This window comes from Benincasa hispida, chromosome 9 (assembly GCF_009727055.1).
Source record: "Benincasa hispida cultivar B227 chromosome 9, ASM972705v1, whole genome shotgun sequence".
Classification (NCBI taxonomy): domain Eukaryota; kingdom Viridiplantae; phylum Streptophyta; class Magnoliopsida; order Cucurbitales; family Cucurbitaceae; genus Benincasa; species Benincasa hispida.
The window spans coordinates 14,484,521-14,556,609 of NC_052357.1; the positions used below are offsets into that span (position 1 = coordinate 14,484,521).

The window sequence follows — 72,089 nt, forward strand, 5'->3', positions numbered from 1 at the left end:
ATTTGTTTGGTCCTAAAATGTGTTCAATTGATTAGTTTTACAAACTTTACATTGTAGTTTGTAGATTCACCCTTAACTAGAATTATGCATATATTATGTTGGGAACCCATTGAAAGCTAAAAACTTGATAGAATGTTTGACCCAGAGATACTTATGTAAATGTTTGAATGGAAAATTAATTAGTAAATGATCAATCTGTTTAAACATCTCTAACTTCTATGTGATTTGGTAAACAAATCTCACTATCTATAGTAGTCATCACCTGGGACATGACTTTGGTCAAATTTGTTACCTAATTAGTTATCCACACTTTATTTGTGGACAATTAATAAGTGTCATTTTTTTAATATAAATGATATAATTTTATCGAAAGTTAACCATTAGTCGTATATTTTCTTACTAGATTTACAATTATGGATAAATTGTGGATGCACAAGAGTAGATTAGCCAAAAGGTTATGAGTTGGATGTAGAAAACTTCATCAATTTTTTATTTTTCTAATACAAATAATGTCTTTATTCATTGCCCTTGTTTGAAATGTGAGAATTGTGAAAACCAAAGTCGCAATGGTTTTAGAGATCATTTATACGTTAATGGAATTGATGGAAATTATAAGATTTGGTTTTAGCATGATGAACAACTACCTACCTCATCCTTACGTCAGGAATCTTACAAGTTTGACACCTACATGTATGAAGAGAACAATGTTGGAAGTATAAAAATAATAATTGAAGTTGTTCATGAGGAATATTCAAAAGACCCAAATAAATTTGAGAAATTGCTTAATGATGTTGAAAAACCATTATACGAAGGATGCCAAAAATTCAACAAGTTATCTACATTGGTCAAGTTGTATAATTTAAAAGTTAGATATGGATGGAGTAATATTAGTTTTTCAGAACTACTCAAAACTTTAAAGGAAATTTTGCCTACTCCCAACATCAATGTATGATGCAAAGAAAACATTAGGTGTACTAGGAATGGATTATTAAAAGACTCATACATGCGCTAACGATTGTTGTTTGTATAGAAAAGAATATGCTAATGTAATCGAATGTTTTGAATGTGGTGAAATAAGGTGGAAGTATGCTAAGAATGCAAACAAAAGAAGAAAAAAAAATCCTGCAAAAGTTGTATGGTATTTTTCACCAATTCCAAGATTTAAAAGGTTGTTTAGAAGTATTGGCTGTGCTAAAAAATTTGATTTGACATGCTAATGAGGGAGAAGTAGATGGTAAATTACAACATCGTGTAGACTTTCTAGCTTGGAATTTAGTAGATTTTATATGGTCAGACTTTGGTTATGAACCTAGGAATCTTTGTTTAGCATTGTCAGCTTATGGAATAAACCCATACAGCGAATGAGTTCTATATAGTTGTTGGCCTGTAGTGATAGTTATTTATAATCTTCCCCCATGGTTGTGCATGAAAAGGAAGTTCATGATGCTATCGATGTTAATATCGGGTCCAAAGCAACTAGAGGATGACATCAACACGTACTTAGCACCACTAATTGAAGATTTAAAACTCTTATGGGTGGTGTTGAATGTTATGATACTTATCAAGAAGAACTATTCAATTTAAGGGCAGTTTTGTTATGGACAATCAATGATTTTTCTGCATACAGAAATCTTAGTGGATGTAGCGTGAAAAGGTATAAGGCATGTCCAATTTGTGGAGATAATACGCCTTCTATAAGATTGAAATATGGGAAGAAAATGGCATACCTTGGACATCAAAAATTTCTAGCATGCAATCATCCATATCGACGTCAAAAGAAGTCATTTAATGGTCATAAGGAGCTTGGAACAAATTTTGAACCTTTTGTTAGGGTTGATGCCCTAAAGTCTCGTGTCCTATAGTTTGTAAACAGTTTGTACGAATGCTTGTGTTGTATAATATATGATATTTACTTCACATCTTGTATTTTTGCTCAGTTGCTTGTTTTATTTGCTTTACCACAAATCAATAAACATAAAATCCCTAGTTATCTGTATGTGACTCAAGCATGTGGTGACATACAAGTGGATCATGTCTTGAGTGAAAACCAAAATGGTCTGTAGTATATGGATATAGGAGGGAAACCTTATCATGGTAACGCTATAGATGCAGCCCACTTTGTGGAATGGTGACAAGTGTTGTGACTTGTCACAGATGGTCTGATCCTGATCATTCGTGTTAGGGACATATGAGCGGGGGTGTCCTATACAAAGAGTTTGTATAAAACCTGACCACGAAGTGTTAACGTCTCGTTATATAACACCGTTCATGACAGAGACTTCATTTCACTAGGATGACCATAGGTAACATGATCTCAATCCTGAGAGAGTTGAGAATTCCTGCCATTGAGGGTGGTCCTTTGATTTGTATGGGTGTGAGTGGTCAGGTCGCCGATTCAAACCTACCATTTTGGGGATTCGTCTAATTTGGACGCTGGGAACTCAGCTATACAAGATGGAATTCACTCTTTCCCTGAGGCAGGGGTAAGTAGATAGATAGCTCCCTTAAGGGTGATTCTAGGGCTTGAACGATGTGGCGCCACACACCTTCTCTTGGCCCGAGAGGTGTTCACACATAGTTAGACTATGTTGTATTGTTCATTAGAGGAATTCAGTGGTACTTAAGAAGTGAGATGTAACTACAGGGGTAAAAGGGTAATTTGGCCCAACTTTACTTAAGCATTTGTGAAGGGTCATCGTACTTATGATTGGTTATATCCGATGGACACAGAAATACATATGTGATAGAAAGAGTTCAGTTGTTGGTCTTTAGTGGAATGCCTGACAGTTAACAGATGGTGGATCTCGTGGCTAAAGAGTTTAGTCAGCTATTCACAGACCGTTAGAGATTCGAGCCACAGGTCCAATAGGTCCCCTGGGTAGCTTGGATAAAGTCGAGAACCAGTGTTGGGTTAATTTGAAATGTTCAAATTGACAAAGGAGAAGTTCGATATATATGATATAATAGACTGGTTATTTATATATGATATAATTAGCTAAATATATGAGATACATTATTTTGGAGGAAATTATATATAAATATGATTTATATCAAGTAGAGGAGAAAATACTATAGTAAATATGTGATATCAAACTATAGGATAAAAATATAATATGATTATATTTATTATTAATTAATTGGTTAATTATATGATAATTAAACCAATTTTTCACGTTCGGACGTGGGTTAGTGGGCAGCGTCGGTTATTGTAACCGATGAATTAAAATGAAAAATCGTTTTCATTTTTGAATGGTTCGTCAAGTCATCTGGAAAAAGATAGAGAACGCACTGGTGAAAGCTAATCGATCGCTTAAGCATTTCGAGAGCCTATACGATAGTCACTCTCCGCCTAAACGATCGTTCACCTCGTGCCTAAACGATCGCACACTAGTTCCTACCACGATCGGATAACTTCCCTAAAATGATCGTAGTGTGTCCGTGTTAAATTGCAAAAACCCGGATTTTTTCGTTGTAACAAAAGGTTCAGGAGTTCCGAATCTCGCTTCATTGCAATCAAACTTCTTGAACAACTCAACCCTCGAAAGGAAGAGTGACGAATCGAAACGGTAAAGCACCCGACCAACCTCGTTTCGAGTTTGCTAGACGATTTTATACAATTTCCTAAACGATCGTTCAGTAAAACCTACACGATCGTGTAGCTTCTCTTAAACGATAAGCATTTTGATATACGATAGCGCCTTTTTCCCTCCCACTTGCTTATCGCCTACACGATCTTGTCTTCCTCCTTCCTCTACCAAATTCACCAAAGACCACGCTTTGGGTTCTCACTCCGAGAATACCCGAGGCTCTTTTCTGGTGGTATCGTCCCCGTTGCGTTCGTGATCTTGCGGTTGTGTGTATTGCTGCAGTCGACGTTTCTACTGGGTGTTGGTAGATCGCGTGGAGGTTTCCGCTACGTTGAGTTCTGAATATTGAAGATTATCTTCAACTGGTATGACAACTCTCTCCCTTGTCTATTTCTTGTTCATAGCATGCCGATAATTACTGTTTATTTGCATAACTGTGCATTTGAATGTATAATATGTATTTCAGTCACGGTGAGATCGGAGCGATCCGAACGCACTCATGGAACTCTTCGATAAGAGATCCTTCACCTTTGTTTGGAGAGGCTATATATTCAAGAATAAAAGATTTTGATCCTTTTTTCTGAATTTTAAGTTTACATTGATCTATACGGGGATCTAAATGAGACAGTAACGATGCATTCCATATAATATCTTTTTCTAACTTCTTAATTCTTCCCTCTAATGTTGGGAAATTTGTCTCATTAAAAGGACAATTAGCAAATCGTGCAGTAAATACATTACCCGTTAGGGGCTCAAGATATTTAATAATTGATGGGGAATCATATCCAACATATATTCCTAACCTTCTTTGAGGACCTATCTTATATGTTGTGGTGGAGCAATTGGAACATATACGGCACATCCAAAAATTCTTAAATGGGAATATTTGGCTTATGACCATAAGCTAATTGTAATGTCGGAGTACTTAGGATAAGATACTAGCCTAATGCGTACAAGTGACGCTGCATGCAAAATGACATGTCCTCATACAGATGTAGGAAGATTAGCTCTCAATGGTCTAGCAATTAACTGCAAACGTTTTATGAATGATTCTACTAAACCATTTTGTGTATGACACATGAGCTACAAGATGTTCAACACTTATCCCAATTGACATATAATAATGTTGGAAATGTACTAAAACTCACAGTTCGTAATCATGGAAACATATTCTGTTTTATAAATGAAAGTATTATTGAAGCATTTATTCAATAAAAATGTTATTGAAATTGCATTAAAAAATCCAATCAACGAATCCATGGGTATAGTATGAATACTATAACTTTATGTAAAGACATAAAAGGGGATCAAGTTATAGTATATAGCCAAAAAGGTCTGTGAGTACATGGATGAGATTGGGTACCTCATTCTAGGGACATTATGGATGTAACCTACTTTTTATACTAATACAAACGACGTGATCCCGGAATAGTTCATGTGGAGATATGCAAGTAGAAGCATCATATGAAAAAGAGTTTTGCATAAAATCGAACCACAAAATAGTCACTTTTTCTTTATAACGATCGTTTACTGTTAAAATTGACTATTTCAATTCGATGACCTAAGGTAACTCGATCTTAATCCTGAGCTAAGTATGAACTCTTGTTTATTCAGGATTATCCTTTGATCTACATAGGTGAGAGTAGTTCAATAGCACTGCTTAACAAGTCTCCCCATTTTGGGGATAAAACCATATAGATAGTTGGGGACATAGTCCTAGAAATTGGAATTCACTCCTACCGGTTTTAGGGTTAACAGATAAGTTGTTCCCTTAAGTATTGATTCGTGGTCTTGAACAAAGGGGTCACGTCCTCTCATGGTTGAGAGGGACATGGTTTACTGGTTGGACTATAAACCAATTGTTCAATAGAGGATCGGTGGGAGCTTAAGGAGCAAAATGTATTTACAGGGGTAAAACGATAACTTTGACCCAATTGTAAATACGAACAACCTGTGAAGAATCGACTTATTGATTATGGTTAAATCAAGTGGAGTGAGGAGAGTGCAACCATCGAGTTATAGTAGTATGTCTTGGTGGTTAACAAATATTGATTAATTTAGGTTAAAGAGTTTAACCGACTAATCTTAAATCATTGAAGCTCATGATCTGTAGGTTCATAAGGTCCATCTACTAGCTTGTAAAACATTACACCTTGGATTAGAAAATTGAGCGATTTTGGAGTGTTCAAATTTGAAATTAGGGTTTGAATTTGAAATGTTCAAATTCAATTTAGAGTTTGGATAATTATATTCGATATAATTAAACGTTTAAATATATCGAAATAAACATAATTGGAGATTTTAAAGTATTTTAAATATCAATCACATGAATAAGATTCATGTTTGAATTGAGTGTTTCATTAATTTGATATTAAATTATTATTAATTAATTAATTAAATTTATTTCTTTATTTATTTAAATTAAATCAAAATTCAAATTTAGAAAATTTATTTTTAGAAAAATGAATTTTAGTTTAATTTAATTAAGTTAAATTTAATTTAATTTGAAAAATGAATTTGAAAGTGGAAAAATCCAACATTTGATGTTGGTAGTGGGGTTTTCCACTTTTTGACACCTTACCCACTCATTTAGTGTTAGCTGAGGTGTCAATTGGTTGAATGTATGAGTGCTTACATGTTTAAGCTTGTTAAATACTTCATAATTCATATTTATGAGATTCATGCAATTGAAAATTAGTGAAAATTTTTGGAAAAAAAATCCTTTTACACTCAAACCCTTTAAAAACTCTCTAAATCTCCCTCTGTTTAGAGTTTCTACCTCTCAATCTAAGGTTGGGATAGTAGAGAAGACTCTCTTGGTGGTCTATTAGAGTTTTGGAGATCTAATTTGTGGAATTCAACAAGAATTTGGAGTGTTTCTACAAATGTATACACAAATGAAACTCTCTTTTTATGAAGACTGTTTAAATACGTTTTGTAACTCAAATTAAGTATAATTAGAGGTCTTATTGATTATGTTAACTTCCACTTTATGCATATTTTTCCTATCAAATAATTATCAACAACATGAGATGTAAATTCATCAGCATTATCAAGACGAATGGTTTTCATTGTATAATTAGGAAATTGTGCTCTTAACTTAATTATTTGAGCAAACAATATTGTAGATGCAAGATTTCGACTTGATAATAAGCACACATATGATCATCTGTTGGATGCGTCTATAAATACCATAAAATATCTAAATGGTCTATTTAGTTGGTTAATAGGTCTTCATATATTACAATAAATTCATTCTAAAAATGTAGGTGATTCAGTCCACACTTTAACTAGTGATGGTTTATTGATTAATTTTTCTTGAGAGCAAGCATCACATGATAATTCATTAGATTGAAGAATCTTTTGGCTCTTCAATGGGTGTCCATTTGAATTCTTAAGAAATCTCCTCATCATAATAGACCCTGGATTACCTAATCTGTCATGCCAAATTGTAAATATGTTTGGATTCATGAACTTTAGGTTCATTATTACATATGTTTTAATTACTCGTATATGAGTATAACATAATCCAGAAGATAAAGCAGACAACTCTCCAGTATACGTTTTTCATATGAGACAATAGATATGATATAAAGATAGTCCATATTATTCTTTCTATCAGTCTCAATATGGTAACCATTGCAACGTATATCTTTAAGAGTAAGTAGATTTCTTTTTTTATTGACTAGAGAACAATGCAATGTCAATTTTAAATCTTGTTCCTCTAGACAAAATAATATTTGCTTTTTCAAATCCTTCAATTAGGTTTGCAGAACCTGATATTGTATTGACTTTTGCTTCCAGCATTATCAATTTGAAAAAAATATTTTTTGCTTGTAAGTATTGTATGTGTAGTTGCACTGTCTGCCATACATATATCTTCTTTGCTTATTTTTTAGTAACCGAACATATGAAAATAATACAAGTTTCTTCATTAAAAGAAAATAATTACAATAAGAAAAACAACATTTAGAATATACAAAGGTTAACATCTACTAAGAGAAAAAAAAATATGGAGATGAAAAAAAATAATATTAAGTCTAGATATTTTCAACTATGTCAATCTTTCATTCAGGAGATTAAAAGAAGTCTGCCACATCCAAATTTGTCATATGGGATAGGTCAAATATACCATCATCTTGGTATGCAAAATTTGCTTCCACATTTTTTCCTTTTTTTTCCCTTCAGGGATGCTTGATAGAGATCAACTAAGTGTTTTGACGTACGACAGGTACGTGACCAATGCCCAATCATTCCACATCGGAAGCATTTATTTCAACACTTTTTAAACTCTTATCTTGTGGAGCTTTTCCTTTTTTATCATCATTTTTGTGTGGTTCTTTTGAAATTTGAATGATTAAAATGACCACCACGACAATAATTATTATTTATTCTTCTACATTCTTCTACCATGGTCACGACCTCGACCACGACTATGATTATTATTAAAATTCACAACATTTACTTCAGAGAATGTTGTCGTATCTGTTGGTCGAGATTCATGATTTTTCATTAGTAACTCGTTATTTTGTTTGGTCACGAAAAGACATGAAATTAGTTTAGAATATTGTTTAAAACCTTTTTCTCAATATTACTGCTGTAGGAGCATATTCGAGACATGAAATATAGAAAATGTCTTCTCTAACATATCAACATCAGTAATTTTCTCTCCGCATAACAACAGTTTTGAGTAAATAATGCGGAGTTGTAATCACTTACTGATTTGAAATCTTATAGCCTTAAGTGTATCCACTCATAACGAGCTTTAGAAAGAATAATTGTTTTCTGATGATCACATTTTTATGGCATCCAGTTATATTTTGGCATCAAGTACTAATGACAAATAATTATTATCATTACTATCAAATGCTACAATTCTAATTTTATAATATTTTTCATAGTAACATTGTTACAAAATATTATATTTATATCAAAAATTTAATATATATAAAAAATGTAAAACAACATTTAATTTATTAATTATAACGAAGAGAGAGAAAAATAAACATACTTTTAGGACCTACCCTTAGCGGAAAAAATGATAGGAGCTCGTGTTGATAACGTGTTGTAAACTTTAGGAGCATAACATGAACACGGGTACCAATAAAATACAATATTAAAATTTAATATAATAATAAAATAAAATAAACCTAATATATAAATATATGAAATAAATAAATAACAAAAGTAAATAAAATAAATAAATAACATAATTTTATAGAAATATTAACGAAAAAAATATATTTAAATTAATAAATACATAATAATGTTTTTTTAAAAAAAACAACAACCATTTAACATGTTTATTAGTTATATTATATTAAATTATTAACATTAATATCTTTTGTTATTATTTTAGGTTTCATTAATTTTTTTACGATATAACAAAAATATCAATGTCAAGCCTATAAAATTTGTAAAATATTTATAAAATTATCAATGTCATGATAGAAATTTAATACCATAGTTACACACACCTAAAACTATTTTTAAAAGAACGCTACAACATAGGAGACTTTATATTAGGTAGGTAGTAATATGGATTTGAATCTTTGTCACTAAAGTTATTTGACTCTTTGTTTGAATCTTTGTCACTAAAGTTCTTTGACTCTTTGTTTGAATTTCTGATTATATATATAATTTTGTGTGTCGTGATTAGTATTTTTATGATAACATATATTTTTAGTTCAATAGAAGGGAAAGAATTCGAACTACAAATCTCTTGATCATTAATACATATTATATGTCAGTCGAGTTATGCTCATTTTGACATATTAAATTATAATCTTAATTTGTATAATAATTTAATTCACATGCTAGTTTCTAATGTTTTAAAGATTTTTTTTTTTCAAATTTAAGTTGGCTAAACCTAGAAGCATAATGTGGAGCAATTTACTTTAATTGTAGTAAACGAACTTTACTATGTGACATTCTATTATAATGATGTGAAATCTTTTGTGTTGTTTTTCATTCTTTTTAATAATTGTTTTTTAAATTAAAAAAAATGAGCCATTGACATTTTGGTTAAGGAATATACAATCATTTAACTTATGAGTTATGCTTATTTCTTAAAAATAAATTATCGATTTATTTAATTAATTACTAATATAAATATTGACTCAGATAATTGCTGTAAATATTGTTGGATTGGTATAAGTATTGTGTCTTTTTTTTTTTTTTTTGAAAAGCATTATTGTGAATTTTAAATCAAAGAAGGCAAATATTTAATTATTAAAATTGATGCCAGATTTGTCAAAGGTCATTTAATAACTTAATTAGATAAGAACCTCGAATTTAATATAAGATCTCTGTATTAAGATTTGGTTTAAAGGATATTTTCACATTGGGAGATTTTTTTTTAATTTTAACTATTTAGCAAAACTAAATAAATAAAATAAAATGATTTGCTTTTTCAATTTAATAAATGTATGGTTTGAGAATCGACTTTTTTTCATCCTCCAATAAAAATAATGAATTTATCTATAATTATGATTTGTTCAATATTTTGTGTTGTTTTTCATTCTTTTTAATAATTGTTTTTGAAATTTAAAAAAATGAGCCATTGCCCACTATTACAAAAATTGGATTACGTGATGTTTTTCTAATGTCAAATGAATGGTATACTTGACGCTTGTAAAAACGTTGAGTATTTGACTATTAAGAATAATGTGATAACTTGATTATGAAAAAATATCCAGAGAAATATTTCTTGATATAATTTTCGTATAAAAAAAGATAATACACTTGACGTGTATTGATTTTTGACATTTATTGCGTATCATATGTGATCACTCTTATTTTTTATTTGTCAAATGTATTTTTATCTTGACACGAAATAATGAAAAAGTAATCTAACTCTGTACACATTTCCAAGGTAATCTATGATTTTTTTTTCAAATTAAACATTCGAATAAATAAACAGTTGCACATATTTTAGGTTTACATATCAACCCAATATATCCAACACAACTTAATAATTTCATTCTTCTATTACCTTTTATGTATATGAACGATTCCCAAATTTACAAGACAAATCCACAATAGTATATACTCTATCGACCCACCCCAATATATGATAATTCCAAAATTACAAGACCAATCCATATGTGTTATATATTCCAAAAATCACAAGACTAAAATTATATCCCCACCACACATTTCTTAGAAGTATATAACCTATAATGACTATGAATAAAACATTTACACAAAAAAGTTTTAGGCATTCCCATGTAGCCACATACACAAAATTTATAGGATGCAGATATAGCGACCCAAATATTCAACCCATTCCATGTGTACTTCATCCAATTCAAGTTGTGAGTACGAGCTCCTCGTATCAATTTATAAAACATAAAAAGTCAAATGTATATTATTTACACTATTTACAATGTTATAATATATATAAGTAGTTTAAAGACATATCGCATCTGTGATAATATTCTTCTCTTTAGTCACAATTTCTCACATATATCTCATAACATGATACCCACATTCGACAGTTCCCATTTATAAACGACACTACAATACAAAACCAATAATTAATATATATCATACAAATACACTAAATATACATCATTCTATTAATTTTTTTAATACTCTTATACTTGGCTTTACTGTTTTCTAGAATGTGGTTTTTTTAGTCTTTTGCAAATTCTTTTGAGACTGAAAAATCGTCATTGCCCTACATTTGCCAAAGAATATAGTATAATATTTAAAATGATATAATCTTTACAAAAAAAAAAAAAAAAAAAAAAAAAAAAAGAAGCAAAGTTGGCTTACATATTTGTTATGTATTTGATATCTTCTCGCGAACTTGTTCTCAATGAGTCAAGATAGTACACCACGTCATCATACGTATTAAGAACAATTAATGAGCAATGATCACTTAATAAAATACACAACTAATTAGTATGGAACATGAAGGTAGCTCATTATATTAATATGTTCTTGGGCTAAAAGCACTTAATATTTTTTACTCCATCATAGATCAAATATGCAAAATTTTCGACCTAATTTTCTCATATTCCATTTGGTATACAAGTACAATGATCCCAACACAATTCCACATTGGAAAAAAATAAGAAAAAAAGAAGTGAATTTGCTTTCAAGTCACCCAAGAAGTAAGGTAGAACATGAGTATAAGGAGCAATAACTAATTATACTTACCCGGTGCAATAACTAATTAATCGTGTTTGGAAGCCATTAATCTACTATAAAAGTTCCAAACTCTAATTTCTCGAGTATTTTGGCATGCGGATATAAGAGATGGATCTACAAAAATGTACTACAACCCTTTATTTGAATCAACAATGAACGAGTTTAGGTACCTACAATAATAGATTGAACACATTAACTATGCTAATTAATAAAGTGATAATATATCATAAACAAATAACATTTTATTATGCGATATAAGCCACCATTGATAAAGTCTTCACTTTTTGCATGCTATAAAATTCGATCATATCTTCTCGCAGAACATAACTCTTTGGGTCAAAACTAAAGAGCTCAACGGGTAGTTGGAAGGAAATACTAGTCCCATCAACCATTACCTTTTCAGCGTACCTAAGAATAGACTTCAAGGATATTGATAAACTGGATGGTGCACTAGTAACTTCATTCTTTTTCGGCATCGTCCTTGAAACTTTTTCCTAACACAATTAAGATAGAACATGAGTAAAATGTTCATTCCTAAATAAGATAGAAGAACATGGGACTTACAATTCACATTTAAGATCGGTGGTACACTAATAGCGATCATTTCCTTCTCCTTTCCCGCATTCTCTAAAACTTTCTCTTAAAACTACCAAGTTATAATTTTATAAGTAATTAATAGTAAATTTACTTCATAATACAATTCACCTTCATGATCGGTTGTACACTAATAGTTTCCTTCTCCTTTACCATCTTCGTTGAAACTTTCTCCTAAAACAACCAAGTAATAATTTCATATGTACTTAATAGTAACTATACTTCATAAATAATATTGAACATGCATGCATGGGACTAGTACATAGTTATACTACATATAAATAATATTGAACAACCAAGTTATAATTTCACCTTCTTCCCTTCCCCATGTGTGGTTGATGCACTAATAACTTCCTTCTCCTATGATATAAATATAATGATACAAACAAGTTAAAATTATCATAACTAATAATTGTAACCTTAATGCATAAATTAAATAAGATAGAACATGAGACTAACTGTGACCCCAATATTTGAATTTTGCTTCTTTCGGATTTTATTCTTGGAGCAACTACCATGCTCAAATCTTGGCATGTTTTGAATTTGATCTTCCCATACTTTAATGCGCTTACGAAGTGCTTCATTTTTATCAACAATTTTTTTTTTTTTTGTCTGTATCCTCTCTTTTCACTGTATGGAAGTAAACAGTATGGGGAATCCTCACAATCAGAGAGCTACCCAAGGCTTGAGTCAAAACATCATTAGGTGAATCATTTTTTTTAGAAAGTGGATCTCCATTCTTTATGATCTCATCCTAAATGGAAATGATATATATTCAATAACACATATAAAATATTATAATCATTTCATGCAAATGTAACATTGGTAATCTTACTATTCGATTCTTGTTGGACATCCCCATTGTCATATTCTCCTTTTTTGTTTGTCCGAGCTTTTTTCCACATATTAGCTTGTCCAAAATCACATTTGCTGGATAAAGATAATTTTTTCTGCATAATAAACATATTGTTAAATATAAGAATATTTGTAAAATAGTTAAATTTAAGAATATTCTTACCACTTCCTCGACAAGATTCACATAACCTCTTCTGGACATCTGATGATTATACTTGTTCTTCTTTCTTTGTGCTGCTTGTTGATTTTTCACTTTCTATATAAATTTAATAGTTCAAAATAAAAATGACAAGAAAGTGACAAATATTGATGTTCTTAATGAAAAGTTTAATACCTCGAACTCCGGAGATAATCTTGATTCGATAAACTCTTGCCAAAGATGTGTTTCAATTATGTGAGAGTACATCAAAGGTGGGTGTAACAAAAGTCAGGATTCATCCTTAAAAGGGATAATATATTGTGTCGTTAACCAAGACTTGAATTGACGAAATGTAACGCCTGTAGTTTTGTGAATAACCTTCTTACTTCTACCGTCAATTATAAAAGCACCCTAAACATTTAAAAAACTTGATTATTACTTTCCAAGTAAAATATTAATATAATACATCAACAAAGGAAAATATACATTACAATATTAAAAAGATTTTCTTTTATGTCAATTGGTACACATTTTCAAGATGTATATGTAATTGGGATATGATGATGCATAACAGATCCAATGAAAGATTTTAACTTATATCTATTGTCTCCAATTGGTACTCCATTATCATTATATTCAACCAACTTTTTCTCCCTTACACTCCTAATTTTTGTTACCTCATGCATAACAGTCAGTCCTCGCGTTCACCTTTTCTTTTTGTTTAGTATTTCATCTTGCTTCAGTTCCATATTTTCATTGACATTATCCAAAATTTCTTTGACATCATCCAAACCAAGTTTCAAGTCCTCATCACTTGCTAGTTCCATGGGGTAAGAATTATCCTGAAAAATAGAATAAAGTTTAGTTAGATGTCAGATACAACAAAATTATAAAAATTAGTAAGTGAAAACCCACCCATACATTTACTTTTTAGGAATCCATGTGCCTTCACAATCAACTCGTACATATGTTGAAATGTTCTCATCAAAATCAATTCTAGATTCAATATTTAACATAGCTTTAGGCATTCCTTGACAATGTAGAGCAGTATCTCCAAGTTCATCATCATTGTATTGATCCTCAAAATCTCTTTGTGGTGGAGTAAGAACAATAGACCATCGACCATCACTTGGATCATCAACATAAAACACTTGTCTTGCTTAGGATGCTAGTATGAAAGAATCATTCTTGTGGCCTATTCTATAGTCAACTAATACAACACCAAGCTCATCAGTTTTAAGGTCACCACTGTTCTCAACCCAATCACATTTAAAAATGGCAATCTTAAAATGTATTATAATTTAGTTCCCAAATCTCTTGTATCACCCCATAAAAGGACATGTCTCCAATTATAGGATTTTTATCTTTTTTTAGCTGGATACTTAGCACTGTTTTTGCAATTAAACTAATCCCATTATTGTGTACACTTTTATTTTTGTCATATGATATTGTGTGATAGTGACATCCATTAATAACATAGCTATTATATTAGTCACAATTGGATGGGGACCATGGGCAATCCACCTCAAGTTATCTAATACCTACAGATCTCCCATTTCAAGTTCATTTCCAACCCGAGAGCCAAAAGGTTACATAATTAAAATATAAGTGACAAAAGATTATATTAAATAATATATTTAATGTTTTACCTTTTCTTGCAACCAAGATATGAAATTCCAATTATGTTCATCTTGAATCCGTTTCTGGTTTTTTGATCTACTTGAGAGTTGTAATTCCAATGTGATCATATGTTTCTTTATGAAGAAACAGAAAAATGTTCAAATATAATTATTTTCAAATTCATGTATTTAAAGAAATAAATGAATCCAAGTCACAATAACTTACTCTATATATGGTTGCACATCAATTATATTCTCCAAGACATATCGATGAGCTTGGAGAATACCACTTGACAATGGTCTACCAATTTCTGAATTGTCTGAATTGTCTCTTATCTTTTGACACCCAAGTGTAATAGGTTCTACTCCACATAAAAAATCCAAACAAAATTCAACTGCTTCTTCTAATATATAACTTTCATCAATACAACCTTCTGGACGATGCCTATTCCTTACAGAGTTTTTAATCACTTTCATGAATCTTTCAAAGGGATACATCCATCACAAATATATAGGCCCACAAAGTTTGACTTCTATAACAATGTGTAATATGAAATGCACCATTTTTGTGAAGAATGAGGGAGAAGATATTTCTCTAATAAACATAATATAATCACAATGTCTTCTTGCAGCTTCTCTAATTGTATAACATCTAGGGGTTTGTTTCATATAGAATTGAAAAAAATACATAGACGAGTTATAGCATATCGAACATGTTTTGATAGTACAGATCTGATGACAATGGAGAGCAATTGTTCTAAGAGCACATGACAATCATGAGATTTTAGACCATTGAGTTTTAAATCTTAAATCTTTCATTGACACAAGATTTCTAACATTGGAAGAATACCCTTCAGGAATCTTCATTTCTAATAATGTATTCAAAACACAACGTTTTTCTTTTCTAGTAAGAGTATAACAAGCAGGGTGGAGGAAGATTTATCCCCATTAATAGGTGTAAGCTCTAGTCAATTTTTTAAATCAGCTAAATCACGCCTATCTTTCAATCCGTTTTTTGATTTCTAGAATATCAAGAAGTGTACCTATGATATTTATGCAAACATTTTTCTCGATATGCATCACATCTAAGCAATGTCTAACATGGAGATGTTTCCAATAAAGGAGTTCGAAAAAAGCAGACATCCTATTCCAATTACCTTTAGTACTTTCTTTTGTGTTTTTTCTTTTGTTCTTTTTTTTTTTATTCCTCTTTGAAAATCAAGATCTTTAGTTTTTTTTTTTCAAATACAACCTCCCCAGAAAAAGATTCTGGAATACTTCCAAGTTCTCTCTAACCATCAAATGATTTCTTTTGATGTCAAAAATGATGATTTTGTGCTAGAAATTTTTTATGGCCAAGGTATGCCATTTTTTCCCCATAGTTCAATCTTAATGAAGTTGTGTTATCTCCACAAATTAAACATGCCTTATAACTTTTGACACTACATCCACTAAGGTTTCCATATGCTAGAAAAACATTGATCGTCCACAATAGAATTGTTCTTAAGTTGAATAGTTCATCTTGATAAGCATCATAACATTCCACACCACTTTCCCATAAAAGTTTTAAATCATCAATTGATGCCTCTAAGTATATCCCAATGACATCCCCTGGTTGTTTTAAACTTGAAATCAATATTGATAACATCATAAACTTTCTTTTCATACACAAACATGGGGGAAGATTATAAATGACCATCATAACTGACAACAACTATACTTAGAGTTCATATCACTATGTGGATTTATTCCATCAGCTGACAATGCTAAACGAAGATTCCTAGGTTTAGAACTAAAGTCTGGCCACATGGTGCCAACTAACTTCCAAGCTGGGGAGTCTGCAAGGTGACATAATTTATCATCCATTTTTCTCGCATTTTCATGCCAGGTCTGGTTTTTAGCACATTCAACACTTCTAAACATCCGTTGAAAACGTGGTATGGGTGGAAAAATACCACATTATTTTGGCAGAGATTTTCTTCTTCTTATTTGTGTCTTTACAATATTTCCACCTTGACTCACCGCATTCAAGATACACAATTTCATTGACATATTCCTTTCGATACAAACAACAATCATTAGGGCACACATGAATCTTTTCATATTTCATTCCTAGTGCATCTAATGTTTTCTTTACTTCATACATTTAGGTAGGGAGGTCATTAGTATAAGGTAAGATATTCTTTAATGCTTTTAGTAGTTTTGAGAAACTAATGTCACTCCATCCATGTCTAACTTTTAAGTTATATACAACTTCACTAATGTAGACAACTTGGTAAACTTTTTTGCATCCTTCATACAATGGCTTCTCAGCATCATTAAGCAACTTCTTGAATCCATTGGGATCTTTTGAATATTGTTCATGAGTAATTTCAACCATTTCTTTTATATTTCCAACATCATTCTCTTCATACCTACACTCAGGGGATTTTCCATGCAAGGATGAACTATGAAGTTCCTCCCCATGCCAAAATCAATTCGTATAATTTTCATCAATGTCATTAAATTATAAATGATCTTTAATATCATTGCTATTATGTCTTTGACAATTTTTACATTTTAAACAAGGACAACGTATAATAGTATTATTTATATTGGAAAATCCAAATTTGATGAAGTTTTCCACATCCAACTCAAACTCTTTAGATAATCTATTCTTTGTCATCCATGATTTATACGTACTTATAATAAGCTAATCTTGGAACTACAAATTTTTTTTTTTTGACAATATTCCAAATTAGGTAACTCATACAACTTATAAAAATTGTATGGAATTGATATTTATAGAGAACTTAAGAACTTGAACTCTAAAAAACTTCAAATCTGTGCTAATGTTGTAATGAATAGATGGTTTACTAAATTCAAAATCTTAAAAATTAAATGGTGTAAAGAGCAACTACAACCACTTTTTTATCATGCTAAAATAGAGACTGATGATTTGAAATGAGATCAAATGCTTTCAAATTCTAAATGTGCCCATTATCAACCAAAAAGTATTCACAATAATAAGAACAAAAAAAAGGAATTGTGTGTTCTTTAACCTAGATTAGAAAATAAAACCTTAATAATTTTGCACAAAATAAGAAAAAAGTATAGTCAATATTAGGAATGAAAGACAACTTTCTTCAAGTACTGTAAAGAAAACTAAATGTTGATTGCAAAAAATCAACCATGGAAGATGATTAGTATCAAATAACAAATTCTGATCCCCCACAAATAAAAGAAATAAAATAAAATAAGAGGCAAAAGGGAACAATATGTTCCAATTAATCAAAGAACGATAATAATTACAAAAATGAATAGACAAACTTGGAGTGAGAACACCAAACAAGGAAGCATCGTAAGTAAAAAGACTTGAACTAGTTTTAAGGCATGGAATACCAAAGAAGTCTAAACAAAAACCATTACCTGAATAAGCATGAACGCCAGAAATACAAGTTTCTTTTCATTCTCTCAAAAGAGAATAGATTATGGGAACATAAAAATGAACTACCAATATGGAAGAGAGATCGAAACAAGGCACATGCAAATAAGTTGTAGATACAACCAAAACAAAATAAGGCACGCATAATGCTAGAGAGAGATCATACCACACGGAGGAGAAAAGCGGAGGTGAGAAGGATGAGAGAAGAAGAAAAGGCAGTGTTGAGCGGTGGAGCGAAGAAGAGCGGTGGAGCGAAAACAAGTGACGACGAGCAAAGACGAGTGGGCTAGGGTTTGAAAAGATCAGATAGAGATGTGTTTACTTGACATGAAAAACGTGTCAAGTAAGAGCTTCTTATACTTGACACAAAAACGTGTCAAGTAAAACCTTATATTATTTGACACAAAAACCGTGTAAGTAATGGTTCATGTAAAAATATCCGAAACATTTCGTCAATTTTTTAACCCTTTTACTTGACATTTTCTTTTTTGAAAGGTCGTTATTTTACTTTGTTTCCAAAGAAATGTCAAATTATTAAGAACTACAAATGTCAAGTAATGTAGATTTTGTAGTAGTGGACATTTTGGTTAAGGAATATATAATAACTTATGAGTTATGCTTATTTTTCTAAAATAGATTATCGATTTATCTAGTAATTACTAATTTAAATATTGACTCATATAAATGCTGTAAATATTGTTGAATTGTTTTAAGTATTGTGACTCTTTTTTTTTTTGAAAAAGCATTATTGTGAATTTTAAATCAAAGAAGATAAATATTTAATTATTAAAATTGATGCCAGATTTGTCAAAGGTCATTTTATAATTAATTAGAAAAGGATCTCGAATTTAATATAAGATCTCTGTACTAAGATTTGGTTTAAAGGATATTTTAACATTAGTTGAGATTTTATTTTTCTTTTAACCATTTAGCACAATAAATAAAATAAAATGATTTGCTTTTTCAATTTAATAAATGTATGGTTGACAACTTATTAATAGATAGCTTGAGAAAATCGACTTATTTTCACCCTCCAATAAAAATAATGAATTTATATATAATTATGATTTGTTCAGGTTTAAAGTCTAATTTCCAATCATATATTTATAATTGATGCATCATAAACAACCAATATTCAATATTTTTTTTAATAAAAAAAAAGGAATTCAGGTTTGTTTTCTTTTGATTTTTTTTTCTTTTAAAATTTTAAATGTAAAAAGATATATTTTCCATTTTTGAAATTTAATTGAAGTTCCTTTAATCTCAAAACTTTAAAATTAGAAAACTTTTATCATTAATTTTTTTTAGTAGAAGCTCAATTTTTATTCATATTGTTAAGCTTCCTTTAGCAGTAATAAGGAAATACTAAATAATTAATTAAATAATATGTTTGAATTAACTTGAGAAAAAATGTTTTTCAAAAAACTCATTTTTATTTGAACACTTTACCGATTAAAATCCACATGAAAAACTGTTTTAAATAGTTGTAAAACACTTTAATTTCTTTTAAAGTGACTTATTTATTAAATTAAACACTTGAAAATATATTCCAAACATATCTTAAATTACAAATCAAATGTCGAATTTGGACGATCATATTTATTTAGTCCTTGAATTTCAAATAATAAAATATTGACATCTAACAATTGTTATTTGAAATATTTGACTAATACATTATTCATACTAATAAATGATGATTTGACCTAGGATTGCAACAAAAAATCAAAAAATCGAATCGAACCAAATCGATCACCAGTTTGGTATGATTTTTTTAGTATAATATTGAATATATTAGTTTGTATTTGGAGAAAACTTACAAGTATAGGTTTAGATAGGTATTGATTGGAAAATTAATAAAAGCCGATCCAAACCAAGGTTATATATATACCCTTAAAAATAAATTTTAAAATTAGGTATCTTTTAATATTTTAATTACTATATGGTACATGTATATTTGTTGTTTAGAAAACAGACTAATTGTTATGGAGCACGTATGTATGTCGTTTAGAAACGTGCCAAGAAAAAAATAAAAATGTTTGCTTTCAATCTATTAAAAAAAAAAAATGAATAAACCTGATTTTAATATGAAAATAGCAAGAAGGACCAATTCAATAAAAAAAAGAGTGAAAGTAAAAAAAAACATTAGAAGAAGAAGAAAATGTCATTTTGGTTGAATCCTTAACTAAATTCTAAAAACAAAAATAATTTTTTAAAGTTACTTTATTTTAGTTTTCAAATTTTGTCCTTATTCTTTAAACTATTGGTAGAAAGTAGGGAAAGAAATTTGAAAGGTGGAAGTAATGTTATAAGCTTAATTTTCAAAAACAAAAACAAAAAAACTAAAGTCTCGTTTTGTGACCATTTTGTTTTTGAAAATTAAACTTATATCATCCACTTTCTTACCATGATCTGCAACTACAATAGTTGAATTCCAAAAACAAAACAACTTTTTGAAAGTTTAATTTTTTTAATTCTCAAAATTTGTATTGATTTTTTAAATCATTGGTAAAAAATTGACAACAAACAATAAATTTGGAGGAATATTGTCCATAAGCTTAATTTTCAAAAACAAAAATAAAATATAAAATAATTACTAAATGAGGTCTAAATGTTTATCAAACAGGATCTAAATCTTTTAAAGAATTTTTTTTTTTGTCATTATCAAATTTTTTTACGATAATTTTGACATTGTTTTATATTTAAAATGTAACATAGATGTATTTTGAAAGAAAAATAGAAATTGCATTTATAATTTTAAAGTAAAACATTAAACATATGTTTTTTTTTTTCAAAATCCTCATAATTCTTATTTGAGATTTATATCCCCTAATTTTCTCAACTTCTCTCTCTATATCTCTCCTTGACTAATTTCTCGATTGTTCCTCACCTCGTCAACTTTTTTTTTTTTAATCTTCTATGTTAATTGCATTTATAAAATTAAGTCAAATAAATCTCACGGTCTAGATGGATTATAATTAAATTAAAAAAAGATAAAAGAATATGAACTCATAACAATTAGGTATAAATAAATTAAAAGAACGAAAATTGAGTTACATGATCTAAGAAATCACGAAAAGAAAGAAAATGCACATTTTTTAAAAGGGAGGGATAAAATTTAAAATTAAAAATTACGAAATTAAAACTAAAAGAATCAAATTAACTCTGGTATGATATTCCTTTTAATTTCTAGTCTCTCCTATCATATTCCTTTATTTTCTAAAATAATCTTTTTATATAAAAAGAAAACCTATAATGACAAAATCGTCATCACCAATCGATTAAACTCCATTTTACTTCTAAATTTGTTGAATAATTTCACTTCATTACAAAATGAACAAATGATTAATTAGGCTATGAAACACTTGTCGGATTTCTTTAGCAACTATTTTTCATTCAAATATTCTATTTTTTCCCTTCTAATAGAATAACATCTCAAAGGCAAACTATTCACTTCAAAAGTTTCTCAAAACACAATTTAGGAGTGAAAATATTTTTTTTAAAACAAATAAACAAATAAAGAAAAATGATCGATAACAGTACCTCTTCATTAACTTGGTAAAAAAATTTCTTTTGAAGAACAAAAAATTATAGTCTCCATTATCTTTTGAAAGATTTTACTTGTCAATATTTTGTGGAATCTCAAATTTTGCTATGACAATGAATGCATTGGGCATTAATTTCTTTATTCTTATAGCTACTATCACACACTCATACACTTACAAGAGTTGTGTCTCATCGTCATCAAATCTAAATCGTCATGTCCCTTCAACATCAACAGACACATGAGAACTACTACGTGAGTTGGAGAGTCACCTTATTAAGGGTAAGAAGGAAATTATTAAAATATATAAGAACAAAAAGAGAAAGAGAATATAAAATAGATATTTCCAAATCTTACGTCTTTTCAAATTTTTTCTATGGTCTTTCTCAACTCACACTTTTTAAATTTGATCCAAATTCCCAAATCTTAAGTGATTCCACCTTTATCTAATTTTTAAAATGGATTTACCACTATGTAAATAGATTTTCCAAATAGATCTTAGGTGTGATCACGGAGCATTGTGAAAAATTAAAACTTTTTAAAGTTACTTCTAACAATTTTCCATTTGTAATACTAAAATTTTCATTTCATTAATTTAAACTTCAAACTTACTCAGTTACATCAAGTTTAGCCATAAACTTTCGATTTCATCCATTTAAATCTCAATTTTAAATAATTACATGAATTCACACACCCATTTCATACAATTTATTAAATTTAAAATTTAAGTGGATGAAATAGAAAGTTTGAAATAAAAATTGATCCAATCTATTACAAAATTATTATTTTTCTTAAAAAATTAAATTGAAGGCGATATATATATATATATATATATATAAAAGAAAGAAACAAAAGATGAGATGGAAAAAACAGAAGGGATGGTTAGCGGGACAGACTGTTTGGAAGCAGGAACAACAGGGGCAGCGTGGACCTTTGGCTGTTTCTTAGACCCGGCCGCCGGTTACCCAGCTGTCAAAATTACCACCGTCACAGCTGCCCTTTTCCCTTACACGTGTGCTATCAACCTCGACACGTGCGCTGCGGTCCTTTTTTTTTTATTTTCTTCCTCTTTGATCCTGTGGGTCCCACACCCATTCAATGTCTTTCACGTTCTGACGTTGACCGCACCGTTACGTTACATTACAACACCGCCCACAGAACACACAACACAACCCCGTCCACTATTATCAAATTCCCATTATAATTTTTATTCGTTAAATTATTAATATATATATATTTGGAGTCTTTTTTAAATATAAAAAGAATATAATTTTCCAACCTTTTCATTTATTTCAAAAAGAAACTATTCCTATATTCAAAATTTCTTAAATTCCATTCGGTAAACAATCTAAAAACAAAAGATTTCATGAAAATATAGTTATATTTTATGTTATCACATATCTATTTGGTAATAGATTTAGACTTTAGATTTAAGTGATTTTTTAAAAATACATTTGATAGTGTATTTATGAATAGTAGGATTAATTATAATTAAATATAAACTATTACTTATTAATTTATGAAGTTATTTAGGTTGAAAAACTTTATAATTACTATTTTATAATATCATATAATATATAATATATTATGTATATTTTAAATTAATCAAAATATTTGGATTTATTACATAAATACTATATTTTCGTTAATGTTTTTTTTAATCTCTTTTAGTATATTTCTACATTTTAAAATATCAAATTCAAAATCTGTTTATATTGAAAAGACAAAAAAAATGTTTTCATAGAATCCAAAAACAATTTTCGAAAACATAATTAATTACCTAGCATAGTTATTGAATTTTGTAAATCAAAAAATATAAAATAGGATTTTAGTTGTCTACCAAAAAGATCCTTAGAAATCTTTCAAAGTTTTGAACAAAACTTGAGACTTGAAATAATACGTGATAATGACTTTAAATAAAAATTTGTATCACCACAACGTCGTCAAAATTTTAATGGATTTATGTTCTAAAAGCAAGTTTGAAATGTTTATAAAAATTTAGAGGTATTATTGTAAGTTTTGGAAGTGATTTTGAAAACATTTTCTTTCAATGATTTAGCCTAATTTTATACCTCTCAGATCTAATATCCACCCCATCCCATCCCTTTCTATTTATAATTATTTTTTTTTAATGAAAAGAGTACATATTAAGTCTTTTTTATAACTATTTAGTTTTTAGTTTTCGGTTTTTTAAAAATGAAGCCTATAGACACTAGTTCTATTTTCAAATTTCTTTTTTTGTTATCTATTTTTTATCAAAATTTAAAAATTAATAAAAGTAGTTTTAAAACTTGTTTTTGTTTTTAGAATTTGACTAAAAATTTAATTAATGTATTTAAGAAATATACAAATTATTGTAAGAAATATAAAAAATACACGTAATTTTTAAAACAAAAAATAAAAAACGAAATAATTACCCAACAAATTTAAAATTTTACATTTTATGATATTATTTGATGCTGATCTAGAATATGTGGACATAGGTACATGATCCTTTAGTTTTAAAATTTTTTACGTTTTAGATAACAAATTCCAAGTATATCTCAATACTGTAACAATTTGGAAATAGATAGAATTCCAAATATACCCTTAGTTATTAAAAAAAAACTTGCATATGGTAGGGACCACCCTAACTAGTGTGGAGTTTGAACTTATTCTTCCAATATTATTTACATCTCTCTATGTAGTTTGAAAAAAAAAAAAATAGAGTTAAAATATATTCCATTATTGGCAATGAGTGAGAGAAAAAAAAAACACACATACATTTATAACAGAGATTTTCTGCCATTTTCTTTTAAATATTTTAAAGATAAAAGATGAAATCAATTACTCATCCAAATTTGAATCATTAAAATAACATCTTAATTCAGGAATTACTTTATCCCGATTAGTAATCATTTTATTTTTTTATTTTTTTTAAAAAATAAAGTCTATGAACACTTGTTTTGTTTTTTAAATTTGACTAAAAATTCAGTTATTGTACTTAATAAATATACAAATTATTATAAGAAATATGGATGAAATAGGCTAAATTTTTCAAAACAAAAATAAAAATCAAATGGTTACTAAACTGGAGTTTTGTTTTTTAGTTTTTCAAATTTTTTTAAAAATTAAGCATATATGTTTTTTGGTCTATCTTTTAAAAGTATTTTTCAAAATTTTAACCTTCTAAAATTAAGACAAGTACCTTTTATCTTATATATATATATATATTAATTTAGTTACAAACTCAAATATGTTCTTTAAGAAATATTGAAGACAAATCAAAGGAATTGTTGGTCTAATTTGTAAAGGATTAAATTAAAAGTAAATGGTTTTTCCTGAAAATAATTATTTTTTAAGAAAATGGCAAAAGGTAAAGCCCTAAAACCTAAAATTATATTTTAACCTTTTAGAAAGCCTCTGTTTCCCCTCCTTTAATTACTTTATGCCAAAACTTCCTTTTTATAATGCTTAGTGTTATTTAATTATCCCTTAATCATGGGTGCTAATCCTTACACGTCGGATTAACTTTGTTCTCATTAGAAGAAACATTTTAATTTAAGACTTGTTTTAAATTCATTATAGGATGCGACAATTAATTGCTTGTACTTTATTTTCTTCCCAAATTTTTATATAATTTTCATGCCCCCTTGCTTTCTATTAACTATACTCTATATTAATTATATCAAAAGAAAAATGCTATAATATATTTTAATAATCCTTACAAAAGATCGGTTAAAATATATATTTTTACAATGAGAGAGAGATTGTCCACTAAATGAGTTTGAATCGTTGGAGCTTCACTTATACGGAGTGGGTGAATCAAACTTTGGACCTCAAAGTTGATAATATAAATTTTTATGTAGGAGTATACATGGGTTGGATTGAGAGTATTTTTTGGATCGATCCGAAAATTCGGATTTGTTCGATTGACAATCCAAAAGACCCGAACACAATCTCCAACCCAACCCTCGAATTATAACTTATTTTTTTCTTATTAATTTAAAATACGTAAAATGATCTACAATACATAGCTAATATCTAAAATCTTATACCATTCAAATGTTAAAAACTAAATATCTATGATATTTATTACAAAGTTTAAACAAATACAAACATCATAACAATTTTAAAAGAAAATTATTAAAAATTCATAAATTCATTAATCCAAAATAGTCAATCTTTAAACAAAGAAATATATATATATATATATGATTTGGGTTGGATTGGATCGACTTTTACTTAGCAAACCCAAGACCTAACCCAACCTAACAAAAATAGAAAAACTTCAACCCAACCTAACCTAAGAACAAAACTAACACAATTCAACCCTTATAGTTTGAGTTGAGTAGTCTGGGTTGTTCAGGTTGTCGGATTTTTTTTTAACACTCTCACTAGAATTATGCCAGTTGAGTTATGCTCATTCTAGCTAAGATGCTAATTATTAAGTAAATTACATAGATGGAATCAAACCTAAGCTAAAATGGCTAAAGTGAGCTTAAGTTGATGGTAATAGGCATGACATTCCTCCTTAAATGTTAGAGGTTTGATCTCTCATCTCTGTCGTTGTTGTACTAAAAAAAAAAAAGTTAAAATGAGACGATATGCGAGGTTGAGAAATTGAATTTCTAACCTCGAAGTCAATAATATAAATTTTATATCAATTGAGCTATACTTGTTTACTTAAATAATAGTATTAGTAATTTAACAACCAAGTTAATTTGTTTTGAAGAACAACCAAATCCTACAAAAAGGTTGTTTTAAAAATTTTGTTCTCATCCTTAAAATTTACCAAATGTTTTAACAACTTAAAAGAAGAAAAATACTATTAAACATAAATTATTTTCAAAAAAACAAAGAGTACAAACAAAACCATTATTGAGCATAAAGCATAAGAAACAAATTCTACATGCATTTATCATGCATATCATGCAACTCTAACAACTATTTAAGAAATATATTTGTTTAATAATTCAATGAATATCAAAAGGAAAAAAAAATAATTGATATATTTCAACTTGTTTGGCATATAGGAAAGGAAGAATGCAGGGTACAACAGTACAAGTACAACCATCATTTTTCTTCATTGATTGAATTTATAAAAAAAAATTACTTCTCTTAAACCACACACCATTATCCAAGTGTTTATAAATTATAGGTTATTTGGCTCGTCCAAATTCCAATAGTGCCCTTCAAACACAAATAATTGGAATAATAGCCTAAACAAGTAGTAACAATCAACAAACATCATCCACTAATTTTTTGTTTCATATTAAAAACTTTTTTTTAGTAGAATAAGAATCGAACTATAGACCTCGTGGTTGTTAACACATTCCGTGCCAGTTGAATTATGCTCGTTTTGACATCCATTTTTATGTTATTTTATTTTAAGTCAAAAACCACTTTTAGTCTCTGAACTTTTAATAAAAATAACCATTTATTCTATAATTTTTAGTTTGTAACAATTTAGTCCTTGTATTTTCAATTTTGTAACAATCTAGCCCCTGAACTTTAGTACGTAACAATTTAGCCATTGTAACTTTAAAATTTGTAACGATTTAATTCCTATCATAAAAATCAATGTTGAGATTTAATGAAATTCTTTTCGGATAAATAAGCATATAAATAAATTAGAGACTCGATATTTTTATATAAAACAAAGCCTGCATCATAAAATAATAAAGTTTGACATATGATTTTGATGAATTTTTTTACGTTAAAGACTAAATTGTTATAAATTTAAAAGTAAAAGGATCAAATTGTTATACACTAAAGTTTATAAATTAAATTGTTACAACATTGAAAATATAAAGATTAAATTGTTACACACCAAAATTCAGGAACTAAATTGTTACTTTCATAAAAGTTTTAACTAACCTTTATTATATTTATCTTTTCATTTCTCTAGAACAACTCTAACTACAATATTTATTCATTAATTTATATATATATAAATATATATTTTGCGTACATAATGATTTCAACGTTATTTTATTTTTTAGTTGTCAAAGCTTTTAAGGTCAAAAATGAAAAAGGAAAAAAATGTAACAAAGCTTTCAGCCATAATATGTTTTTATCAAAATTCAATTGTCAATGTTATTATAAGTATGATGAGACTATTATGTTTATCATTTTCTTTCAAACATCTCATTTCTTTTTTAATATTAAAAAAATGTAGGAATTCTTGAACCACATGAATTTAAGCGACATTTATCATAAAAACAAACCGTTTATTTTTATAATATTTACTATTATGTAGGCAAGTTGGGTTACAATTAATTGACTATCCTTGAAAATTTTCATGAAAATAAATGAACTCAAATGAAAAAAAAAAAAAACTATACATTTGAGAAGTGATAAAAATCATTCTAGCCTTTTTTTTTTATTTTATTTACAAATATCAATTTATTTATACCCCTAAATTTATGAGATTGTATCACTTTAAACCCTAAATTAATAGTTGTATTTGTTGGGGTTGATGTCTTAAATCCCGTGGGTACTGTAGTTTGTAATTGTAATATACAGACGGTTTATTTAATAAAATCTGATGAATTTTATTTGACATTTAGTAGCATCAACCTACAAAACTAATAAACTAACATCCGAGATTATCTTCTGTAGCTTAAACGTGTATGTAGAGACATATAAGTAAATTATGTTTAAGTGATAATCTAAATAGTTTGTAGTAGATGGATAAGACTGAGTACCTTATCCTGGTGATCTAATCCTGATCATTCACGTAGAAACATACGAGGGTTTGTATAAGATCTAATCCTGGTGATCTAATCCTGATCATCAACCTACACTTACTTTGTAGATGTTACAATTATTGTAAAGTGCTACAACTGATCTAATCCTGATCATTCACGTAGAAACATACGAGGGTTTGTATAAGATCAAACCATTGAATGAATAGTCTCATTATATAACGCCATTAATAATATAAACTTATATTTCATTAGAATGACCATAGGTGACATGACTTGAATACTGAGTGAGTTGTAAACTCCTGCCTATGAATGCGATCCTTTGATCTGTATAGGTGAGAGTGACCAAATCGCCGACTTAATAAGCCTATCATTTTGAGGATTCGTCTTATTGGGTAACACTACAGAAAATGGAATTCACTCATTCCTTAATGTCGGGGTAAGTAGATAAATTGCTCCCTTAAGGGCTCATTTCGGGACTTGTACAATGTGGCGTCACATCTTCTCTTGGCTCGAGAGAGGTTTGGTCATAGTTGGGCTATCACTTGTTGTTCATTAAAGGGATTAGTGGTACTTAAGAAGTTAGATGTAACTATAGGGGCAAAACGGTGTTTTTGACTCAGCTGTACATACGAGTAATTTGTGAAGGGTCATCATATCGTTGATTGGTTATATTCAATGGACACAAAAATATATATGTAGTGCGAAGACTGCAGTTGTCGGTCTTTAGTGGAGTGACTGACAGTTAATGGATGTTGAGCAATTTAATTAAACGAGTTTAATTAATTATTCAAGTATTATTGGAGCTTCAATCTACAGTTTCACAACGGGGATTGTTGATAATTAATTTTGGATTAATTTGAAGTGTTTGAATTAATTGAGTGAATTAATTATACGTGATATAATTAATATAATGTATTTGATACATTGTAATAGAAAGCTTATCATGAGAGGAATTAATTTTTTGGATATGATTCAAATACTAATTGTATGTATGAGATGATTAATGGAATTAAAACTATAAGTTATATTGTATTTTATACAATATAAAAACTATAGGTTATGTGTTATATTCGATATAACATATACTTTAATATGTACTATATGATAAGGTGGTTTTCATATATATATATATATATATATATATATATATATATTATTTGATTTAATTATGGAGGGATTCTCTCTTCCAAGAAACAATTTAGGAAATTTTTTTCTCAAAATCCTTGTTCTCTCTCTTCCAAAATCATAGCAGAGCCCACGCACTCATGCTAATTTTCAACCCCTATAGAGAATACAGAGAAAAATCTTATATGTGGTAGTGACCATTTTGACTTTTTGTTCGTGAACGTTTGTTGAGAGGAGATCGTGAAGAATTATTGGCTTGGATAGGTGTGACTAAACCCCAATTTCTTCTATAATATTGTTATTTTGCATGACGTAAATTTGATTAAAAATGCATAATTTTATTCTCTATAATTCTTGTATTTTGTGAAATTTGAAATTGGGAACGATCCTTACTTCTGTATTGGACCTCGCAGTCACTCTTAATTAATTTAAACTCTGAATTTTGAGTGTAATATCAATTTAAACCCCAAACTAATAATTGTATCAAATCAAATTCTGAATTTTCATAATTATATCAATTTAAACCTTAAACTTTTATAACTATATCAATTTAATTCCTAACTTTTCATAAGTGTATCGAAATAAAACATAATGAAGAGTTTAAATTGACAAACTTGTTAAACTTCAAGGTTTAAATTGATACAATTATTAATTTAAAGTTTAAATTGATATAACTCCCACAAGATTTAAATTGATACAATTATAAAAGCGGGAGTTTAACTTGATACAATTATTAATTTATGGTTGATATTAATATATTTATGAAAGTTTAAGATTTAATTGATACAACTCTCACAAGATTTAAATTGATACAGTATAAAAGTTCAGAGTCTAAATTAATACCATACCTTATCATTCTTTTTCTAGATCAACATTATTTTTATTTCTTATTTCTTTTGTATGTGGCGTTAAATAAATCAATGGATCCTCTTAAAGAAAAAAAAAAAAAAAATCGATTGAAGTAATTGAAATGACTTAAATACCCTTACCCTTTCTAATTCCGCGTAAGATGTCAATTCGTGGTGTAGTGGGATAAAAGAAAATGACCGTCAGCCCTCAACAAAAGTTTATATAATTATTATTTTGTAATATTATATTACTTTATTAAAAAAAAAAAAAATTGAATTTATAACATCGCTTTGTTTCCAAACGTTTTTCTTTATTTTTAAATATAATTTTGAATTTATAAACAGTTTTAAAAAATAGAATTCAATTTGAACACATATTTATTGAAGTATCAAATCTAAAAATATAGACTTGAAAATATAAAACAAAATCTAACTCCAATACACCCTTAAATTATCAACTCTTGGATAATAATTATTTGAGAAAATACTCTAAAAAATGAAAATACATATTTTTATAAATAAAATGTTTCTGAAAGCTTACTTAAATTTAGTGCAATAGTTATTGGAACTATTAATTTAGTTGGACAAATTTCGAATGAATATATTAGAGGTAATTTTTGTTTTTATTTTTATTTGGTAAGTAGAAGAATGAAGTTGAAAAATTGAAACTTTCATCTCTCTCTTCCAATTATTTCTCTCTCTTAATTTTAGAAATGGAGTACAAGATTGGGAATAATCTTCCACCCAAAGAGGGGAGTCCAGAAAAAACTATATAAACCGACTCCCGCTATTTCTTCAACATTTCTCCTTACCATAATCCAATAGCTTCCATTTTCCTTCTCTCTTCCTTTCAATTTCTCCCTTTCTTCCTTAATGGATTCCCCTTCTCATTCCTCCGTCATCGTCATCGGCGCCGGTGTTTCCGGTGAGTCCGTCTTGTTCTATTTCCCTTTTTAATGCTTTAGCTTCGTCCATTATTACTCATGCTTTCTGTTTCTGTTTCTCTCTTTATTCTTCTTTTTCTTCTGATTTGGTCCATTTTTTGATCGGAAGGCTTGTCGGCGGCGAAGGTGTTGGTGGACAATGGAATAGACGACGTGGTGATTTTGGAGGCTTCCGACCGTATTGGCGGAAGAGTTTGTAAGGAGAATTTTGGAGGTGTATCGGTGGAACTTGGAGCCGGATGGATTGTTGGAGTCGGTGGTAAAGAGCCGAATCCGGTTTGGGAACTTGCTCTCAAATCTAGTCTCCGTACTTGTTTCTCTGATTACAGCAATGCTCGCTATAATATCTACGATCGGAGGTTTGAATTCCTGATCCTGATTGATTTTATTTCGTGTTTTTCCCTATTCTCTGTGTTTCGGATGATTTCTTTTATTCCTCCGCCATTTTTGCTCTGATTTTTTCTTTTTCGTTTTAGAGACATTGTTTTTAGTGGGATTGAACAATGTATTCATGATTTGAGATTGAATTTGAACCTTCATCTGTCTATTTTGCCTTCGTTTTTGTGTTTCGCTTTTCTTTTCTGGGTCAATTTGAAGTGAGTCTAGGTTTTTGAATCAATGAGTTTGCAGTGGGAAAATTTTTCCGAGTGGAGTTGCGGCCGACTCGTACAAGAAAGCGGTGGACTCGGCGATTCAGAAGCTGAGGAACCAAGGGGCGGATGCTGATGATGTCTCCATTGTATCGGAGCCGCCTTGGTAACTTTTTTCAAAAAGTCTAATGTTGGTTTGATGAGCATCTCAAAAAGAAGAAGAATTATGGCATTAAGTTAATTAACATTTTCAAAGCATATTCTTATGTTATCTCTTCTTTCTTTTTGTTTAAAGTACGCCAAAGACGCCCATGGAACTCGCCATCGACTTTATACTCCACGATTTTGAGATGGCAGGTCATTTTATGCTGTCCCATTCTTGTTCTTTTTCTTATTCTAATATTCTGTATGTGAATATTGAATTGGAAACTGGGTGTTTTTGTGTAGAGGTTGAGCCTATATCGACGTACTTGGATTTTGGAGAGAGGGAATTTCTGGTTGCAGATGAAAGAGGGTATGAGTATTTGCTATACAAAATGGCTGAGGATTTTCTATTTACCTCAGAGGGAAAAATCTTGGACAGTCGTCTCAAACTCAACAAGGTGAGAAAAAAGGGGGAAATTTGTTTTGCTTTTAAAATATTGACTTTTAGCTAATTATATGTTTTTAAATGAAAATTTTGTCTGTTCTGGTTTTGATTACCCAATCATATGATGAAACAAAAGGACGGATATGGGCTTTGATAAAAATACAGTAAAAGAAACAGAAAAAGTATAGGATAGAAATCCCCGGGTATCTCTTTTGTTTGCATGTGCTATTCTTATTTGTCGTTGAGATTGATGATTGACCCACTTTTGGGAGTTTGCAGATAATGACGTTTCTGAAAGCAATTTCCATTCATATTATATTATTACTATTGTCATTTGCCAGTTTATATTAGAAGCTGTGTGTTAGCCTAGGTGGTAGTCAACTTGTTAATTTCGCTTTTGCTTTAACTCTTTTAGCGGCTGAAGAAACTTTATGATTTGCATTGGATACCTGGCTAATGAGAAAAATCGGTCTTCGGATTTGTGAGGTTTTACGATATATTTATTTTGGCTGCCAAAATATTTATTTAAGATATTGGTTGAAATTAGTGGCATCCGTCTGTGTCATATGATCGCGATATCGCTTTCATAGCTTGTTGCCAGATGATTTCCTGTGGACATCTTTTGGAGCCCAACGCTGAATAGGCCTACTACAGATGATTTCAATAGTAGCTCAAGTTGTTCTAATTTTGGGTTTCTTTACAATGAAATTGACACTAAAAAGCTTTGCGCTCCCCCTTTTTCTCTTTTTTTCTTTTCTAATTGTTCTTTCACTGTGAAGTAATCTTTGAAACTGGGGAATCAATCCGTTGAATGCTTCTGTTAATTGCGGTTTTTGAATTTTTGATTTACCCCTACACCCAACAATGAGCAGTAAGTTGTGATAGCGTTTCCCCTACTTGAATAGCAAAACTTTGACTTGCCAGCAATGTCCTTTGCTTGTATCATATTTGACAGAATTGTAATGACAATATGCAACGTTTTGAAAGCCTTTTTACCATTATTAAATTAGTAGGGTCACTGGATACCAATTTGCATTTGGCTGCACAGTGGTTTTTATGACCATAAACAATAACCCATGGGGTGAGATGTCAAATCAACTCAAATAAAAACATGAAAGTGGGGAGTCTTGTCAATATCTCCATTTAATGGGCTGTTGTTTTGGTTCCCTTTATTGCCCAACGAATCTGATGCGAATTGCAGTAAATGAGGGAAGCTTCCCCTGTATCATCGTCCTGCTTCACTAGTAATCACTGTGATCTTTAGATAGAAGCCATAAATGGGGCAAAGATTCCCCATAATCTTGCCCAAATAAAAAATTGATTCGGGTTCTGGGTGGGAGTTGACTGCTGTGTCCAATTCTTATCTGTTTCTGTTCTTCTCCATGACGACTTTTATCCATCATTTTATGCAGGTTGTTCGGGAAATACAACACTCGAGAACCGGGGTTACTGTAACAACGGAGGATGGATGCATCTATGAAGCCAACTATGTGGTTTTGTCTGTTAGCATTGGTGTACTCCAAAGCGACCTCATTTCTTTTACTCCACCTTTACCCGTACGTTTTCTTCTTTTATTTATTCCATGTTGTTTGTTACTACACTACTAATCTCTCTCTCGGTGTCTATATTTCTGACTTTTGCCCCCACCAAGACCAAGAATGCTCCCTACAATTTATGACGACGTGTCGTTTCTGTTGCCTCTTGATTTGTGAACCTCTATTGAGAGACCTAAGATGGGTGGGAAGAATCTTGACCTTTCAATATTCATAACACAATAAATATCTCTCGGGCTCTGTCCGTCCTGTGAGGTGGTGGGATTTTTCGCTCTGACTTGACTTCTCTTCATATATATCTTTAAAAGCCCTGGTCCATTATTTAATTTTTCACCTAGTGGATCAGAATTTATGATGGCAAGGCCTCCTACTGACTCATGACGTAAGAATCGGATTCCCAATGTGTCTATGTGCGACTCCCATGCATCATCCCCCAGTTTTGCATTTTGTGACTCATATCCTGTGTGTGTGTGTGTCTAATCTACACGCGATCGGTTTTTTATTTACCTTTTTACCTCTTTTTCTTTAGAATACTATACGAATATGCCATTAAACCTACGAGTCTTCATCATCCTTTAACATTTCTTGTTTACTTTCCCACTCGTGTTTCTATTTACTGAACCATTGATTGTTGGTTGGTGTAGTATTTCCCCACTGCCTTCTGTTTCTGTGTGCTGATATTTCTTGTAATGTTTTATTTCTATACGTTTAGTATTATTAACTAAACGGGATGGTTTAAAATATAATGAAACAGAGGTGGAAAACAGAGGCCATAGAGAAATGTGACGTGATGGTGTATACAAAGATTTTCCTCAAGTTTCCATATAAGTTCTGGCCGTGCGGACCCGGAAAAGAATTCTTTATTTACGCCCATGAAAGAAGGGGCTATTACACGTTTTGGCAGGTCCGTTAACATACATATATTTTTTGTTAAAATTTTTTCGTTGTTGTTGCCAGCTAACACTCATCTCATCGTCACCACTTATCCAAAAATATTAAGTGAATAAACAAAGCTTCTTAGCTAGAAGAATTGCATGCTTGCCAATATAAGCCCACAGTGATAGCCAGCCAGGTCTTAGGTTGAACTAGTAGTAGCCGTTTGACCTATGTGCTATGCATCCATATTTTTTTAACATGTTTGGCTTTTTATATTAGTTTACTCTTATCATTATTAACTTATTATACGGTTGGAAGTACTTTCATAATGAGTCGTGCATCAGGTGCACATGGGTCACATGCAACCTATCAACTCTCACATTTATTTAATTCTTGATCCTTGGATTGCATATCATCCTGTATATTTGCTTTGTAGTACTGTATTGGTTCTCAGAATACGGATGTCATCGCATTGGTCTCTTTAGTTGGATTGATTTAGTTTATGAGTTGTCAAGTATCTACTTTTAGTATGTGAATTCAAAATTTTTAAATCTACTCGTTAAAATACAACATAGGCTGATATAAATTATAGCTTTTATATCTTAGGGTATGTTTGGGAGTTATTTTGAGATGGTCAAAATAACTTTTTCTCTTACCAAAATCAATTAAAACGATGGTGTTTAGCCTGAACTAAAATTGATTTTAGAAAAATCTAAAATCATTTCAAATTGATTTTGGAGGAATTAGTTGATAGGTGGTTTTTGTTAAGTGATTGATTGAGAATAATTCCCAAAATGTTTATCTAATTCAGTTTTTTGTTGAAATATTGTTGGTTAGTTATTTGTGAAATCCAATTTTTTAAAATTTTAAATACTGGAACAAAAGATAACCTGTCTGTCATTAAATGGTTAATAAAACAAACAATTATATATATTTGGAATTTTCTTATAAACATTCACCTTACATATCTCCACGACTTCAACTGACAATGTTATGGCATTTGATACTCGATCTTCCTTCTATGACTTGCTATGGATTAATAATCATACTATTGTCAAACTGACTATATTATGATAACATCAGAACATGGAGAATGCCTATCCTGGGTCCAATATCCTGGTGGTGACAATTACGAATGGAGAATCAAAACGAATCGAAGCTCAATCTGATGAAGAGACATTGAAAGAATCCATGGAAGTGCTTAGGGATATGTTTGGACACAACATCCCGGATGCTATTGACATACTTGTTCCTCGCTGGTGGAGTAACAGGTTTCAACGTGGTAGCTACAGTAACTACCCCATCATCTCCGATTGCCAAGTTGTTCAAAACATTAAGGTTCACTGCCTATTTATCTATCTGCAAATTTTGACTCATAACTGACTGCATGATTGGTCGATCTGTAAACACTTAGAAAGTAGACAACTCTTTGTAGAAGCCTGCGAATATGATAAATTCCACAACTGTATTGTCTCAACCCTGTATAACTAACAAATTCTGTTAGGGGCTTGTTTGGCCCAAAGAATAGGAGTTGGGGGAGTAGCTTGTTTGGCCCAATGAGTTTTTAAATCCACTGTGGCCCCCAACTTAACGGAATATTAATTCTATGACTTATTAACTTCTTATATTGTGGGCTATATGACTAAATAGTTTTAAACTTAAGAACTCTCTAGACTAAAGAATTTTACTCTGTCCCAAACGCCCTCTAAAAGAGCATATAGGGCTGAGTTGGAATATGTGACATGATAAAACACAGACAAGCTAATGTAGTGTGTCCAGCAGTTGTTTTGTTTGATTTTTCTTTGGTTGTTAATTAAATTACTTCCTTAGTGGGCTCAAATCCTCCAGGGTTAACCTCTCGTATCAGCTAGATTTGAATCATAGTGTGGAAACACTTGTTGAGGAATTTTTAGCATTTTAGATTTGTTTGATGATAGACTAGATATTTCATTTGAACTAATGTACTTTTGCTGGTGTGTCATTTCCAGGAACCCATCGGACGCATCTACTTCACTGGGGAACACACAAGCGAAAGATTTAATGGCTATGTACATGGTGGATATCTTGCAGGTTTTTGAAACACCTTCTAACTAATTTAATTTTGTTAATTAGAAACTTTATTCCATGCTTCTAATATATGTTTGTCTGATGAGAATCTCTTTTATTGACCAATGTAAACAGGCATAGACACAAGCAATGCGTTGTTGGAAGAAATGAGGAAAGATAAGGAGAGAAAAAGTGATGGCCAATCATTCTTGTTAGAACCCTTATTAGCTCTAACAGGATCATTGACATTGACACAAACAGAGGCCGTCTCAGGCCTTCACAAATGTGATCTTCCAACACAATTGTACCTTAACGGCAAGCTCGGTATCCAGGAAGCGATTTTATGACTACATGGACGACATGCTGAGGAACATAGATCTCATTTGTACGATGAAGAAAACACAGTGGGTGACACAGATGATGAGAAGATGAATTTGAATTCGAAGTCGATTTGAGACTCGATACCATCCATGAAGAAGAACGCATGAAATGAAAGCAGGAGATAGGTGAAGAAAATAAAGTTATGTGATGATGATCTTCATAGAAATCAAGGTGTGCGCCCACTTGTCTGATAGTTGAAGGGGTTTACTATTAATATGGGGCTTTAGTTCTAGAAATTATTTTGTTGATGAAAAGGTTCTAGAGGAATTGGTGGGGGGGAAATATATTGGATTTTCTAATTGTATTGTTACTGATCTCTTAATACAAGAAAGAAGTTGATCTCTCACTTTTTAGTAGCGTTCACCATTGCTTCATCTTCGTTCATTATTTGACTAATTTAAAATCTCTGTTTGTGAGCTCCATAATAGGTTTGAAGTTCAATAATATTAATTTGGACTCAGCAATTGGATATTTTAAAATATTGACATAACATATTTGATTAGATTAACATTGGTACGATGAGACAATGAAATAGTATGATAGTGTAGAGTTAGTAGACCAACCGAATAAAATATACGGGCCAGATTGGATCAGTTAGGTCTCTCAATGGACTATGCATGCACAAGTGGTGTCTCCTAAATCAAAATTTTATTCAACTTGTCAAATCTTCTAATATGTCACTTTATACCATTACTTATTACACAAGATGCAATTAAAGTTTTAAAGTACAACTTTCAAGATGCGTTACAATGACAATTTCAATGCTGAATTGCTTCGAAGACTGAAAACTATTCTCACAAACCAATACGGGTAATTGTTCCAAATTAAGTACGTTTAAATTTGAATGATTGAGCCATTGAAAAGAAGGTACGCTTTATTGGTATGCCTAATTTTTAGTTCTTTTATGTCTTTCTTAACCATGGTTTCATATTTCTAGGATCTCTCTTATTTGTATGTGATCTCAGTTTATTCATATTCTAAGATCAAATCAAATATATGGCGTAAATAACATAAGTCCAAGTCATAAGAGCAATTTTCTTAAATTTGACGAACTAAATGTCGTAGAATTGGATAGTTGTCTTTTTTTTTTTTTTTTTTTTTTTTTTTTTTAAATAATATTGTCGGGTAAAAAAAAAAAAAAAAAAAAAAAAAAAAGGACCATCAATGACCCGAATTTGTCTGTATGATCAGTTGGCCACTGTCGGCTGAAGGTCTGAGATGAAAGAAAGAAACACAGAGAGATTTCTCTCTATGTTTCTGTTTCCTTCCCCATTTGAGCTTTCTATGATTATCCAAAACTCTCTCTGAGTTCAAAAATCACTCCACAGAGCTCAGAACCTGAGTACTTTAGTACTTACCATGTTGGTCCAAGATCGTCAAAACCCAAAACCCCACCAAATCCCACTCGCCAATCNCAAGTCATAAGAGCAATTTTCTTAAATTTGACGAACTAAATGTCGTAGAATTGGATAGTTGTCTTTTTTTTTTTTTTTTTTTTTTTTTTTTTTAAATAATATTGTCGGGTAAAAAAAAAAAAAAAAAAAAAAAAAAAAGGACCATCAATGACCCGAATTTGTCTGTATGATCAGTTGGCCACTGTCGGCTGAAGGTCTGAGATGAAAGAAAGAAACACAGAGAGATTTCTCTCTATGTTTCTGTTTCCTTCCCCATTTGAGCTTTCTATGATTATCCAAAACTCTCTCTGAGTTCAAAAATCACTCCACAGAGCTCAGAACCTGAGTACTTTAGTACTTACCATGTTGGTCCAAGATCGTCAAAACCCAAAACCCCACCAAATCCCACTCGCCAATCCCTTCCCTGAATCCAAACCCTTCGATTTCTCCAACTGGGTCTCTCTCAATCTCTTCAAACTCGCCACCCTTTTCTTCCTCACCCTCACAATCGCTTCCTTCTTCTTCCTCAGAGGAGCTCGCGATTCTGCTGCATTTCTCTGCTTCAACTCTCGCCCCAAGCCCTCTGATCTCACCCATTTGCCCAAAATCAACTTCGATTCGATTCATCCCCTTGTCGACAAGTCCTCGAGTTATGCTTCTTTTAGTTCTGATCGGTGGATTGTTGTTTCTGTTTCGAGTTATCCTTCCGATTCGCTTCGAAAGCTTGTGAAAACCAGAGGATGGCAGGTACTAGCTGTGGGAAATTCTAGAACTCCATCGGATTGGAGTCTTAAGGGAGTTATATTTTTGTCGCTAGAGCAGCAATCTAGCTTAGGGTTTAGAGTTGTCGATTTTCTTCCTTATGATTCTTATGCTAGAAAGACTGTTGGATATCTTTTCGCTATCCAACATGGCGCGAAAATGATATTCGATGCAGACGATCGGGGTGAAGTGATCGATGGGGATCTCGGGAAGCATTTTGATTTGAAACTCTCCAATGTAGATACATTGCAGGAGAGAATCTTGCAGTTTGATTTCGAGAACCCGAATAAAACTGTTGTGAATCCGTATATTCATTTCGGACAGCGATCGGTTTGGCCTCGAGGGCTGCCATTGGAGAATGTAGGAGATGTTGTGTATGAAGAACATTACAGCCAAGTATTTGGAGGAATGCAGTTCATTCAACAAGGCATTTGCAATGGTTTACCAGATGTGGATTCGGTGTTTTACTTCACTCGAAAAACTGGTTCGCAGGCATTCAACATAAGATTCGACGAGCACGCACCAAAAGTCGCCTTACCTCAGGGCGTGATGGTACCATTGAATTCTTTCAATACTTTGTTTCATTACTCAGCATTATGGGCTCTGATGCTTCCTGTTTCAGTTAGTACAATGGCTTGTGATATCTTGAGAGGTTATTGGGCACAAAGACTTTTATGGGAAATAGGAGGTTTAGTAGTGGTTTATCCACCAACAATGTATAGATATGATGACATTGAAGGATATCCATTTTCAGAAGAGAAAGATCTGCATGTGAATGTGGGGAGATTGGTGAAGTTCTTGAGTTCATGGAGATCAAACAAGGCCACATTCTTTGAGAAGGTTATGGAATTGAGTAATACAATGGGAGAGGAAGGGTTTTGGAAGGAGAATGATGTGAAACTGAGTGGGGCTTGGCTTCAAGATTTGGTATCTGTTGGGTATATTGAACCAAGAATGAAGGTATTTGAAATGAGGAAACAAAGGAAGAAAAGGATTGGTGATGGGAGGAGTTTTGTTCCTCATAAATTGCCTGGTTTTCATCTTGGGGTGGAGGAATCTGAGACTGTGAACTTTGAAATAGGGAAGTTGATTAGATGGAGGAAGAAGTTTGGTAATGTGGTGATGGTTTTGTTTGTTGAAAATGGAGATGTGGAGAGAATTGCCATGAAATGGAGATTGCTTTATGGAAGGATCTTCAAAACAGTGGTGGTAGTGGCAGAGCATGGCAGGGAAGATTTGGGAGTGGAGGAAGCTTCTTTGGAGTTCATATACAAGTAAGTAATTCCCCATCCTAGATGAAAATTAATTTAATGCATCTTATACTTCACTTTTTTTTTTTACACATTAGACCCAAGTAGATATAACATAGTGCGAAAAAAAAAAAATTACAAATATGATTAAATTTAAATAGTCTATCAGTATAGACCATATTATTGGTAGGAGTCTATCAGTGATAAACTGTATAACTAGTATAGAAATCTATCGTTGATAGACTTGAGTATATTTGCAATTTTTTTAAAATGATATTATACACTCAGTAATTATTTTTAAAATTGCTATCAATTGCAATTATTTATTTATTTTTTCCTGCCATGTGGATCTTTCTTCGGTTTCCTAAAATATTTATTTTTATTTTTTATAGTGATTAGAGTGGATTCAGGGGATTGGATATATTTGTATTTTGAGTTGAGTTGCATAGGTTTTTCAACAATTTAGTGTGGGGATTGAACCTCCAATCTCTTGGATTAGGCATATCACTGTCCTAAGCTCATCTTGGCGGGACTTGCCTAGTATTTTTTTAGAGGGAAAATTTTTATTTTATCATTTTAGTTGATTGGTGAGTTAGTCAATCTTTAATTTAATTTAATTGATTAACATTATTTATTATTATTTTTTTAATGAAAACAATCACTTTCAATAGAAAATACATGAGTATATACAAAATCAATCTTTAATTAACTTAACGTTGGAATTACAATAACTAGTCGAATTAATGTTTTGGTTTTTTTTTCTTTTCAAAATTCGGCTTAAAAACTACTAACAAAAAATTAAATTAAAGCACTTGATAGCAAAGAGCAAATTGCAAAATGTCGAACCGTGCAAACTTTTTTTTTTTTTTTTTGTTTTTTTTTCCTTTTTTAAACATCGACTTTATTATCATGGTTTTTAAAGTCCTTAAAAGCAATAATTTAGTCCTTGAATTACAGTTGGTAACAATTTGATCCTTACATTTTCGTAATAGTTCAGAATTTAATCTTTGTAATAAAAAATGGTAACAATTTAATCATTTTAATCTTTTTTAAAAAATTATAACAGCTTATTATTGATCATAAAAAAAATCCTTTAAAATTAAATGTTGATTGTATTATGTAAGTCTAATCTTTAAATTCAATAAACATATTTGTTCTTGGTTAAGTTTATCAATCTCTATATGCAAAATTTTAAATTAGATCTTAGTATTTTTTTTTTCACAATGTATATTTTTTCACACGATACAAATATTGGAAAATATTTAAAAACTAAAGTTTGAATAATAAATTATTACCCTAAGACCGTCCTTTAACCTCATTTTAAATTCTTATCTTTTTTTTTTTTAAAAAAAATTATTTTTAATTTTCAGAATTGTTTCAAAAAAGAAAAAAAAATAATTTTCAGAATTCCGATTGAAAAAAATAATTAAAAAAATATATTAAATAAATGTTCAACAGAACATATCCACAATTACAAAGTTGGCGATTTAACTAAACTAGTAGCTTAGAAGATATCAATTTCATTATTTATTGAAGTTTTAAATTCAATCTACAATTTACTGAAATCGAAAATTTACAGTTTCCCTGAGAAAATATTTATTTATTTATTTTTTCCAGTTGTTGAAGAAGAAATTCACTTCTTTCTTATTTTTCTTATTTTAGGATAAGGTTGCGTTTTTAAAAAGGAATTTCATCCTATTTATATAATTTCTTATCTTGCTGTCTTTGTAAACTTTAGTGGTAATATGATTTAATGTTTTTTTTTTTTTAATTTTTATTTTTATGAAGATATATAGCTCTATATGTTAAACATTACAATGTTTGTAAAAAAGGGAATTGATCAGGTGCATGTAAGCTGTCCAAATACTTAAAGATTTTTTTTTTTTGAAAAATGATTATTATTATTATTTTTTAAAGTTTGAGTGCATGAAAAATTAATATTTGGGTGATTTCCCCCTCCAAATTTCTTTGTAGTCCTAGTACAAGAGCCTTCATTCGTAATTTAGATGTAGATTAAAATATCTTATTTAGTCAAAATAGAAATGTGAAGTACCACTTTCAGAATAAAACTATATATGGTTTAGTTATACAGATAACAAAATATTATTAAAAAGAATTACACTAACATATTCTAAAATTGGTGTAAATACATTAAAAAGGAAATAGTGATATGACGTTTATACCACCAAATGGATTCAAATAATCAAGGGAAAATGGGGCACTGGTTTACTACTTTACCTAAAATATGTCATGTATGCTATTTTTTTACTCAGCTTTAGTTTGATAACAGAATAAAAAGAAATCATTTTTAATAAAAATGGACTGAATATTTATATAGAAAAGGTCATGAATGATAAATTCAACAAAATAATTCTCTTTCTATAGGTACCTGTCCATGGTATTTGAAAGATTTCCTAATGCAGAAGGTTTCTTGTTCCTCCAAGATAATACCATTCTCAACTATTGGAATTTACTGCAAGCAGATAAAGATAAACTTTGGATCACTTACAAGGTAATGCAGCTCTCAGTTGTATGATTGTATCTCTCTTACTTTGTAGATCAGTTGAAGAAATGTATAAAATATTTCTTTTTCTCACAGGTCCCTCAATCTTGGACCATTGTCAGTGATGATTCTGTCTGGTTTGCTAAACAAGCAGACTGGGTGAAGAAGGTTGTGAGCACAATGCCTGTTCATTTTCAAGTCAACTATAAGGAAAATAACCCAACCGAGCAAGCTCTCGCGATTTGCAACAGTGAAGTGTTTTACGTACCTCAGCAGTTTGTGGGAGACTTCAAGGATCTTGTAGCTCTTGTTGGCAACTACAAGATTGATTACAGAGTAGCTGTGGCAATGTTTTTCATGGCGATGGATTCGCCATTAAATTTCGACGACGTTTTCAGCAGAATGGTATATAAGAAGACACCAGCAGAACTGTTGAGTAATGTTACAAACTTGTATGCTGCTGAAGTTCCTGCTGTTCATCCATGGAGGGCTTCCAATGAAGTGGAATTTGCTAAGCTTATGAGACTTATGGCTGCAGGTGACCCGCTACTGAAAGAGCTGGTATAAGAGTTGAAAATAATCGAAATCTGAAAGTATAAATGTATGTGTAATTTGGAGCCATATCTTTTCCTCAATTTTTCTTTTTTTGGGTTAAATTATTATTATTTTTTTTTCACATTCAAATTTTTGTAGAGGAAGTTCAAAGGAAATACCAAAGTGAACTGTATATTGTTTTGCTTTCAATTTGCAGAACATAGATGCTCAAATGATGAATAATACTTGAGAGCTAAAAAGATTCAAAAGTTAAGAGAATCATCTTTGACACAAACTAATGATATTATGACAAATTATTGGAAACAGAGACAGAACATTAGAGCCCATAAGTGGTCTCATTGCAAAACAGAAACAACTGGCAGGGATCATGAATAATCTTTGACATTGGAAAAATGAAAAAACTAAGAATTGAAATGGTCATACCATGTTTGTTTTGGTATAGAGAAATTGTTTCAACCAAAGTACTTTTCATACAAGGCTTTAGAAATAGCAACTGCATTTCCTTCAGCTTTAACTGGGTAAAGCTCTGAAGCAGCTTGCCATTTGTTTGAAAACAGTATCCATTCCCTTCTCCAGTCTTCCAAATGGAAGCTTTCATTTTTTCTCAAGCTTTTTGATAGGTAATAAAAATAGGTCAAAGCTCTTGGGAGATAGTAACCTTCCAGTAGCCCACTCCAGTACTTATTTGCTGATAAGGAGCATAAAAATATGTTAATTTGAAAGAGGGGAAAGGAAGAATAATATATAATAGTAGCATTGAAGTGCGTAATATTACCATAATCATGAAGTTTGCTCTGATTGATTTCTGTGTTATCATACCACATAGTCACTTGTGTTCTTGCATTCCATTCATACTGAACCAAGGAGAAAATTTGGAGCTTGCTTTTCTTAACCAATTTATAAAGTGGAAAACAATAAATACTAATGCAAGAAGGAAAAGAACTTGCCTTTAATAAAATAGTAATCCAACAATAGAATTTCTTACCATGGCAAAAAAATTTCCAACGGTTAAACAAAGTTGACAAAAAAAGAAGAAAAAAAAAGCTGTAGTATATATATGTATATATATACAAAACAGTAACATTTCATAGATAGGATTAAATTACCAAAAAAAAAAAAAAAAAAAATCCAATTGGCCGTGAGGGTTGATAAACTCAAGGGCTGACTGTGGTACAAAGTATTTTAATTTAGGGTATAATAATTTGTATTTGGGTGCAGACTATTCTAGTATGAGTTGCAAATGAGGAGAGAGGATGATCATGGTTACAAAATAGTAAATAATAAGAGTTTTCAAATAGTTATACTGTAGCTAAGTGAGTTACGATAATTGGGAGCTTCACTCCACTAAGGCAAGTTGGGAGCTAAACACTTCCTAAACGTGTTCTTAGAAAAGAAATTCTGAAGCTTTTATCTAGTACCTAGTCTCTTTCTACCTTCCTTGCTAAGGTTTGTCTGCATGTCTTCACTGATTTCTCCACAACAGTTTTTCTCTCACTAGTCCCTCTACTCATACTCTCGTTAACAACCTTTATGTATGCTCTTTATCTCACTAATTTCTTTCTATTATGTAGGCCATTTGATAACTATTTTGTTTTTGTTTTCTATTTTTGAATCTTTCGCTTATAAATATCACTTCCAAATGCTTGTTTCTTTGTTTTCTTTTCTACCTTTTAAAAATGTTTTCAAAATATAGGCCAAATTTTAAAAGAGAAAAAAAAAAGTTTATTTTTACTTTTAGAATTTGCTAAGAATTCACGTATTTGTAAATATAATAGAAACATACTATAGAAATTGAAGGTAAGTGGGCATAATTTTTTAAAACAAAATGGTTAGCAAAACGGAAAGGTTAATGGGAAAAGAGTAGCTGTATGCTGTAAGTATCATGCCATTAGAAAGGGACAATTCCTAACCTGCTTCATCTCAGATGCATTTGTGGCCAACTTCTTTGCACTTTCAAGCCATGTTCCAAGCAGAAAGTTTGAATTAGAAGCTAGTAGTCTGTCAATATCTCTAATTAATTGAATAAACCTCTTGCTGTGAAGATTTTGGGCCTTCACATTCTTGCGCTGAAAAGCAGTTACAGCCTTCAAATATTCTTCATTTGCCAGCTTCCCTAGCACTTGCCGTGTTAAGTCAACCAAGTCATATCTGTTCAATTACAATTAACAATAAACTAAATTGATCATATCTTCAGAATGAGGCTCGATTACGACACACTAAGGTTGAATTTTTAGCTTCTCTATGAACATGTTGATTTGAAACTTATCCGGAACATCTGAAGTGGTTGACAAGAAGACTTGGATTGTAAGTAAGACATATCAACTCCTCATCCTTAAGACTTAATTATATGGTATATGCATATGACAATGTGCCATTTTACCTATATGTAGCGCCGTGGATGAGATTATCGTCTGCATTAAGAAGTAGCTGTAAGGCATTGGTAACCTCCTGAGTGGAATACCATAGATGTGGCTTTCTCAAATCAGAACTTGAAGATGGATCCCAATCAGGAAGTTTGACAATGAAATCAGTGTTATGGTCCTGGAAAAAAAAAAATTTAAAGGAATGGATCAGTAAAATCGGGCAAGATGGAGTCACCTAGCCATAAAGCAGAACAAGGTAGAAGAACACAATAGTTTTTTAAAAAACCTCCATATTGCAGCTGGGCATGTCTCACTTATATTATATCTTCAAGTAATAATCATCAAATGCAACGCATCCAGTAAATAAAAAAAGAGATGGGTGCTTCCATCCTGTGTTAACCAATTTGATTTTCTTGAAGTAGAAATAAGGGCAGTCTCAAAAGTTACACAATTTTGATAGAGCTTTTTGGGCAAAGCTACCAGTTTTCATAATTACAAAATAGCAGAGTCTACTCAATGAATTTGGGATGACTTTGGAAAAAACATTAATCAAGTAATTTTGCTAAAAGTACTTTTAAAGTGTTTTTAAAATGTTCAAAGTTATTTTTATAATTATAGAAAATAATATTCTTGTCTGAACATTATGTCTCAACTTTACGTACCGCAATACCATCAGTGCAGTTGTAAATTGTATGATAAAGGATCGTCCAAGCTGCATCAACATAATGATCTGCTTTGCCGTAACGACAACGGGAATAGGTCTTCAACCACTCCTACAAGATATTACAATATTTCATTATGGTCCTCCCATCATTGCCATCAGAGTTATTTCATAGATGTTTATATAAATCCATCATATGCAAGAATACTCCATTGGGACAACAGTAGATATTACAACGAGGAGAATAGAAATTGTGACAGAGGGAATTATTTAAAAAATAAACAGTTCGAAAAGGAATGTGTAACAGTGTAAGAACATGGACTCATTATAGTCAATGTTTAGAACTGCTTAATTTCAAAACCCAGTTATGGATGAATAATATGAGAGGAAGATAAAAAATTAAACTTTTTCCATGATATGACAAAATTTGAATGAATCCTCAACATTAAAATTATAGAAAAACTTCTTTTGGAAACCAAGATATTGTGGTTCTTCATATTTTTGTTTCCTGGTGGTTAAAACTTGGCTCTGAACCATGTCAGTTTCTATGATTCCTTCAAATTCTCTCGAATTGAGAGAATCATGCTAGGATTAACAAACTACTAAAAAAGTCAACATCTTATATATTATCACTGAATCATGCAGAATTGCAACACATATGTACATACAAAAACATAAAATTGATCAAAAGAACAATTTGTTTGATTCCAGAAAATATATATCAGTTATAGTTTATAAACAAACACGCAATAATTCATGTATAGAGTTTCTTATAATTATCAGCATTATAGACTGACTGATGGGCACTAGCTTAGGTTGCACTTACATGCACAATCATTGCATAATACTGTGAATCGCTAAACATCCAGGTCGCCTCAACTATTACGAGGCATTGAGATCAAATTACCTGGACTACAACTTTTTTGCTCCGAAATGCCATTTCAGACATCAATTCATAAACGACTGGATTATGCTCTATTCCTTCCATACACATGCCAACACCAACCTACCATAGTGAAGGAAACACCATGTGTAAGAGGATAAAATATCAAGATTCCCAATCTTTACGCCTTAAAATAGAATAATGGGATGCCGAATGAAATCAAGAAAAATAGAACTATGGTCAACAAGATATACAGATAACAAAAACAGTTTCTGTTATCTTAGAAATATCACCTAGCTGCATGCTTTAGGAGTTTATGTGCTACAGGCATCACACACATATGACCTCAGTAAATTATACAATACAAAACTAAACGTACCATTGTTGAATTTTCACTTGCAAGAGCATCAACTGGACCTGAAGAGATTGCATCCAATATACCATACATTTCAATATTTCCACCGAAGTTATGCAACATACACCTGAAGTCAAACTAAGTTTTTAATAACCTTGTGAAATAAAAGTACAGAAATGACATTATTGGGACGTCCTGTGGCTTCCTTGAAAATGGTAATAAATGGGTTACTGACCATACATAGGGCGTGCCATAAAATTGAGATGATGTTCTCCAAATTGGCCTGACGTCCGCAAAAAGATCAAGAACAATCATTTTCCCAAATGGGACAGAGTGAAGTAGTGCCTGCAGTCCCCATAAAATCGTAGCTAATAAATGGTATTGTGAGACAACCAAAAGGCCAGAAGAAGAGTAATTTTGACAGTTTGGCTATGGATTTCGTAACTCAATCATAATTTTTTTTTTTTTAAAAAAAATCATTTTGGTGCACTAAGAAACCTGTAATAGACCATAGATAAGTGGGTTTTTTTTTTTTTTTTTTGGCTTAGACCAGCTTTGATTTGACATCAACCACCCGTATCAACCCATGTTGCAAGCAGATGGGCTCTGATTTCTATTGTTTGATTCAGCCTACTTTTAGAGCATCTCTAAGTTGGTTCTGTGGCCACTATTTTCTTCCAATTCATGGATATCAAGACATCCTTCATTTCCATCGGAAAACAATGACACCTCAATAGTGTTCTGAAGTCTAGATCCATTCTCAAGAACGGTATACTCTTGGGACAATTTGAGAAGTACCAATGTATATTCTCAAGCAAGAACTCTCTCTTTTTATGTAGCCAAAATATTTCCCAACCTCCCCTCCCCTAATTTACACTCACTGGTACTTAACAATTCCCTCTCACAAACTCCAACTATCCCACAAAACTAAAAGCCTGTACAACTTTAAACAAGAGATGAGGGAACTGGGCGAGACTATTTAGATCAAGTACATCCTTTACCAGTAACTCAGTAAGTGGTTTGTGTGCGTACGTACTTTCATTTGATCAGGCTTCCAAAATGTAGAGTCTGAATAGAAGAGCCATCCCTGCACACAGATGGAACAATCAATTTTAATACAAATATAAAAGATGAAAATTCATGAAACTAAAATTTTGCAAGTCTGATTTGCACAAACAACCCAAAGCTTTGAATATTATAATAACTCAGCCTAAAAATTAACGGTCCAAGTCTAGTTCTTCTGTTTTTACCTTTCTGTTGTTAAGAATCAAGCATACTAACTAAATATTTATATTCCTACGTTTTTCACTCCATAAAATAACTTTTCAAGTTTAAGTTAAATTTCAAAAGAAAAAAGAAGAAAATAAAATATTATAAGACAGAAAATTTGGGAGGCTATCAGTCGCTCTTTCTTTTGATCACTTTGGTGTGAAAGGAATTGGAGAATCTTCAACAATGCATGTAGTTCTTTCGAGAGTTTCCTTGAACAAACTCTTTTTAATGCTTTAAATTGGTGTAAATGTTCACACCCTTTTACTGATTATTCTACTCTTTTGAATGATTGAGAAATCCTTTTGTAATCCACCAGTGGTAGACCTATCGTTTCATTTATCGATGAAATCTTGGATTTTCTATCTTAGAAAAACATAATAATGATAAATAAAATAACACAGAACGTTTTACTATATAAGCAAAATTTTTGAAAACATGCAAACAAAAATAAAACTATCGTCAAATTAGTCCACAGGAATATTGTCTCACATTTTATCAGCATTCACTTATAGAAAATGTTAAAAAGGGAAATTACAAATATTGTGACTTTTAAGACGACTTTGCCATACCAAAAAAAAAAAACCTAAAACTTCCTTAGATACTGAATTTCTTGAAGTTTTTCTTTTAAATGAATAGTCGGACTACATACAACATATGTCATTAACCATAGTGTAGGACTTACTTTTTAAACACAACTTTATAAATCTGAAAAATAGAAAACATGGAACACCCAAATACCACATTCTCTTTCACCATTTCCTAGAACATTTAATTACATCAACGCTCTTTTATAGTTGTCTTGTTATACAACATTTATCAGTATTTGTTAACATTGTGGTTTATCGGCTGTCATTTTTCACTTCAATAACTCAAATATGTGAAACTTCTGTAGCTTTTCTATTCTAAAGTTAAAGTGCTTTTCTATTCTAAAGTTAAAGTGTTCTCAACCCTATAAATCTATAAGACCTAAATTCTTGCTTACACAATTTCAAACAGACCCTCAATTCCTATTTGTCGCCCAGAAAACCATTCCAAATTTTACCAGCGTCTTGAATCAATTAATTCAGGATACAAAAGGTTCTGTTGAAAAATGATACATTGAGAAATATGATGTTCATTACTTGAGGAACATACTTGCATGAGCCACACAGCATCCTTATCAGCTTTCACCATAGCTTTATAGACAGAAGCTCCAAGTGATGAAATATATGAGGTGTCATTTGTAGGTGGAGTGTTTTCATTGAATGTATCGCTGCAATGAACAGGATACATAACATTCAGTTCTCTACGGCAGCAAGATAGGATAAATAAGGGAAATGAAGGAGCTTCTACCACAATCTAGTTATTGCAATAATCAATGGATCTTGGAAAATAAACAAGATGGATCTTATTTGGTTAAATGCCTATCACAAGATTTTCTCCTCTTAAATTATAGTAATTTATTTTAACATGTTCCAAAACAACAAGCCTAACGGTCCTCATTTGGAAATAAGGAATGCTACTAGTTCTTCACAGGAATGAATAGTTTTACAAAAGGAACTCCTTCGAAGGCTTGATGACTGGCTCCTTGAAGATCCCAATGGTTGGAATTTGAGGGAAAAGCTAGGATTTTAGGTAGCTGACTAGTTGTGCCACTAGAGCGCTGGCATGGCATTTATGGACCAAATGAAATGACAGATCTTTTTCAAGACAAGTCTCTTCAGTTTGACTCCTTTTGTAATCTTGTACAAAATACAGCTTCTTGGTTGACCTCTTTACATTCCAATTCTTTTGTAACTACAACATCTTGATGTATACCGGTGATTGGAAAGCTCCTGTCACGTATCTAGTTTTTCGGGAGGGGGTTTCCTCTACCCCAACCTATATCGGTTCTTCGTTTATTATCCCTCCCCACACCCAAAAAAAAAAAAAAAAAAAAAAGAAAGAAGAAGAAAAAAGTCTAAAAAGGGAACTCTGAATACAAATACAAATCAATTGTTGCCAGCCCTCGTGTGATTCTGTCTAAGATTCAAATTTCCCCTTAGCTGCAAATTGCAATTTCATATGCTTCTAAAGTTTACCAATGGATTGGTGGACTAACTTATAAAGGGAATCCCGATCCCTTTAAACTGTGTTCGAGAATGAATATTTTTTCAACAAGACAAAAACTAAGCATTGAGAAATGTTTAATACTTTAATGCTAGCTATGAAAACCAAACAAAAAGTGAAGTTTCAACACAAAACTCCATATAATATACAGTGACTTAATTCAAAGGGAAAGTGCTTATCCACCAAAAGGAGAAAATGTACATAAAGGAAAAACGTGATCAAGATATTATTCAATGCTACATTAGTTGTTACCAGTTGTAAATGTCTGTTACGTCCCCATACTCTGCAGAAAATACATAAAATGTGAAAAACAAAAGTATTAGTACATGCATACCTTGAAGATATTATGACATGTTTTGAGAAAAATCCAAATTTCCAATATCTTGAAAACAACATACGAATATGAAATATTTTTAACAGACGTAAAGCTAACATTGACAGGTTAGCTATGTCAGTTGATAAGCACTTACGCATCATTCGATCAAACAAAAGAATAATAGCTGTACTTGCAAATGCATCCTTTTATACAACACAGATAGGGGCTCCCAATATAAAATTGGATGATAAGGAGTTATTTGAAAACTAGTATCAAAATACCTTTTGTCAGATTATAATTTACAGCGACTTTTTGTATATTTTATTTTCTTACATATGTAATTGCCTCTTAATCAGTAATTTTTTCCTTGTATGATATTTTCCTCCCCAGTCTGTTTTCCTTTTTATCGCTTAAAAAACCACAAATTTTCAAATAGTAACTTCAACGTGCACAATAATGTTAACTTTTACTATTCATCCAATAACAATTTTCCAACAATTCCAAGAACAAAAAGAAAAGTGTTTTTTAAAATAGTCTCTTACTTTCTAATTGGAACTAAAAAAATACACACTAATTGTTATCTTGACATAGTGACAAGTGTGCATAATAAGATACCAATGTCAAAGAGTGTGCAACTGCATGATATGAACAAGAGAAATTATGCATATCCACAAAGGACTACTACTTTTTTCGGCCAATAAGCTATATTTACATCAGAGCAGAGATGACAACGATTTGTCTTTTAATTCAAAGCCAACAGATGGAAGTGCACCTTTTATTTGTTGTCTGATAAAAGCCTCTCCAATTTCGACAAATAGTGGATCAGAAGGATTAAGAAGGTATGTGCAGCATGTACTAGGATCAGCATCAATTGAGTTCCTAACAGGGGAAAAACAAAATGGAAAACTTCAATTCGTGGAAATTATATTTAGTAATGGGATGTCTTCCTAGGTTCAAAATTGTTTAAAGGAAAACTGGAAATTAATCATGTTATTATATTAAGGGGGAAAAGAGAACTTATAATCCCCTTATATTTTAACAAAAACACATAAGAATTACAAGTTAAAACAAATCTCATAGGTTGGGACATAAAAGGGGATACCAGTTTCCTAATCTAGTTATGTCGGCCGAGGGAAATATCTCTGCCAAACCTGCTGGGACATTTCCTGAGAATGATGGCAGAACTGAAACCAGAAAGGAAAAAGAAGTCTCAGTTAAATAAAAAGGTCTACAAACAAAATGTGATGATAAATTATCTTCACTTCCATAACCAATAAATTGTTTTTATCTAATAACTTGGAGTAGCAAACCTGGAGTCATCCCCAACTCCTGCATTCGGGATAGTATCTGTTTCTGTAAAGATAATTGTTGATCCAACCAATTTTTCGATAAAGGCCCACCCCACCTTTGGTAAGATAAATGTCAGTATATATGAATGAAAGAAACAAAAGATGAGACCATCAATAAAAGCCTGATTATCTTCGGTAGACATCTTAGAATGCACAGTATAAGTTGGAAGTGTTTCTGTAATTGATTTACACTTAAGTCCTAAGAAAAATGACCAGGTTAGCCCGAGCTGAAAGATCACCACACAAAAGCTTTCCAATTGATCATATAAAAATAATTAAGGAATACTGTAAGTTAAAAAAACTATTTGTAATTGAGGACCACAGAGAAGACACAAAATGAACAAAATCTTCATGCTCATCTGTAACACCTCGATTGCCTCCAAAAATCCAACCTCCCATCTTTTTATCTTCCACAAGCTGGCAGCTTTTCTCGTTATCAAGAGCCCAATAATGGCAATACTTAATAAAGCACAACACCAATATATGGATGTGAATTCTACGAGTGCTTCTATATTTGCATGTAGCATACATGCATAAATTATAGATCATATGTCAAGGCTGAATACATAGGCACAGGGTAAAGTGACATGTTTTAGATGATACTGTTTTGGAAAATTTATGTTTTGAGGCAAAAATATTCTAGAACAATTAATGTCACTCACCCATGTAGATTTCCCATGCGAGCCCAGGCAAGGAAAGCAGGCCCACCAAAGAAATTGTCCAATTCTTTGACGGTAAGGTTGAAATCCTACAAGTAAAAAGAAACAAGTAGCCTCACTCAGGTGAAACTGAAAATATGATAATAGTATAATACTAACAGGCAGTGATCCTAGGAACTCCATTTAGAAAGAGATACAGAAAAACTGAAAAGTTATGCATGAAGGCAAACTGTTAGTGAGAAATAGTGTCCTTGAACATATATATTTCTTTCTACTACAAATATTATGAATGACTTCTAACAGTCGAAAAGAAAACATAACCGAAAATGGGGAGACTTATGACAAATGCCTATGCAAAATGGAAGGAGAGTAGTATTAAAAAAAAAAAAAAAAAAATCTTAAATCCATTTGAACCGGATCGTTGAATAAGGGGATACATAGCAAAACAATTCAACTCTACAGTGTGTATGGTATCCATGTCCAAAAGTTCATCCTATTTGGAATCTTTCTATTCTCCAATCCCAACCTGGTTGAAATCTCAATCCTAGAATAATTTGAATGTTGAGGAGTTGCTGAAGTGGATTTGGACTCGCCTAAAATAAAATAATACATTGGTAATTGCTCACCCTGAAAACATTTCTCCAAATTGATTCTTGCCCAGTGAATGCCAAAGGTAGGTTAATTCCATGGAGGGCCATCCAGTCTATCTCTTTCTCCCATCTTTCCCAATCCCACCAAACATAGGAATCTGAAAAGTGGATTAACGTATCGCTTACACTACTTAAAAAGAAAAAGTTGTGATACCTAAGTGATCTCTATATGGATAAGCAATTGGGATATTTAGTTAGCATAAATGAATATACTTATCATTTAAAGAGAAGAAAGACCAAGAAGATTAAAAAATTGTGATGAGCATGATATTGATTTCACCGATTGATACCCAGAAGGTCTTTGCTTCAGTTTTCTTTCCCTTCTTATATACATCATGTTCTTGATGGGTGTGGGGGAGAACATATATGGTATTCATCTTCCTCTACTTTCCTCCTCGGATTCACCAAATGAACTTTATTTTGCATAACTTCTATATATTATTTTACAAAAAAATCCTTTTGCATTCTAGAAATTGATATTCACTTGAGATAGAGGTTGAATGAAATCGCAAATAAGAAATCAGCACTTACAGCTTGAAGTAACAACATTTTGGTAATAGTTCCATGGCACAGGCCGCTTAACCACCACTCCGTCACCCTTTAACAGCGGCAGAGATCCTGGTTTAGGAATGGAAGCTAGCTGAACTCCACCAGTCTTGTCCCAGGAAACATGAGCACCACACCAATACTTTAAGTACCAGTAAAGGCCAGATGTAATTTCAACCGCCGTGGTGCCTTTAATACTTGAGAAGATTGCCACAAAAAGTAAAATCAATAAAATCTTATACCAACATATCCCTCTCTCGGTTTATTTATTTATTGGGGAGGAGTTGAGTGGTGATTGGAGGAGATAACATTTATCCCTTCAATGTATTCTGCTTTATATCATTTCTTAAGCCTATGGAAAATTTCACCCAAAGACAATATAGTACTCTGAACAATTAAAGCATTTTGACCATTTTTTGGTGGAAAGGCCAAAAATAAACTCGTTATTTTCCTCGTATAAATACAAAAGATGTAAGTAATCAATGACAGAGAGCAATCTTTATCAAATACAGAGGCAACTTACAATATCTCGGCACCATTGCGACTTGAGGACTTGAAATTACTTATCAAGAAGCAGCTTCCACCACCACAAACATCCTATTGATAAATACAGAATCAGAAACACGATCAAGTTCATGTTCATTGTTCTGAGATATTTGGAGAATCCATGAAAATTAGAACGAATTACTTGAAGATGCATTGCATAATCAGGGCATAAAGATTGAAACATTTCACAGTCTCACAAAACTAAGCCACTTAAATTTCTCTAAAAATGCAATTGAGATATAAGAACTGACAGAACAGAAATTGAACTGCAACCAGAATCGAAATTCCATCGAAAGAAAACGGGGTGATTCTCGGTACCCTAGAAACAATCTGAAACTCGAAGCTATCTACATGAGTTGGAAGCAATCGTCGGAGAAGGGCCTGTGCTGCAGCTTCCTGAATCGAAGGAGGTAGAGTTTTGGAATCCAAACGATGGATTATTGCTTGAATTGCTTCTTGTTCGGATAGAGCGAGTGGAAGTACGACGAGAATCAAAACAAGAATCAAGGAAATGAAATTCGACATTCTTCGACGGTGTTGTTACTTGTTAGACAGTGGGTGTCAACCATGGAAGCCTCAGCTCAGCTCAGCCCAGTGCTTACTGTTGAAGGAAAGCTCGATATTTTGGTCAACCGAGACCATATTGACTCGCACGCAAATTAATATTTCTAAAAAGAAATTATGGAATTAAATATATATATATATATATATATACGAAGTATTCATAACTTTCAAAAGTCTAAAAAAAAATATTTTTTAAAATGAGAATTTATTTCAAATGGTAAAACTGTTAAAATATTTATAAAATGTAGCAAAATTTTAGAATTTATTGATAGTTCTAAAATTTTACTATATTTTGTAAATATTTTAGTTTATTTTTCTATATTTTAAAATAATCTTTTTAAAATTTAAAGGAGGAGTTTAAAATACTGATTACTTTTTTCTTAATAAAAATGGTTAATGTTTTGTTTAAAAAATACTTTTGAACTTAAATTTTTTTAAAAAAATATCCTTAAACGTAAATAAAGGTTAAAAAATATCACACCTGTTAATATATAAACCAAAACTATTAATATCTCAAAACTTTCAAAAGATTATTAGTACCCTTATCTTAAAAGGAAAGTTAAAAAATGTTGTAACTATTTATCTGTACCTCATCACTCCATCTTCCATTTTCTCTCACTGTTTATCTCTACACCCTATTATCTCCCTCTAATTGTTTGTTTACACCCTGTTGGGGTTGATGCCCTAAATCTCGTGGTTACTGTAGTTTATAATTGTAATGTACATATAATTTTATTTGTTTAATAAAATATGAGATGTTTTATTTATCTTTTAGTAGCATTAACCCACAAAACCAATAAACTAACATGTAAGGTTATCTCTTGTAACTTAAACATGTATGTAGAGACATATAAGTGGATGGTGTTTAAATGATAACCTAAATGGTCTGTAGTAAATGGATAAGGCATCCTGGTGACAATACAAATACGACCTGCTTTATAAATGTGTTACAATTGTTGTAAAGTGCTACAAATGATCTGATCTTAATCATTCATGTAGAGACATGTGAGGGGAGTTGTTCTATACAAAGGGATTTCTATAAGATCGGGCCACGAAATGAATAGTCTCATTATATAACATCGTTAATAATGGAGACATGACCTGAATCCTGAGTGAGTTGTGAACTCCTGCTTATGAAGGCAATAATTTGATTTGTATGGATGAGAGTGTCCAAATCGCCGACTCAATAAGCCTACCATTTTGGGGATTCGTCTGATTGCGGAGCTGGAAACACAGCTACACAAGATGGAATTCACTCTTTCCCTAATGTCGGAGTAAGTAGATAAATTACTCCCCTAAAGACTGATTCTGGGGCTTGAATAATGTGGCGTCACATGCTCTCTTGGTCCAAGAAGGATTTGGTCATAGTTGGACTATGATTTATTGTTCATTAGAGGGATCAATGATACTTAAGAAGTTAGATGTAACTACATGGGCAAAACGGTAATTTTAGCCCAACTGTACTTATGAGCAATTTGTGAAGGGTTATTTGACTGATTATATCCAATGGACACAGAAATATATCTGTAGTGTGAAGAGAGCAGTTGTCAGTCTTTAGTGGAGTGATTGACTGTTAATGGATGTTGAATAATTTAATTAAAGGAGTTTAATTAATTATTCAAATACCATTGAAGTTTCAATCTACAGGTTTATAAAGCCCCCTCTATAACTCAACAGAGATTATTGAGAATCAATTTTGGATTAATTTGAATTGTTCAAATTAATTGAGAAAATTAATTATATGTGATATAATCAACTTAACTTAATTATATATGATATAATTAATATAATGTATTTGATACATTATAATATAAAATTAATTTTGAGAGAAATTAAATATTTGAATATGATTCAAATATTAACTGTATGGATTAGTTTCATATAATTAAATTTAGTATAAAGTTGTTATATTAAATACCACAAATGATTGAGAAAAAACAAACTATAGGTTATGTTGTATTTGATACAATATAAAAACTATAGGTTATGTGCTATATATCATATAACATTTATATATAAATTTAAATTAATTTTAATTTAATTATAATTTTCAAAATTAAAGGGAGGGAAATAACTTCCCTCCCCTTAATTCTCTTTCAGTTTATCATGTGGTGAGTGGCCAGTTTTACGAGAGATTCATCTTCTTCAAAAAATTACAGTGCATGTTGACGTTCTCTCTGTCATTCCTAGAAACCTCTCCTACTCTCAGTCTCTCTCCATCTTTCCCAAAAGAAATCTCAGAGCCCACACACCCTTGAGGATTCTCAACTCCCAAAGAGAATATAAAAGGCTCTCTTGTGAAGGTGTCCCTTGGTTTTTACTGTTTGTTTCTGGGAGTTCGTGGTTCGAATTGTTTGTGATTGGAATGAAGGATTTCGTAAAGTTTTTCGGTTCTTCAAGGGTAAGTCTTCTCTAATCCTTCTTCCTCCTCTAATCCTTCAATTGCATGATGTAAAATTTCTGTAATTTGCATAATTGTGTTATGTAAATTTTTTTTTATGTGTAAATCTAAAAATTGGGACGATCCCGCTTCTGCAGTGGACCTCACTGTTCCTTCACACCCCATTACCTTCTATCTTCCATCTACTCTCACTCTCCTGCAATCTATGACCTAACATTTCTCTATTTTCTCTATTTTTTCTCTCTTCTTAATATCTGTCTTGTTAACTATTTGACCTTTGTTTATCTCATTAAAAAACAAAGAAAAAAAAAAGAATTACCCCTTAAGTTAAGGTATATAGATTATAAAAAAGAGAGAGTGAGAATATGGAAAGCACCAAGGGAACCCTTGATCTTATATATTTTAATAAGGTTGTAGTTAGTAGTTGAGTATATGTTAATAGTTAAATACGTTCTTTTTGTATTTGGTTATTTATCGATTTTGTAAGTTTTAAGGGGAGATTTTGATTTTTAATTTTGTGATATTTTGTGGAATCTTATGCTTTAACTTGAAGTTTTGATTTATATTTTGTTAGAAGTTCTGTGTGAGAATTGAAAAACTGGGAGAAAAATAAAAGTATTTATAGGAAAAAAAAATTGATACCTATATAAGTTTAAGGGTATTTTGAAACTTTTGAAAGTTCAAAAATATTTTTGACACAAAGTACAAAGTGTAGGGGTATTTTATATAATTTAACCTTATTTAAAATTAGTTATCTAAAAGTTAATATCAAATACTTGAGTGAGCATTAGTAAAAATTTGAAATTAAGAGCATAAATATGCCAAAAGTATTCAAATCAATTTTATTCCCCTTTTCACCTTTCTTCTTCTTCCAACAAAATTAGTTTCAGAGGTCGAACCTTTAAAGAACTTCTTAGAGGACGAGGCAACATTTGCCTCTCCTCTTCTGTTCCTTGACTTTCATTAAAGACTGGAAAGTCTATAGCTCTTAGAGCAAGGTGGTCAGATCATAGTTAATCCTGTTCATAACAGCATTGCTACGGAACTATAGAAAACTTTCAGGTAAAGTTTTCAGGATGAAACTAATCTGACTGGTCTCATCAATGATAAACTCATTCATCTCTGCCATGTTAAAGTGAACCATCATGTTGAGAACGTGTTATTGAACAGATGCCCCTTCTTGCATACGGGTATTAAAGATGTATTTAAGAGCGTCATGCCTGAGCTGAGCGGACGATTGTCCAAACATTCCTCACAGGGCTCCATGATCTCACGAGCAGTGAGCATGAGCTCATGCTTCTTGGCCAAGACTTTAGAAATACTTGCTAAGATATATGCTCGGGCTTTTTATTTGCCCGTACCCAATGTTCGTATGCCTCCCAAACGTTTTGAGCAAAATTTTGAGCTGGTACTGGAGGACATTCCTCCAACATGACAAATCTTAGATCATCAATAATTAGAACTGTATTAATCGTGTTTTCCAGGTGATGTAATTATTGCTTGTTAACTTATCAGTGACAAGCATGTTTAATGTATCAGAAGTCATATTGAAATGAAGCCATTAGTTTATTTTGCTAACTATGGAGATTGACCCATAAGGTTGGCCATGAAGTCATTAGTTAATTTAATTAAGTATGGAGATCAACCTATAGGGTCGGCCATGGAACTATTAGTTAATTTAGCTAAGTGTGGAGACAACTCATAAGGTCAACCATAAAATCATAAGTTTATTTGATTAAGTTTGGAGACCAACATATGGGGTTGACCATGAAGACATATGTTTATTTCGTTAAGTAAGAAAACTAACTCATAAGGTTGACCATAAAGTCTATAAGTTTATTTAGCTTAGTATGAGACTGTCCTAATAGGTTAGCCATGATACAAGAGTTCATTGGATGACCACAACAAAGTTAAGGAACCTTAGCTAAATAGACCAGAACTCCTAATCCAAGAATAAGTTGAAGGTATGCTTACAAGACTTCGATTAGGAGTGGAGGGAAACTGTTGTGGTATAAAAAATGGTTAAATGTTTTACTCTACAAGGATGGCCAAATATAATAGGTCATTATAAGAGATGAGATTATTTGTAATGGCCAAAATAAGTTAGTAACAACTATAATAGCTAAATTTAAAGGGGTCGAATCTCTAATAGAAGCATTTGATCGCTTTTGTTTTGGAAGGATGAAAGATATAGAAAAATTAAGAAATAAAAAATAGACATCATCATGCTGTGAATTGGTGGGAGTGCTCTTCTGAAAGGGTTAGGGGACTGAGAGGGAAAAAGAATTTCTCATGAGAGGACCTTTCTTCTATATAATTAATTGAGAAGGAGAGAGTGTAGATCATTCCATATTCTTCAGCCTACCTCTGTGAAATAATAAATCCCCAGCATTTCATGAGAGAGGGGAAAAACCTCCAAACCTTCAAACCACCCACTTTCCCTCTCCCCTTCATTAAGGAGAGTGATTTTAATTAATTAATAATCAATTTATTATTTTATTTAATTAATATAAGATTAATATTCAATTAAATATCTCATATTTAATTAAATAAATATTAGAATCATATTCAAATATATATTTCTCTCATATATTAACTTTTAACCTATAGTTTTAATATGAATGAGATTCATATTAATTTATTATTTGAATCACATTCAAACATATTTATTCTCCCATATTATATAGTTTATATTTCAAATTATTCTTTCAAAACCTTGGTCCTTGTTGATCCGTTTTGAGCTAGTAACAGGATCTAATGGACCTACAAATTAAAAGCTCAAATGATCTGAGATTAATTAATTAAACTCTTCAATTAATTAACCAACATTCATTAACTATGGGACCAATCATTATATACCCGTAGTTGAACTCTTACGCATTCTGGGACAAGTTGTGTCCATAGATATAATTGTTACATGTACGTCAATCCTTCATGATTGTTTGTAATTATAACTGGAGCAAATGTCTACTTTACCCTTGTAATTACCTCTGTATCCTTTAAGTATCACAGATTTTCTAATGAACAATTTGTTTATAGTTCAACCATAAACCAAGTTCCTCTGGGCCAATGAGAGAGTGAGACCCATTTTTTAAGTCTTAGAGTCAGCACTTAAGGGAACTACTCATCTATTATTACCCTATACAGGAAGGAGTAAATTTTATATTGTGAACTTATGTTCCCAACTCCCTATTCAATCAAATATCCAAAATGGTAGGCTTATTGAGTCGGCATCTCGAGCCACTCTCACCCATGAAAATTAAAAGATGAGTCTTCAAGGGTAGGAGTTCATAACTCACTCAGGATTAAAGTCGAGTTACTTGTGATCATCATGTGAAATATTAATCTCTTCAATTAATGGATTTTCAAAGAGAGATTAATTATTTTGCGGCCCATTCTTATACAAAATCTTTGTATAGGATAGTTCCACCCCATGTCTTCACATGAACGATTTGGATTATATCGTATGTAACACTTACAAAGTGTGTCGTATTCATAGTGTTACTGTTGGAGTTAATGTCCTAAATCTCATATGTCTTGTAGTTTGTAAATACAAATCACATAACTAATAAAATAAGAGATATTTTATTGACGTTTAGACTGAATTAATCAATCCAATAAACTAAGATCCAAGGTTATTTTATGAAACTTAAACATGTATGTGGAGACATATGAGTGGATCATATTTAAGTGATAACGTAAATGGTATGTAGTAGATGGATAAGGCTGGGTACCTTATCCTGGTGACACTACGAATATGACCCGCTTTATAGATGTTACAATTGTTGTAAAGTGCTACAAATGATCCTGATCGTTCATGTGGAGATATGCGAGCAGGGATATTCTATACAAAGAGTTTGCATAATATCAGACCATGAAATTGAAGGAAATCAAACACAAGGATTTCCATGAGCAGTAGAAGGGATCGTTCCAAATTCTATTCGAACTAAACACAAATAAATACAGTCTAAAAATGGAAACTAACAGGTCATGCAAATACATAAATTATAACATGCTAAACGATGATACAAGGGATAGAGGATGCATACCTTTGAAGAAACATTCTTCAAGAATCCCTCGATCAATCTATAAGCGTCCAAGAATAGCACATTCGAACACACGAACAATGAACACAACCTCCATGAACTCAGTCAAGTCTAACTCGATCCACGAACTAAGTGACAACTACCACAATGGTTACCTTGGTATTCTCGGTATGAGAATCCAGGAGTCGTGGGCTCTGTTTGATCTTGGCTTGAGAAAGAGACTAGAGGCCTGCAATTGAGCAAGTGTGATATAGGAAGCTAGTCTATCGTATAGATGATGTGCTTGATCGTTTAGTAAATGGTAGCCTATCGTATAGACTTAGCCACCTGATTGTGTAGTAACGATCAACTGAGTGACTATCGTATAGTCAAAGCTGCACGATCGTTTAGTCTCTGTCAACGCTATCGCTTAGTGAAATTCTTTCACTTGATAGCTTATCCGTGAGTACTTTCCGAATGAAGTAACTTTTTAAATTTAGGAAAACAATTTTCCTTTTATCTCATGGTTACCATAAAACTACCAATAACCTCCCAATCAATTGGTTATTAGAGAAAAAGAATTAATTATCATATAATTCAATATAATAATAATACATATGATAACCAACTTATCATATTACATTATAACCTATAGTTTTAATATTTCATCTCATGAAACATATAAACTATAGTTCTTTTTCTATTTTATGGTACTTAATGTCAATCATATTTACATTAATTCCTCCACTTGATGTATCTCATACATCATACCAATTATATCATATATAATTGAATTTCCTCTTGTTAATTTGAACACTTCAAATCAACCCCAAAATTTGATTCTCAACTTGAATCCATTGAGCTACCAAGGGGACATTATGAACCTGTAGCTTGAAGCTCTAATAGTACATGAATAACTGACCAAACTCTTTAGTCACGAGATCCACCATCCTTTAATTATCGGGCACTCCATTAAAGACCGATAGCTGCACTCTTCTCACTACAGATATATTTCTGTGTCCACATCAATCAATCAACAGTGCGATAACCCTTCACAGATCGCTCGTAAGTATAGTTGGGCCAATTTACCATTTTTCCCTGTAGTTACATCTAAATTTTTAAGTACCATTGATCTTTTAATGAACAATAAGTCATAGTCCTACTATGACTGGGTCATCTCTTCCAAAGAGAGGATGTGGCCATTATATTAAAAACCCGGAATTAGCCCTTAAGGGAGCAATCTATCTACTTATCCCTGCTTCGGGGAAGGAGTGAATTCCATCTTGTGTAACTGAGTTCCCATCTTCCCAATCAGATAAATCCCCAAAAAGGTAGGCTTGTTGAGTTGACAATCTGGCCACTCTCACCCATACTAATCAACGGACCGCCCTCATAGGCAGGAGTTCCCAAAATACTCAGGATTAAGGTCATGTCACCTATGGCGTTTTAGTGAGATGTAAGTCTTAATTATCAACGTCATTATATAAAGAGACGAATCATCTCGTGGTCTGGTCTTATGCAAACTCTTTGTAGATATGGACACCCCCGCTCGCATGTCTCTACATGAATGGTCAGGATCAGACCATCTATAGTAGTTCACAACACTTGTAAACCTCTACAATGTGGGTCGTATCTGTAGTATCATTAGGATAAGGTATCCCTCCTTTATCCTTATACTACAGACCATTTAGGTTATTACTTAAGGCATGATTCACTTGTATATCTCATATACATGCTTAAGTTCATATACAATAACCATGGATCTTCGTTTATTGGATATGAGTAAATGTAAATAAAACAACTCTTATTTTATTGATAACAATGTGTACAAAGTTTACAAACTACGAGACTATGGTCAAGAAACTAATAGTGACATCTTTTGCTATTACACGTCAAGTGGTCAACGTGAAGAAAGTGGTCACATGGAATAGTTTGTAAACTCAATATCTAATAAGTTTCTCGCTCTCGTGGAGTCTGGAACAGCAACCTCTCGCTGCCGCTTAGAATGCCAACCTAATTGTCTAGTGGATCATCTAGTCAATCACGAACAACCTTCTTCATGAACAAGCAGCCTCACGGACACCACCACTCAGTAACCTTGGTATTCTCGGAGTGAGAGTCCAAGAGGTGTGGGCTTTGTTAGATTTGGTAGTGGGAATGAGGAAGCTACGACCGAACTCAATGACCAAGTAAGTGAGAGAGTATTATATCTATCATATAGACTTTGTGCTTGATCGTTTAGAAAAGTTTCAGCAGGTACAAGATTGTTTAGGTAATCAGGTGTGATCGTTTACACGATCGTTTAGTGAAACTTGCTTAGGTAATTGAAGTGGAAGATTTTTTCTCAAAGATTCTTCTTCTCTACAAAGGTGCCGATAGGTAAGTTTCATCAGTAGAGGTTCATACGGATTATTTATGAGAATTTCGTAGAGATATCGACTACTTCTTTTAAGGTAGTGTGTGAGAGAAAGCCCGGGTGCTGTCGGCGGAAGACTGGCCTACAAACTGGATTTTTATTTTTCCTTTTTTATGAACAAGAAACACCTTTCTTCATTTTGAATTCTCTAGATGAACAAGACTATTATTAAGTTTAGGGCACATCAATCTCAATATCTATCCATGTCGGCCTTACTCATGGAAGTAGATCTTGCTGTGAAAACCTCAACTTCTGAACGAGGATTCATGCCAAATCAAAATAGTAAATTCAACCAACAAGGCTTCCAACGTTCACAACGGAAAGCTAAAAATTCCCAAGGCACTTAGGGCATACAACCACAATAGAAGAGCCAAACATTCACATATCCTAATTGCAGAAATTGTGAAAAACACCATCAGGGGCAATGTCTTCAGAACTTAGGAGTGTGTTTCAATTGTGGCTAGACGGGTCACTATGCAAAGGCTTCCCAAAGCTCGTCACCTAAGTATCAACTGCCCAGACCACCCAGTCTACCAGTAACAAGGTTACCCAGAAGCAGAAAGGATGAGTGTTTGCTATTACACGTCAAGAGGCGGAGAATCAAGATGCACTTGTATGTCACCACATACATGCTTGAGTCACATACAGATAACAAGGGATTTTATGTTTATTGGTTTGTGGTAAAGCAAATAAAATAATTAACCGAGCAAAATACAAGATGTGAAGTAAATATCATATATTAACAACACAAGTGTTCGTATATACTGTTTACAAACTATAGAACACGAGACTTTAGGGCATCAACCCCAACAATCTCCCACTTGTCCTAAAGCGAAGTGGGGTGTACAATAAACTTAGTACAAAACAATAAATTAGGGCATAAAAGCGGGTAGGAGTGAATTCCCTCTTGCACCCTATGTCCCTAGCTATCTATCCAGTCTCACCCCTGAAATGGCAGTCATATTGAGCCGGCGCTGTTACAAAGAAAACTTATTAATTTATGAACAAGACGCATAATTTAATTTTGTTAATACAATAAATAAAACACTTTTCATCACTAATACATACCATATGTTAAGTTCCATTTGACTATCTTTTTTAACAACATTGTTTTTTGGGCAAAATACATTTTTGGTCCCTAAGGCTTCAAGTAGGTATCTATTTGGTCCTTAAAGGTTTTATATAAATATTTTTAGTCCTTAAATTTGAATAATGGTTCTAAATAGTCCCTAGATCCATTTGAACTGTTAGTTGACTTAACAGTTCGCTGATTGGACTAATAAATGATGATGTGTACTTGTCTACTTGTCAAATTTTATTCTAAAATTAGATTTTATTAGGTTAAAATGTTAGATGGTTTAAAAAGATAAGAAAATAGAAAAAGAAGAAATAAATCTTTTAGTTTCTTGTACTTTTACGTTGAAGACTAGCAGATGCGATATGGAGAATCTGAACCGACAAAATTCTTTGAATTATAATCTATAATAGTCTTGTTCACAAAGTTTACAAACTACGAGACTCTGGCCGAAATGTATGTGTACAAAGTTTACAAACTGGATTACTAATTTAAGAATTATTCGATCTATAATTTATGTTGTGAAACTTTTGGGGTTTATTTCCTAATAATTGTGATTATATATTATGTTTTTCTTGACTATCATTTCACTTTGGTTGGGTAAGTCCGAGTTATACCCACCATAAAAGGAGCACAATTTGAGAACAATTCGGGAAGCTCTGCTTCCTTATGAAGTATGATTTGAATTAAAAACTTATCCTCTTCCTTTTCCTTTTGGTTACTCTACACACAATTCTAATGAACTTATGATGACCTTCTTTCATCCTTTTTCACCTCAAACAGTGTAGGCAAGCTAAAATTTCATATACCAGAAAGTTCATGGCAGATATTTGCTTTCAATATGATGAAAAAGCTGTCATAAGAGAGAAGTTTAATTTTGGGCAATTCCCAATAATGTTGAAGGTTTGTGCTCCATGCTTTGGTTTCATTTGTTTATGTCATCTCTATAATTATTATTACTAAATGATGCTATCTTGACCTTTTGTGTCAAAGTTCGTCCACATAGGTACAAAACTCCTCTTCAGGCTTCATAAGTATCTTTTGAAATGTGGGATGTAATTGAGAAAAAAAACTATTTAATAAGTTTTTAATTCAATTACAAATTTGGTCCTTATAGATTGAAAAAAGTTAGAATTTAGACCGTATAATTTATAATTAAAATTTAGTTCATAAATTTCATAAAATTTTAATAAATAATCCTTATAGTGTGTGTTAAATTGTAAAGATACTCATGTGTTAGGATATTCATATGTTAGGTTGAGATTTGTTAGAATGTTTGTTAGGAGATCTTTAGGATCTGTTAGCTATTTTTAGTACTTGCATATTGATAACTTGTAGAAATACAAGTTATTTATACTGCTTTATTTAGATATTGCGGCCAAAAGAAAGAAAAGTTGCGTCAATTGTATGGAAATTAGCTAAAAAATGTGAGAATTAAAAATTGTCGGCAATATACCTACTGACACCATTGCGATGGTAGAAAAGAATATTTCAAGTCTGTTTTGCAGGAAATCAAATCACCGTATGCATTCATGGTTTAAGATAGAAGAATAACGCATCTACGTCGCATTGCGCCCATCATTCAGGAATGAATAGACGATCAACGTAATGACGGCGCATGTGACAATCGATCAAGAGCTAAGCGATTACCCCAACCTCAACCGCATGCGGGCAAATGATCGAAGATGCAAAAGAGCAACGCAATTGCGGAGGATCTTGGCAAGTGTACAGCTGACCGTTGTGCATTTCTGATGGGATTGATTGCGTAACAGAAGGAATATTCATTCCACCATTTTCGGGATTGCCATAACAATAAAGTGGGGACCATATGCAAAGAGTCAAAGCTTCGTCTATAAATAGCTCTAGCCATTGCACTGAAAAGATATGCTTGAATACAGAGAAAAATGTATATACTGGTCTGAGAGAGAGACTAGTCTGAAAAGCCTGATCGAAGAAGATCCGGAAAGATTTAAGAGACAAGGCCGAGAGGTGAGTCTTAGGAAAAATCCTTTCAATCCCTGCCATTGAAGCTCTGTACCAAGGTCACTTCTACCAGACGAGCAAGCCTGAGAGGGAAGTGCTTCTCTTCATCCATTCCATATGCCGGCAAGTAAATCCACCGTCCAGATCTGTGTCAAGACGTTAGCACATTGTTGTATTTGTTTCTATATCTTTATAATCAATTGTATTCATCTTCTTAGTCTATCATTCGCACCATGTATCAGACGCTAAATATTAGTATTGAATGTCATGATCATTTTCATCTCCATCTTTCTGTCTATTTCCGTTCCTCCATTAATCGCTTTCTCCATGATGTTTCCTTAATCCCTTGGTAATTAGCATGAATCTAACAAGTACATTAATCTGTGTTAAGAAAATAAACATGTTTAGCTAAAGCATGCTTGGCAGCATCTTCACCGGTGACAGGAGTGAAGAAGCTATTCCGCATAGTGACAGTAGGTTGGAAGAATGCGTTATCTAAAGCGAGAAGTACTTCCAGAGATGGAAGCAACCTTGCGTTCATCACATTCGTCCCTGTTTCACTACAGAGATGTAGGAACACGGCCGATCATCGAGAGGTGTACGCCAAGAGAAAGCGGAACCGTAGTTATACCTTTAACGCAATTAATAACTTGCGATGTTTATGCTAGTTATCTTTTCTCTTTCTAATTCACCCATAAAGATTTGCCATCGCATACCACGATCATTTGTATAAACTTCACAGTCAGTCTCGAACTCAACATCATGTATATCATGTATCTTGTATCTTGCCTGTCTTTATCTAAGGAAATTCCATTTTTATGTCATCAAGTTTATGGCACTGTTCCGGTGGCATGAGCTTGTATGATGATAAAGACACTATAAAATTTCCTTTACAAGTTTATGGCGCCATTCCGGTGGCATGAGCTTGTATGATGATAAAGACAAGAAAAGATAAATTTTATGTTTATAAGTTTATGGCGCCGTTGCCGGGGACATGGACTTGTTCATTCATTCACATTCATAGTTGTCCACATGCTTAAAGATAAAATTTGCCTTACAAGTTTATGGCGCCGTTGCCGAGGACATGAGCTTGTATGATGATAAAAACTAAAGACATTAATAAAATTTGCATGTCATATATCTATTTATACTTGTACTCTACTCTTTTGAAACATAGAATACATACAGAAATTATTCATTCAAGTCTTGTTTTCAACGTGGTATCAGTGCCCTGCTAGTTTTTTTTCCCTTCTCTTCGGCCATTGTTTTCGTCAACCCTGTAGTAGACAACAACAACTCTTCTTCTGTTAAGCAACCAACCAGATTGAACATAAACCATCGTCTAGATCTTCTTCTGTTTTGTTCCCTTTTTTTTCATACCATTTCGTTTTTCATCTACACTCAACCATATTGAACATGTTGTCCATTGAAGAGATCATACCTCTGTCGTCCACCCCGATCTTTTTGATCTTCGTTCGTTTCATTCAGATCTCCATCCAGTTCGGTCCATGCATCGTCCCAGATCTCCGCTCGTTCCTACATCTCCGTTCATTCCAACAGTTTTTTTTTGTCCTTATTGCTGAGTCATGAAGACAAGCCAGGCGGTGAGCCGAGTCGATATGGGGAAACCGAGTTGAGTCGCGTCGAGCCAAGTACGTTGAGTCATACCGAGCCGAGCCCTGCTGGTTTTTTTTCCTTGTTGTTTCTATCTATTTCTGTCTGTCTGACTGTTACTGTTGGATTTTCCTTGTTATAATGGGAAAAAATGACATCTTTTGTCCTATCAGAATAATCCTTGATGACACCAACTACATTAACTAGGCCTATCAAATGAAGAGCTTCCTGATTGGTCATAAACTATGGTGAGTTGTGGCAGGTGATGTCGCTAAACCCGTCAAAGGAGCTACTGAAGAAAATAGTAAGTTTGTGGACAGACTAGAAGACTTGGACAACAAGAATCATCAAATAAGACCGTGAATTTCTTTGTAATAGTAATTCCACGTCATCTCTATATAACATGTCCTAATGCCTCAGGAGACTTATGTACAATACATGAAAAAACAGTACAATATACAATAAACTAGGGCATACTCTATACTCCAATATCATCTCCCACTTACCCTAGACAAGATGTCGCATGTCCCGTAGACCTAGACTCTTCAGATGACTCTCGAACACTTTAACCGTGAGGGCCTTTATAAACGGATCAGCAACATTGTGTGATGACATGCAGAAATTCATGTCATCTTAGGCCTTTTAATTAGAATTATGAAGGTTGTTAGGCAGAATATGCGCCAATCGTGTTAGGAATTCATGTGAAAAAGAGTTTGTGTCAATCAACATGTCGAATATCAGCTAACCCATTATTTTGCGTTAATTATGTGCTCAATGGTTTTTTTTTGTAGCTAACGCAGGAAATGAACGCAAATGCGGAAACTGGACCATCACATAGATGACCGCATGTGGAGAAACACTCCATCACAAGGCAAATGCATCGATCAACGCATGGATGTTGTGGTAATCAATCGTATGCATTCATCGCATGAGAGTTGTGCTCGTCAAGCGATTGCGGTCATCATGTAGAGTTGCGGTGTTAAGCGAATGCGGCCATTGAATGATTGCGGCAACGCGACAATGCATTCTAATGGGATCAACGCAAGGTAGGTGGAATGAACGCATCAATGCATCTACCTCGAGAAAATCCAAAGCTGATGCTGACATTTCACCTACTGCGCCATTGGTGGCAGAGGTTCAGAAAGGACTAATGCGCTGAATGTCAGACTCAGAGTAGTCTAATTAATGCTGTCGGCGATCCAAACTCTATAAATAGAAGCTGATGAGAAAAATTCAAAATCATTCGGGGTAGGATCCTTATGAACCGGGTACTTTCCCTGTGATCCAGACAAATTGCGTGAGAAGATGGCTAAGAGTTCTTCACCTCCTTCATCCATTCCGAGTGATGACCGGAGTCCTCAACCGGAGCTAGACCTTGAGAGAGTCAGCTCTTCCGCCCATCCATGGCACCACTGGAAGCCTTGACGCACATCCACTGGAAGCAATGTTTTGCTTCCAGCCGGTCATTTCTTTTTCCTTTCTTTTCCTAAATTTTATTGTATGACATTTTGAATTAAGGAATTAATACAATTTGTTTTCAATGCATTTCTCTATTCCTTCGACTCCATCTCCATCTTCTTGCTTAGAATCTTTACTTTCATTGCAGCACCTAGTGGGAGTGCTTGGGTATTTCATACTTAGTCATATGGATTAGGAGTATGAAACATGTAGCAACCCACCGAGAGGTGTGCATTGCGCGAGTATGTGAGTAATCTTATTTGCTTAGTGTGAAGTTGCTACAATTCTTGTCTATAGGCTAACGCATTGCTTGTCTATGAGTGAAGTCAGCAACAATCAACTGCCCGAAAGGGTAAGTGGTTGGACGCATTAAGCAAGGTATGCATTGTTCACTAGGGATAGTAATAATCTTAGGTCAGCAAAGTTTATGTGATTGTCTTGTATTATGTATGCTTCATTTTCCATTAGCGATACTCGGAAGGGTAGTCTAAGGACAGGATTTAGGCTTGGGAAGGTCAGGTCAGAATCTAGACTCGGGAGGGTCAGATTAGAAAAGATAATACAAGAGATAGGCACTTAGGAATGAGCACTATTTGTTATTAACGCATCGCATGCATCTTAGAGATAAGATACAGTTGAATGCGACCACCTTGCTTTCATGCATTTTGCATCATCGCATAGGACAAAAGTAGAGACTTAGGAATAAGCTCTATGGACACTTTTGCATTCAACACATGCGTCCTAGAATTAGGAGCACCGCATTTTCATTGGAAAATGACTTGTCGTGTATGGTTGTAACATGATTGCATAGTCTGACGTTGACTAAGGTTGTCCTTGCGGT

The 72,089-nt window shown here is 32.0% G+C and overlaps 3 protein-coding genes across 5 annotated transcripts; 2 read left to right on the forward strand and 1 right to left on the reverse strand.

Moving 5' to 3' along the window:
• Nucleotides 1-31,269: 31,269 nt before the first annotated feature.
• LOC120085735 (polyamine oxidase 1) lies at nt 31,270-37,906 on the forward strand. The gene is made up of 10 exons (XM_039041904.1): nt 31,270-31,506; nt 31,635-31,884; nt 32,156-32,281; nt 32,411-32,472; nt 32,563-32,717; nt 34,117-34,260; nt 35,012-35,161; nt 36,217-36,471; nt 37,122-37,203; nt 37,315-37,906. The coding sequence occupies exons 1-10, from the start codon at nt 31,455-31,457 to the stop codon at nt 37,524-37,526; spliced, it is 1,488 nt and encodes a 495-aa protein (XP_038897832.1). The 5' UTR covers nt 31,270-31,454; the 3' UTR covers nt 37,527-37,906.
• An 800-nt stretch (nt 37,907-38,706) lies between these two features.
• Nucleotides 38,707-44,277, forward strand: LOC120085737 (probable glycosyltransferase STELLO2). The gene is made up of 4 exons (XM_039041908.1): nt 38,707-38,955; nt 39,354-40,990; nt 43,352-43,478; nt 43,566-44,277. Exons 1-4 carry the CDS (start codon nt 38,920-38,922, stop codon nt 44,034-44,036), a joined length of 2,271 nt encoding a protein of 756 aa, XP_038897836.1. The 5' UTR covers nt 38,707-38,919; the 3' UTR covers nt 44,037-44,277.
• Nucleotides 43,890-56,370, reverse strand: LOC120085736 (alpha-N-acetylglucosaminidase). Of its 3 annotated transcripts, XM_039041906.1 has the most exons (20): nt 56,031-56,370; nt 55,690-55,763; nt 55,152-55,363; nt 54,597-54,718; nt 53,974-54,059; nt 53,273-53,367; nt 53,065-53,146; nt 52,735-52,841; nt 51,899-51,929; nt 50,693-50,810; nt 49,323-49,373; nt 48,522-48,631; nt 48,311-48,413; nt 47,956-48,054; nt 47,050-47,160; nt 46,405-46,565; nt 45,935-46,172; nt 44,800-44,911; nt 44,448-44,712; nt 43,890-44,027 (listed from the first exon to the last, which is right to left on the reverse strand). In XM_039041906.1, exons 1-19 carry the CDS (start codon nt 56,235-56,237, stop codon nt 44,477-44,479), a joined length of 2,355 nt encoding a protein of 784 aa, XP_038897834.1. In that variant the 5' UTR covers nt 56,238-56,370; the 3' UTR covers nt 43,890-44,027; nt 44,448-44,476. The 3 variants fall into 3 exon arrangements, with proteins under 3 accessions (XP_038897834.1, XP_038897835.1, XP_038897833.1); XM_039041907.1 differs by lacking the exon at nt 43,890-44,027 and having other exon boundaries at nt 44,388-44,712; nt 44,800-44,878; XM_039041905.1 differs by lacking the exon at nt 43,890-44,027 and having other exon boundaries at nt 44,388-44,712.
• Between the last annotated feature and the right edge of the window lie 15,719 nt (nt 56,371-72,089).

What these genes read in the sequence shown, in the direction of transcription:
- LOC120085735 (XM_039041904.1), top strand. Translation starts at nt 31,455, where the DNA reads ATGGATTCCCCTTCTCATTCCTCCGTCATCGTCATCGGCGCCGGTGTT. An exon ending in TATAATATCTACGATCGGAG is followed by an intron (nt 31,885 to 32,155) that starts GTTTGAATTCCT and finishes ATGAGTTTGCAG; the next exon opens with TGGGAAAATTTTTCCGAGTG. An exon ending in AAGTTGTTCAAAACATTAAG is followed by an intron (nt 36,472 to 37,121) that starts GTTCACTGCCTA and finishes TGTCATTTCCAG; the next exon opens with GAACCCATCGGACGCATCTA.
- LOC120085737 (XM_039041908.1), top strand. Translation starts at nt 38,920, where the DNA reads ATGTTGGTCCAAGATCGTCAAAACCCAAAACCCCAC. An exon ending in TCTTTGGAGTTCATATACAA is followed by an intron (nt 40,991 to 43,351) that starts GTAAGTAATTCC and finishes CTCTTTCTATAG; the next exon opens with GTACCTGTCCATGGTATTTG. An exon ending in AACTTTGGATCACTTACAAG is followed by an intron (nt 43,479 to 43,565) that starts GTAATGCAGCTC and finishes TTTTTCTCACAG; the next exon opens with GTCCCTCAATCTTGGACCAT.
- LOC120085736 (XM_039041906.1), bottom strand. Translation starts at nt 56,237, where the DNA reads ATGTCGAATTTCATTTCCTTGATTCTTGTTTTGATTCTCGTCGTACTT. An exon ending in CGCAATGGTGCCGAGATATT is followed by an intron (nt 55,364 to 55,689) that starts GTAAGTTGCCTC and finishes AATCTTCTCAAG; the next exon opens with TATTAAAGGCACCACGGCGG. An exon ending in ATCCACGGCGCTACATATAG is followed by an intron (nt 46,173 to 46,404) that starts GTAAAATGGCAC and finishes GTAATTGAACAG; the next exon opens with ATATGACTTGGTTGACTTAA.